Genomic DNA, 72,089 nt, shown 5'->3' on the forward strand with positions numbered 1-72,089 from the left:
CCTAACCCTAACCCTCCCCTAACCCTCACCCTAACCCTAATCCTTACCCTATACCTAAACCTAACCCTAACCCTCACGCTAACACTCACTCTCACCATAAATCCAATGCTAACATTAAGCCTCAACCTCAGCCTAAACTTCGCCCTAACTTTTACCGTCACCTTAAACCTATCCCTCACCCCCACCCTAACCCTCACCCTAAGCCTAAACCTCACCCTCAGCCTCAAGCTCAACCTCAGCCTAACCCTAACCCTAACCCTAAACCTATTCAAACCCTAATCCTCAACCTCACCATAACTCTAAACCTAACCATAACCAAAACACACATGCTAACCCTAACTCAATCCCTACCCCTCACCCTAACCCTAAACCTAATCCTAAACCTAACCCTTAACCTCACCCTAACCCTAAGCCTAACCCTCAGCCTAACCCTCATACTAACCCTGACACTAACACTAACCCTCACCCTAACCTTAACCCTAACCCTAACCTTAACCCTCAACCAAACCCTAACCCTCAGCCTCACACTCAGCCTCACATTCACCCTCACCTTAACCCTCACACGCACCCTCAAACTCACCCTCACCCTAACCCTAACCATAAAACTAACCCACACACTTATCCTAACCGTCACCCTCACCCTCACCATTACCCTCACCCTAACCCTCACCCTCACCCTCACGCTAACCCTAACCATAACCCTAAACCTCACGCTAAACCTAACTCTGACCCTCACCCTCAACCTCAAACTAAGCCTAACCCTACAACTAAGCCTAATACTGAACCTAACCCTCACTCTCACCCTCACCCAAACCTAAAACTCAGCCTAACCCTAAGCCTAACCCTAGCTCTCACCTAACCCTTACCCTCACTGTCACTCTAAACCTAATCCTCAACCTAAACCTAACCTTCACCCTAACCCTAACCCTCACCCTCACTTTCACCCTAACCCTAACCCTACCCCTCACCCTAACACTCACCCTAACCTTAATCCTCACCCTAATCCTAAACTTTACCCTACACCTCATCCTCACCCTAGCCCTCACACTAACCCTAAGCCTAAAACAAAACATAACCCTAAACTTAAACCTAACTCTCAACCTGACCCTCATCCTCATCATCACCCTCACCCTAACCTTCACCCTCACCCTCACCCTAACCCTAGCCCTCACCCTAAACCTGACTCTGACCCTCAACCTCACCCTCATCCTAAGCCTAACCCTAAACCTAAGCCTAATCCTAAACCTAACCCTCACCCTCAACCTCACCCTAAACCTAAACCTCACCCTACACCTAAACATAACCCTCACCCTCAACCTAATTGAACGGTAACCCTAACCCTCACCCTAAGCCTAACCCTAACCCTCACCCTCACTTTAACCCTAACCCTAACCCTCACCCTCACCCTAACCCTATCCCTAACCGTAACACTAAACCTCACCATAACCCTAATGCTATCCTTAACCCCGACCCTCACCCTAAATCTCACTCTAACCCTTACCATCACCCGAACCCTAAGCCTAACCATAAAACTAAACCTCACCCTAACCCTCACCCTAATCCTAACCCTCTCCCTAACGCTCAGCCTATTCCTAACACTCACCGTCACCCAAACCCTCACCCTAAACCATTCCTTCACCTTAATTCTAACCCTAACCCTAACCCTCACACTAACCCTATCCCTCATCCTAACCCTAACCCTAACCCTCAGCCAAACCGTCTTCCTAACCCTAACCCTCACCCTCACCATAACCCTAACCCTAACCCTAACCCTCACCCTAACCCTATCCCTAACTGTAACACTAAACCTCACCATAACACTAACCCTAACCCTAATGCTATCCTTAACACTGACCCTAATCCTAACCCTAACTCTAACCCTCACCCTCACCCTCACCCTAACTCTAACCTATCCCTAAACCTCACCCTCACCCTAAACCTCATCCTAACCCTTACCCTTACCATAACCCTATCCATAACCCTAACCGTAATCCTCACCGCAAACCTAACCCTCAACCTCACCCTAACCCTCACCGTCACCTTAACCCTCACCCTTAACCTAACAGTAACCCACACCCTAAAATTCACCCTCACCCGAACCCTCACACTCACCAGAAACTTATCCTAGTCCTCACCCTAACCCTTCCCCTCACCGTCACTCTAACCCTAACATTAACCCTAATTCTCACCATAACTCTAACCCTCACCCTCACCCTAACCCTATAACTAACCCTCACCCTAACCCTAAACCTAACCCTAACCCTACACCTCAACATAACCCTCACCCTCAACCTAATCCTAACGGTAACTCTAACCCTCACCCTAACCCTAAACCTATACCTAAAGCTATCCCTAACCTACACCCTCAACCTAACACTCACTCTAACCCTTACCCACACCAAAACCCTAACCGTCACCCTAAACCTAAACCTCGCCCTAACCCTAACCCTCACCCTAAACCTAAGTCTAACGCTCCCCCTCATACTAACCCTAACCCTCAACTTAACCCTCACCCTAACCCTCACCCTAACCTTAAAGCTAACCCTAACTTTCACACTCACCCTAACCCTCACCCTAACCCTTACCCTCACAATAACCCTTTTCCTAACCCTAAACCTCACACTAAACCTAACCCTCACCCTAACACTAACCCTAACCCTAACCCTACCCCTCAACATAAACCTCACCCTCACCCTCACCCTAACCCGAACCGTAAACCTAACACTCCCCCTAACTCTAACCTAAACCCTAATGCTATCCCTAAACCTCACCCTCACCCTAACCCTCACTCTAACCATTACCCTCACCTTAACTCTAACCCTAACACTGAAACTAAACCTCATCCTAACCCTCACCCTAACCCTAAACCTAAACCTAACAATAACCCTAACCCTCACCCTAAACCTGACCCCAACCCTAACACTACAGTCACCCTAACACTGACCCTAAACTTTTCCCTTACCCTAATGCTAACCCTAACACTAATCCTAACCCTTACTCTAACCGAAACCCTCACCCTAAAAGTAACCCTCAGCCAAACTCTCTTCCTAACCCTAACCCTAATCCTCAACCTAACCCTATCTCTAACCCTCAACCTATCCCTCACCCTAACCCTAAACCTCACCCTCACCCTCACACTCACCCTCACCTTCACCCTAACTCTAACCCTAACCCTAACCCTCACCCTCACCCTATCTCCAACCCTATCTCTAACCCTCAAGCTAACACTAACCCCCACCCTTACCCTAACCCAACCCTCACCCTAACGCTAACCCTAACCCTAATGCTATCCCTAAAACTCACCCTCACCCTAACCGTAGCACTAACACGAAACCTTACCCTAACCCTCACCGTAACCCTAACCCTACCCCTCATCCTGCCCCTCATCCTAACCCTAACCCTAACCCTCACCCAAAACCTAACCTTCACCTTCACCCTAAACATCACCTACGCTCTCGCTATCACCCTTAGCCTAACCCTAAAACTAACCCTAAATCCTAACCCTCTCCCTAACCCTAAACTTCACCCTCACCCTCACACTTACCCTCAGCATAACCCTAACCCTAGCCCTAATCCTAACCCTAACCCTCACCTTCACCCTAACTCTAACCCTAACCCTAAAGCTGACTTTCACACTAACCCCAACCCTATCCCTAACCCTCAACCTAACCCTAACCCTCACTGTAACCCTCACCCTAACCCTCACCCTAACCCTAACCCTAACTCTAATGCTAACCCTAAACCTCACCCTCACCCTAACCACAACCATAACGCTAACCCTCAACCTAACCCTAACTCTAACCCTAATGCTAACCCTAAACATCACCCTCACACTAACCCTCATCCTAAAACTTAATCTCAACCTCACCCTCACCCTCATCCTAACCCTAACCCTAACCCTAACCCTCACCCTAACTCTCAGACTAACCCTAACCCTAACCCTACCCCTCAGCCTAACCCTCACCCTAAACGTAACCCTAACCCTAATCCTCACCCTATCCTTAACCCTAACCCTAAACTTAACCCTCACCCTAACAATAATGCTAACCCTAACCCTCAACCTTACCCTAACCTTCGCCCTATCCCTTACCCTGACCATAACCCTATACCTCACCCTCACCCTAAGTCTCATGCTAAAACTTACGCTCACCCTAATCCTCACCTAACCCCAACCCTAACCTTAACCTTAACCCTCACCCTAACCCCCACCCTAACCTTCACCCTAACCCTCACGCTAACCCTAACCCTCATTCTCACCCTACCCCTCACCCTAACCCTTACACTCACACTAACACTAATCCTAACCCTAACCCTAACCGTCACCTTAACCCTAACTGTAATCCTCACCCTAAACCTAACCCTAATCCTAATCCTCACACTAACCGTAACACTAACCCTTTCCCCATCCTTCTCCCTAAACCTCACCCTAATATGAACCCTATCCCTAACCCTCATGCTAATGCTACCCCTAACCGGAACCCACACCCTTACCCTAACCCTCACAGACACCCTAACTCTCACCCTTACCATCATCCTCCGCCGAAACCTCACCCTCACCCTGACTTTAAAAATAATCCAAACCCTCACACTAACCCTAACCCTCACCTTCACCCTCACCCTCACACTCACCCTCAACATAACCCTAACCCTAACACTAACAATAACCCTAACCCTCACCCTCAAATTCACCCTAACCCTAACACTAACACTAACACTAGCCATAACCCTCACCCTCACCCTAATTCTAACTCTAACCTAACACTCACCCTAACACTCATACTAACACTCACGATAATCCTAACCCTCACTATCACCCTAACCCTCACCCTAATACTTACCTTCACCCTAACCCTAACCCTAACCCTCACACTAAACATAACCCTCACTGCAACTCTAACCCTAAACCTAACCCTAATCCTAAAACTAACCCTCACACTTACCCTGACCCTAAGCCTAACCCGAACCCTCACCTTGACCCTAACCCTCACCCTCAAACTAAACATCACACTAACCCTAACCCTCACCCTTAACCTAACATTAACCCTCACCTAAACCTAACCCTCATCCTAACCTAAACCTAACCCTAACCCTCACCTTCACCCTAGCTCTCATTCTAACTGTAATCCTAACAATAAACGTATACCTAATCCTAAAGCTCAACCTAACACTAACGTTAACACACACCCTCACCCTAACCCTAAACTTCACCCTAACCCTCACCCTCACCCTCAACCTAAGCATTACCCTAAGCCTCACCCTCACCCTAACCCTCACTCTAAACCTTAACCTCATCCTAACTGTAACCCTAACCTTCACCCTCACCCTAAACCTAAACTTAACAATAACCCCAATCCTTAAAATAAACCTAAACCTCACCCTAACCCTAAACCTAACCCTCACCCTCACCCTGACCCTAACTGTATCCCTCACCATCACCCTCACCCTCAACCTAACCCTCACCCTCATCCTCAACCTAACCCTCACCCTCACCCTAAACATCACCCTAACCTTAACCCTCACCCTCATCTTAACCCTAACCCTAACCCTAACCCTCACCCTAAACTTACCCTAACCCTAACGATAATCCTAACCCTCACCCTTAACCTAAACCTCACCCTAACCCTTATCCTCACACTAACCCTAACCCTAACACTAACCCTAACCCTCACACTAACCCTAACCCTCCCGCTAACCCTAACAATACCCCTCACCCTAAAACTCACCCTAACCCTCACGCTAAAAATAACCCTCACCCTAAACTCATACCTAACCCTCACAATTACCCTAATGCTCACCATCACCCTAAAACTCAACCTAAACCTAACCCTCACCCACACCCTAACCCTCACCCAAATCCTAACCCCAACCCTCACCCTAACCCTAACACTCACAGTAAACCTCAATCTCAACCTAATCCTCACCCTAAAAATAACGCTAACCCTTAGCTAACAGAAATCATCACCATCACCTTCACCCTAACCCTCACCCTCACCCTAAACCTAAACCTCAACCTAACCCTAACGCTAACGCTAACCCTCACCCTCACCCTAACCCTCAACCTAATCCTATCCCTACACCTCACAATAACTCTCACGCTAACCCTAACCCTAACCCTAACCCTCACCCTATCCCTAAACCTAAACCTAACCCTCAAGCACACCCTAACCCTCAACTCACCTTCACACTCACCCTCACCCTAACACTCATCCTCACCCTAACCCTCACTGTCACAATAAATATCACCCTCACCATCACCCTCACCCTCACCCTAACCCTAATCCTAAATCTAACCCTCACCTTCAACCTAACCCTAACCCTAACTCTAACTTTCATCCTTAATCTAACCCTTACCCTAAACCTAACCCTCACCCTAAACCTAACACTCACCCTAACCCTAACCCTCACACTAACACTAAACCTAACCCTCACCCACACCCTCACCCTCACCCTAACCTTAACCCTAACCTTAATCTTAACACTAACCCTCAACCTCACCCTAACCCTTACCCTCACACTCACCCTAATCCTAACCCTAACCCTAACCTTAACACACACACTCACCCTAATCCTCACCCTAACCATAACCCTAACCCTTACCTGACTGAAAACCTCACCCTCAACCTCACCCTCACCCTAACCCTCACCCTCAACCTAGCCCTCACCTTAACACTAACCCTCACCCTAAACCTAACCCTAACCCTCACCCTCACCCTAACCATAACCCTATCCCTAACCCTAACACTCATCCTAACCTAATGCTAACCCTAAACCTCACACACTAACCCTCATCGTAACCGTTATAGTCACCATAACCCTAACCCTAACCCTAACCCTCACACTAAACATAAACCTCACCCTAACCCTATCGCTACTCTTCAGCCTAACCCTCAGCCTAAACCAAACCCCAACCCTAATCCTCACCCTATCCTTAACCTTAACCCACTCACCCTAACCCTCACCCTAACTCTCAACCTAACCCTTACCCTCACCCTAACCCTAACCCTCACCCTCACCCTAACCCTCACCCTAACACTTACCCACATCCTAAACCTCACCCTTACCCTACTCCTTCCCCTCTCCCTAATCCTCACCCTAACCCTAACCCTAACCCTAATCCTAACCCACCACTAAACCTCACCCGAATTCTCACCCTCACCCTCACCTGAACCCTCATCCTCACAATAAGCCTAACCCTCACCCTGAACATCTCCCATAACCTAACACACACCCTAACCCTAAGATTAAACCCTAAACATCATCCACAACCTAAACCTCACCCTAACCCATATCCTCACCCTAACACTAACCCTAACCCTAACCATAACCTTCACACTAAACGTAACCCTCACCCTAACCCTAACCCTAACCCTAAGCTTCACTCTCACACTGACCTTCAACCTCAGCCCAACCCAAACCCGAAACCTATTCCTAATCCTAAACCTCACCCTCAACCTCACCCTAAATCTAACCCTAACCGTAACCTTCACACTCACCCTCACCCTACACATCACCCAAACCCTAACCCTCACCCTCACCCTCACCCTAACCCGCACCCTAAACCTAACCTCAGCTTAACCCTCACCCTCACCCTAATCCTCACCCAAAACCTAACCCTTACCTAACCGAAACCCTCACCGTCACCCTAAACCTCACCTTCACCCTAGCCCTCACCCTCACCATAACCCTAACCCTCACCCTCAACCTCCACTTCCCCCTCAGCGTTACCCTAACCCTAACTCTAATCTGAACCGTAAACCTCAACCCCACCCTCACCCTAAACCTAAACCTAACGCTAACCCTCACGCTAACCCTAATCCTCACCCACACCCTAACCCTTACCTTCACCCTCACCGAACCCTCACCCGAACACTCATCCTCACCCTAAACCGAACCCTCACCCTAAACATCACCCAAACCCTAACCCAAACAATAACCCTAACCATATCCCTAACACTCACCCTCACCCTCACTCACACGTTAAACCTTACCCTCAACTTAACCCTAACCATTAACCTAACCATAACCCTCACACTAACCGTAACCCTTACCCTCACCCTAAACCTAACCCTAACCTTCACCCTCACCCCGACCGTCACCCTCAGCCTAAACCTATCCCTAACCCTATTCTTAATCCTAACCCTCACCCTCAACCTCACCCTCACCCTAAAACTAAACCTAAACCTAACCCTCACCCACACCGTCACCCTCACTCTCACCCTCACCCTGAACTTAAACCTAACCCTAACCATCACCCACACCCTCACCCTAACCCTAACCCTAACCCTAACACTCACCTTAACCCTCATCCTCACCCTAAACATCCCTCTAAACCTAACCCTCACCTTAACCCTATCCCTCACGCTAAACCTAAGCTCAGCTTATCCCTCACCCTCACCCTAATCCTATCCCTCACCCTAATCCATACATAATCGAAACCCTCACCCTCACCCTAACCATCACCCTTACCCTAGCCCTCACCCTAAAACTAACCCTAATCCTAACCCTAAATTTCAACCTCCCATTCCCCTTCAACCTTACCCCAAACCTAACCTTAATCCTAACCCTAACACACACCACCCTAACCCTAAACCTAACCCTAACACTGACCCTCACCTGCACCCTCACCCTAACCCTAACCCTAACCCTAACAATAACCCTAACCCTAGCCCTAACCATAACCATAACCCTAAAACTCACCCTAATTCTAATCCTAACCCTAACCCTCACCCTCACCCTCATCCTAACCCTCACCCTCACCCTGACCCTCACCATCACACTAACCATCACACTAAACCTAACCCTCACCCTAAACCTAAACCTAACCTAAATCCTCACCCTATCCTTAAACATAAACCAAACCCTCACCATAACCCTCACCCTCACCTAACCCTAATGCTAAACCTAACCATCAACCTCACCGTAAACCTCACCCTAAACTTACCTTCACCGTAACCCTAACCCTCACCCTCATACTAACCCGCACCTAACACTTACCCATACCCTAACCCTCACCCTAACCCTAACGCTACCCCAAACCCTAACCTTAACCCTAACCCTAAACCTCACCCTCACCCTAACACTCAATCTGACTTTTATCCTCATCCTAAACCTAATGCTAACCCTTACCCTAACCATAACCCTCAACCTAACCCTCATCCTAACCCTAATACTAACCCTAACCCTAACCCTCACCCTGCCCTAAACCTAACCCTCACCCTAACCCAAACTGAAACCCACACCCTCCACATCACCCTCAGCCTAATTCTAATCCTAACCCTAATCCTAAACCTAAACCTCACCCTCACCCTACCTCTAATGCTAAACCTAACCCTAACACTCACCGAAACCCTCACCCTAACCCTAACCTATCCCTATCCCTCACCCTTACCCTAACACTCTCCCTATACCTCACCCTCACCCTAACCCTAAACCAAACCCTAACCCTCACCCTAAAACTCACCCTAACCCTAACACTAACCCTAACCGTCATCCTCACACTAAACCTCACCCTAACCCTAACTCTCACCATAACCCTAACCCTTTCCCTAACCCTAATCCTCACCCTAACCCTAACCCTCACCCACACACCCTAACTCGCAAACTGACCCGAACCCTTACCCTCACCCTAACACTCTCCCTAACCCTAATTTAACCCTATTCCTAAACCTAACCCTCACCCTCAAACTCATCCAAACCCTAACCCTAACCCTAAACCTAACCCTCACCCTAACCCTAGCCCTCACAATCACCCTACATCTACCCCTAACTCTAACCCTACCCCTCTCCCTAACCCTAACCCTAACCCTCAACCTAACCCTAAACCTACCCCTAACCCTCACCCTCACACTAAACCTAAACCTAACACTAACTCTCACCCTAACCCTAATCCTCACCCGCACCCTATCCCTCACCCTCACACTCACCCTCACCCTCACCCTCACCCTCATCCTCTCCCTAACCCTCAGCCTCACCCTAAACATCACCCAAAATCTAACACTCACCCTAATCCTAACCTTCACCCTAATCCTCACCCTAAACTCACCCTAATCCTTACACTCACCTTATCTTTAATCATAACCATAACCATAACCCTCACACTAACCATAACCTAATAACTCTAACCCTAATGTTAACCCTAACCCTAACCTTCACCCTCAACTTGACCCTCACCCTCAGCCTAACGCTAACCCTAACACTATTCCTAATTCTATCTCTCACCCTCAACCAGAACCTAAACCTAACCCTAACCCTCACCCTCACCATGACCCTCACACTAACCCTCACCCTCACCCTCACACTTACCATCAACATCACTCTAAACATCACCCTAAATCTAACCCTCACCCTAACCCAAAGCCTCACCGTAATGCTAACCCTCACCCTAACCCTCACACTAACCTTAACGCTAACCCTAAACATCACCCTCACCCTAAACCTCAACCTAAATCTTATCCTCACAGTAACCAAAAGTCTCACCCTAACCCTAACCCTAACCCTACCCCTAACCCTAAACCTAACCCTCACCCTCACCCTAACACTCACCTTCACCCTAACCCTCACCCTAAGCCTAACCCTCAAGCACACCCTAACCCTCACCCTCACCCGAACATTCACCCTCACCCTAATACTCCCCCTCACCCTAACCCTCACCCTCACAATAAACATCACCTAATCCTACACCTCAGCCTAACCCGAACCCACTACCTAACCCTAACCCTCACCCTGACCTTCACCCTCAACCTAACCCTGACCCTAACCTTCACCCTAACCCTAAGCGTCACCCTAAACCTAACTCTCAAATAACCCTAACCCTAACACTAACCCTAACCCTAACACTCACCCTCACCTCACCCTCATCCTAACCCTAGCCCTAATCCTAATCCTAACACTAACCTTAACCCTCAACTTAACCCTAAACCTCACCCTAACCCTTACCCTCACCATTACCCTAACCCTAACCCTACCCCTCAGACTAACCCACACCCCAAACCTAACCCTGACCCTAAGCCTAACCCTAACCCTCACCCTAACCCTAACACTAACCTTAACCAAACACTCACACTAATCCTAACCATAACCCTCACCCTCACCAACACCCTCATCGTCACCCTAACAATCATCCTAACACTCACCCTCACCCTCACCCTCACCCTAACCCTAACCCTAACCCACACCCTCACCCTAATTCTAACTGTCAACCTGACCCTAAACCTTACCTAACCAAAAACCTCACCCTTACCCTCACCCTAACCCTAACCCTAAACCTAACCCTAACCCACACCCTCACCCTAATTCTAACCCTGAACCTGACCCTAAACCTTACCTAACCAAAAACCTCACCCTCACCCTCACCCAAATCCTAAACCTCACCCTCACCCTAGACCTAACCCTAACACTAAACCTCACCCTAACCCTAACGCAAACCCTACCCATCACTCTAACCCTCCCCCTAACCCTAACGCTATCCCTCCCCCTAACCCTAACACTCAACCTAACCCACACACTCCCTTAAACCTCACCATAACCCTAACCCTACCTCTCAAACTAACCATAACCCTAACCCTTACTTAACCGAAACCCTCACCCCCAACCTAACCTTCACCCTCACCCTAGCCCTCATCCTAACCCTAAACCTAACCTTCATCCTAATCCTCACCCTAACCCTTACCCTCACCCTAAACCTAACCCTATCCCTCACACTAACCCTAACACTCACCCTAACCCTAACCCTGCCCCTCACACTAACCCTCACCCTAACCCTCACCCTAACCCTAAACCTCACCCTAAAAGTAACCTGAACCCTCACCCTCATCCTAAACCTCACAGTAACCCTAACACTCAACCTAACCCTAACCCTCACCCACACCCTAACCCTCACCCTCACCTGAACCCTAACCCTCACCCTAAAACTCACCCTAAACCTAAATATCACCCTAATCCTAACCCTCACCTAAATCCTAACCCTAACCCTCACCCTAACCCTAACACTCACACTAACCCTCAACCGCAACCTAATCCTCTCCCTAAAAATAACCCTAACACTTACCTAACCGAAACATTCACCCTCACACTCACCCTAACCCTCAACCTAACCCTATCCCTACACCTCACCGTAAGTCTCACTCTAACACTAACTCTAACCCTAAACCTCACCATAACCCTAACCCTAAATCTAACCCTAACCCTCACCCTAACACTCACCCTCACCCTAACCCTCCCCCTCAAAATATACATCACCCTAACACTAACTCTCAGCCTAACCATAACCCTCACCCTAACCCTAAACCTAATCCTAACACTAACCCTGACCCTAACACTCCCCCTCAAACATAACCGTATCCCTAACCATCAGCCTAACCCTCATCCTAACCCTCAGCCTCACCCTAACTCTAATGCTAACCCTATGTCTCACGCTCACCCTAACCCTCACCCTAAACCTCACCCGAACCCTTACCCTCACCATATCGCTAACCTTAACTCTAACCCTAATCCTCACCCTAACCCTAAACCTCGGCCACAACCTAACCCTCACCATCACCTGAACCCTCATCCTCACCGTAACACTCACACTAACCCTACAACTAACCCCAATCCTAACCCTCACCCATACCCTCAACATAACCCTTAACCTGACCCTAACCCTAAACCTAATCCTCACCCTCACCCTAACACTCACCCTCACCATAAACATCACCCTAAACCTAACCCTAACCCTAAACCTAAACCTAAATCTCACCCTAACGCTCACCCTATCCCTAACGCTAACCCTACACCTCACCCTGATCCTAACCCTCACTTAACCCTTATCCTCACACTAAACCTAAACCTAACCCTAATCCTCACACTAACCCTAATCCTCACCCTATCCCTAACCCTCACCCTAACCCAGACATTCACCCTAACTCTAATGCTAACCCTACGTCTCACCCTCACCCTAACCCTCACCCTAAACCTTACCCTAACGCTTACCCTCAGCCTAACACGCAAACTAACACTAACCCTAACCCTAACGCTCACCCTAACCATCACCCTAAACCTGACACTAACCCTCATCCGCAACCTCACCCTAACCCTCACCCTAACCCTATCCCTAAACCTAACCCTAACCCTAACTCTGACCTGAACACTCACGCTCACCCTAACCCTCACACTAAACATCACCCTAACCCTAAAATTCACCCTAACACTTACCCTAATTCTAACCCTCACCCTAACCCTAACCCTCACCGTAATCCTAACCAGCATATTAACCCTAACCCTAACCCTCACCCTCACCCTCACCCTCACCCTAACCCTCATCCTAACACTACCACTTACCCCCACCCTCACCCTAACTCTAATGCTAAACCTAACGCTAACACTCACCCAAACCCTCACCCTAAACCTAACACTAACCTATCCCTATCCCTCACCCTAACCCTAACCCTAAACCAAACACTAAACCTCACCCTAACCCTCACCCTAAACCTAACACTAACCCTAACCCTCATCCTCACACTAAACCTCACCCTAACGCTTACTCTCACCATAACCCTAACCCTAACCCCAACCCTAATCCTGACCCTAAACATAACCCTCACCCGCACCCTAACTCTCAACCTGACCCGAACCCTTACCCTCACCCTAACACTCTCCCTAACCCTAACCCTAATCCTAAACCTAACCCTCACCCGCAAAATCAACCAAACCCTAACCCTAACCCTAACCCTCATCCTCATCCCAACCCTAACCCTCACAATCACCATAAAACTCCCCCTAACCCTAACCCTACCCTTCGCCCTAACCCTAAACCTAACCCTCAACCTAACCCTAACCCTTCCCCTAACCCTCACCCTCACACTAAACCAAAACCTAATGCTAACTCTCACCCTAACCCTAATCCTCACCCACACCCTATCCCTCACACTCACCCTCAGCCTCACCCTCACCTGAACCCTCATCCTCTCCCTAATCCTCAACCTCACCCTAAACATCACCCAAACCCTAAACCTCACCCTAATCCTAACCCTAACCCTCACCCTAACTCTCACCCTAACCCTTACCCTCACCCTATCCCAAATCGTAACCATAACCATAACCCTCACACTAACCATAATCCTCACTCTAACCCTAATGCTAACCCTAACCATAACCTTCACCCTCACCCTGACCCTCAGCCTCAGCCTAATGCTAACCCTAACACTATTACTAATTCTATCTCTCACCCTCAACCAGACCCTAACCCTAACCGTAACCCTCACCCTCACAATGAACCTCACCCTAACCCTCACCCTCACCCTCACACTTACCATCAACACCACCCTAAACATCACCCTAACCCTAACACTCACCATAACACTAAGCATCACCGTAATGCTAACCCTCACCCTAACCCTCACCCTAAAAATAACGCTAACCCTAAACCTCACCCTCACCCTAACCCTCACCCTAAACCTTATCCTCACAGTAACCATAAGTCTCACCCTAAACCTAACCCTAACCCTACCCCTAACCCTAAACCTAACCCTCACCCTCACCCTAACACTCATCGTCACCCTAACCCTCACCCTAAGATTAACCGTCAAGCACAGCCAAACCCTCACCCTCACCCGAACATTCACCCTCACCCTAACACTCCCTCTCACCCTAACCCTCACCCTCACAATAAACATCACCTTAATCCTAGCCCTCAGCCTAACCCTAACCCACTACCTAACCCTAACCCTCACCCTGACATTCGGCCTAAACCTAACTCTGACCCTAACCCTTACCCTAAACCTAATCCTCACCCTAATCCTTACCCTAACCCTAAGCTTCACCCTAAACCTAACTCTCACACTAACACTAACCCTCACACTAACCCAAACCCTCACCCTCACCCTAACCCTCACCCTCACCCAAACCCTAGCCCTAATCCTAATCCTAACGCTAAACTTAACCCTCAACTTAACCCTAAACCTCACCCTAACCCTTACCCTCACCATATCCCTAACACTAACACTAACCCTACCCCTCAGCCTAACCCAAACCCCAAACCTAACCCTGACCCTAAGCCTAACCCACACCCTCACCCTAACACTAACCCTAACCGTAACCCTAACCCTCACACTATTCCTAACCACAACCATCACCCTCACAAACACCCTCAACCTCACCCTAACCCTCATCCTAACACTCACCCTTACCCTCACCCTAACCCTAACACTAACCCACACCCTCACCCTAATTCTAACCCTGAACCTGACCCTAAACCTTACCTAACCAAAAACCTCACCCTCACCCTTACCCTCATCCTAAACCTCACCGTCACCCTAGACCTCACCCTAAAACTAAACCTCACTCTAACCCTAACCCTAAACCTAACCCTCACCCTAACCCTAACATTCACCCTAACCCTAACACAAACCCTTCCCTTCACTCTAACCCTCACCCTAACCCTATCTCTAACCCTAATTCGTTCCCTAAGGGTAACCTTAACAGTAACCCTCACCCTCATACTAAACATCACCCTAACGCTAACCCTCACACAAACCCTAACGCTAACCCTAACCCTAACACTAACTTTCAACGTAACCCTAACCCTCAACCTAACCCTCACACTCCCCTAAACCTCACCGTAACCCTAACCCTACCCCTCACCCTAACCCTAACCCTAACCCTTACCTAACTGTAACCCTCACCCTCACCCTAACCCTAAACCTATCCCTCACACTAACCCTAACAATTACCCTAACCCTAAGCCTAAACCTGACTCTAACCCTCACACTAACCCTAAACCTCACCCTAAACGTAACCATAACCCTCACCCTCACCCTAACCCTCACAGTCACACTAACACTCAACCTAACCTTAACCCTCACCCACACCCTAACCCTCACCCTCACCCGAACCCTAACCCTCACCCTAAAACTCACCCTTACCCTAAACATCACCCTAACCCTTACCCTCACCCAAATCCTAACCCTAAACCTCATCCTAACCCTAACACTAACACTAACCCTCAACCGTAACCTAATCCTCACCCTAAAAATAACCGTAACCGAAACCCTCACCCTCACACTCACCCTAACCCTCAAACTAACCCTATCCCTCACAATATACATCACCCTAACACTAACTCTCAGGCTAACCATAACCTTCGCCCTAACCCTAAACCTAATCCTAACACTAACCCTCACCCTAACCCTCACCCTGAACCTCACCCGAACCCTTACTCTAACCATAACCCTAACACTAACTCTAGCCCTAATCCTCACCCTACCCCTACACCTTTCTCACAACCTAACCCTCACCATCACCCGAACCCTCATCCTCACCCTAACACTCACACTAATCCTAAACCTAACCCCAATCCTAACCTTCACCCTCACCCTCAAATTAACCCTAACCCTAACCCTAAACCTAATACTCACCCTCACCCTAACTCTCACCCTAACACTCACCCTCTGCATAAAAATCACCCTAACCCTAACCCTCACCCTAAACGTAACCCTAACCCTAACCCTGAACCTAAATCTCACCCTAACGCTCACCCTATCCCTAACGCTAACCCTAAAACTCACCCTGATCCTAACCCTCACCTAACCCTTATCCGCACAGTAACCCTAAACCTAACCCTAAACCTCACACTAACCCTAATCCTAACCCTATCCCTGACCCTCACCATAACCCAGACCCTCACCCTAACTCTAATGCTAACCCTACCTCTAACCCTCACCCTAACCCTCACCCTAACGCTTACCCTCACCCTAACCCGCAAACTAACACTGACCCTAACCCTAACGCTCACCCTAACCATCACCCTAAACCTAACACTAACACTCATCCGCACCCTCACCCTAATCCTCACCCTAACCCTATCCCTAAACCTAACCCTAACCCTAACTCTGACCTGAACACTCACGCTCACCCTAACCCTCACACTAAACATCAACCTAACACTAAAATTCACTCTAAAACTTACCCTAATTCTAACCCTCACCCTAACCCTAACCCTCACCGTAATCCTAACCTGCATATTAACCTTAACCCTAAACCTCACCCTCACCCTCACCCTCACCCTCACCCTAACCCTCATCCTAACACTAACCCTCACCCTCACCCTCACCCTCAACATAACCCTAACCCAAACCCTAACCGTAATAGTCACCCTAAACCTAACCCTAACCCTTACCTAACCAAAAACTTCACCCTCACCATTACCCTCCACCAAAATCTCACCCTCACCCTAGCACTCACCCTAACACTAACCCTCACACTAACCCTAACCCTAACCCTCGACCTCACCCTAACCCTAACCATAAACCTAACCCTAACAATAATCCTAAGACTAACCCTAAACCTAATTCTAACCCTAAACATCACACTCACCGTAACCCTCACCCTAACAATTACCATCACTCTAACCCTAACCCAAACAGTCACAATAAACCTAAACATCACCCTTAAACAAACCCTACCCCTCAGCCTAACTCTAAACCTAAATCTAACCCTAACCCAAATCCTCACCCTATCCTTAACCTTAAACCAAACCCTCACCCTATCCCTCACTCAAAACCTAACCCTCACCCTTACCCTTACCCTCACCCGAACCCTAACACTCACCCTCAACCTAACCCTCACCCTAGCACTTACCCACACCCTAACACTCACCCTAAACCTAACCATAAACCTAAATTTAACCCTAACCTTCAATCTAACCCTGAGCCTCACCCTCACCCTAACCCTCACCCTAACACTTACCCTAACCCTAAACCTAACCCTCACACTAACCCTAACACTAAGCCTCTGCCTAACAATTATCATAACCCTAAACCTAACCCTAACCCTCACCATAAACCTAATCCTAACCCTACCACTAACCCTCACATTAAACTTAAACATAACCATCAGTCTAAACCTCACCCTAACCATAACCATAACCCTAACCCTAACCGTAACCCTAACCATAACAATGACCCTCACCCTCCCCTTCCCCCTCAGTCTTACCCTAACCCTAACCCTAATCCTAACACTAACACTCAACCCCACTCTCACCCTAACCCTAAACCTAATCCTAACGCTAACCCTCACCCTCAGCCTAACCCTAACCCTAATCCTACCCCTAACATTCACCCTCACCCTCACTCTCACCCACACCCTAAGCCTAAACGTAACCGTAAATATCACCCTCACCCTCACCCTCAGCCTAACTCTCACCTTCATCCTCACCCTAACACTAACCCTAACCCTCACCCTCACCCTCACACTAACTCTAACCCTAACCCTAAACCTCACCATAGCACTAACACTAAATCTAAACCTCACCCTCAGCTTAACACTCACCATCACCATAACCCTCACCCTAACCCTAACCCTCAACCACAACCTAACCCTCACACACACCATCACCCTAACATTCACCCTCACACTAACCCTCACCCTCACAATATACATCAACCTAACCCTAACCCTAACCCTCACACTAACCCTAACCCTAACCCTAAAACTAATCCTCACCCTCACCCTAACGCTATACCTAACCCTCACCCTAACCCTCATCCTAAACCTCACCCTCAACCTAACTCTAATGATAACCCTACCTCTCACCCTCAACCTAACCCTCACCCTAAACTTCACCCTAACCCTTACCCTCACCATAACCATAAACCTAACTATAACCCTAATCCTCACCCTCAGACTATCACCCTCATCCTCACCCTAATACTAACCCTAACCCTAACCCTCACCCTCACCCTCACCCTCACACTTACCCTAACCCTAACACTAACCCTCACCCTCACCCTCAACCTAACCCTATCCCTAACGCTTACCCTCACCCTAACCCTAACCCTGACCCTAAACCTAACCCTCACCGAAACCCTCATCTTAAACCTAATGGTAACCCTAACCCTCACACAAACCCTAACCCTAAACATAACCTCACCCTAACCCTAAACCTAACCCTAAACTAACTCTAACCCTAACCTTAACACTCACACTAACACTAAATCTAACCCTAAAACTCACCCTACCACCAATCCTAACCCTAATCCTAACCCTTGCCCTAACCCTCACCCTAACCCTAACCCTAACACTCACCCTAACCCTAAAATTCAACCTAACCCTCACCCTAACCCTAATGCTAACCCTAACCCTCACACTCAACCTAACTCTCACCCTAACTCTTATCCTCATAACCATAACCCTCACACTAACCCTAACCCTCAACCTAAAACGAACCCCACCCCTCACACTAACCCTCACCCAAAACCTAACCCTAACCCTAACCCTAAACTTCACCCTCACCCTAAACCTTACCCTAACCCTTACCCTCACCCTAAGGCTAACCCTAACACTAACCCTCACCCTAAACCTCACCATCACCCTAACCTTAACCCTAAGCCTAAACCTCACCCACATCCTAAACCTAACCATCAACCTAAACCTCACACTCACCCTAACCCTCACCCTAAACCTTATCCTCACACTAACCCTAACACTAACACTCATCCTAACCCTACCACTCACCCTAAACCTCACCCTCACCCTAACCCTAACCCTAACCCTAAACCAAACCCTCACATTAATCCTCACCCTAACCTTAACGCTATCCCTAACCCTCACCCTCACCCTAACCGTCAACCTAACCCTTACCCTCAACCTGACCCTAACCCAAACCCTAACCCTAACTTTCACACTAACCCTAACCTTCACACTAACCCTAACCCTACCACTCACCCTAAACCTCACCCTCACCCTAACCCTAACCCTAACCCTAAACCTCACCCTAATCTAACCCTAAACCTCACCCTAACCCTAACCCTTACATTCAACCTAATCCTCACCCTAACAATAAGCCTAACTCTTACCTAATCGAAACCCTCACCTTCACCCTAACCCTAATCATAACCCTAACCCTCACACTCAGTGTCACCATTACCCTAAACCTGACCCTCACCCTCACCCTCACCCTAACACTCACACTAGCCCTAACCCTCCCCCTAACCCTAACCCTCACCCTCACCCTCACACTCAGCCTAACCCTTAACCAAACCCTAATCATAACCCTCACAGTCACCCTAAACCTAACCCTAACCCTCAAACTCACACTCCCTCTAACCCTAAACCTAACCCTAACCCTAACCCTAATCAAACAATAATCCTAACCCTAATCCTCACCCACAAGGTCACCCTCCCCATCTCCCTCACCCTCAAACTCACCTTCACCCTAACCCTCAAACTAACCCTCACCCTCACCCTAACGTTAACCCTAACCTCCACCCTCACACTCACCCTCAGCCTAGCCATAAACCTAATGCTAATCCTAACCTTAACCCTCACCCTAAACATAACCCTCAACGTCACCCTCACCCTCACCCTCACCCTAACCCTAACCCTCAACCTCGACCTCACCCTCAGCCTAATATTCAACCTCACCATAAACATCACCCTAACCCTAACCCTCAACCTAACCATAAACTTTACCCTAACCGTAAACCTAAACCTCACCCTAACCTTTATCATCAGACTAACCCTTACTCTAAACCTAACCCTAACCCTCACACTCACTCGAAACATAACCTTTAACCTCACCCTAACCTTAACCCTAATCCTCACCCTCACACTAACCCTCACCCTAAACCTAACCCTAACCCACACCCTAACCCTCACGCTCACAGCAACTCTCACCCTCACCTGAACCCTCACCCTCACCCTAACTCTGAGCCTCACGCTAACCCTCACCCTAATCTTAACCCTCTCTCTAACCATAAACCTCACCCTAACCATAAACCTAACTCTTACCTAATGGAAACACTCACCCTCACCCTCACAATCACCCTAACCCTCACCATCACCATAGCCCTCACTCTCAAGCTTAACCTCACACTAACCCTCACCCTCACACTCAATCTCACCCTAACCCTAACCCTAACCTTAACCATAAATCTGACCGTAACCCTAACCCTTACCCTAACCCTAATCCAAAGCCTCACCCTAACCCTCACCTTAACCCTAACCCTAACAGTAACCCTCACCCTAACCCTCATCCTAACCCTAACCCTAACCCTAACCCTAACCCGCACCTTAACTCTGACCCTTACCCTAACCCTAAATCTCAACCTAACCCTAAACCTAAACCCAACCCTCACCCTCACCCTAACCCTCACCCTAACCCTTATCCTCACACTAACCCTAACCCTAACCCTAACCCTCACCATCAAACTACCCCTAACCCTAAACCTAACCCTCACCCTAACCCTAATACTTACCCTAACCCTAACCCTAACCTTCACCCTAACGCTCACCCTAACCCTAATGATAAACCTTACCCTCATGCTCACTCTAAAACTCCCCCTAAGCTTTATCCTCATATTAAACCTAAGTCTAACCCTAACGCTAACCGTCCCACTAATCCTAACCCTCTCCCTAACAGTAACCCTACCCCCCAACCTAACCCTCACCCTAAACCTAATTGTAACCCTAACCCTCACCCTAACCCTAACCCTAACCCTAACCCTTACCCTAACCCTCACCGTCACCCTAACCCTCACCATAAACCTAAACCTAAACCACACCCTAAACCTCACCTTCACCCTTACACTCACCCGAACTGTCACCCTCACCCTAAGCCTCAGCCTCACCCTAAACATCACCCTAAACCTAAACCTCAGTCTAACCCTAACCCTAACCCTCACCCTAACCCTAACACTCAAACTAACCCTCACCCTCAACCTAATCCTCACCCTAACCCTAAACCTAATCCTTACCAAACTGAAAACCTCATCCTTACCCTCACATTCACCCTAACCCACATCCTCACCGTAGCCCTCACCCTAAACCTAAACCTCACCCTAACCCCTACCCTAAACCTCACAATCAACCTCAACATAACCCTAACCCTAACCCGAACCCTTACCCTAACCCTCACCCTCACCCTAACCCTCAACCTAAACCTAAATTTCAACCTAAACCTCACCCTAACCCTAAACCTCACCCTAACCATAACCCTAACCCTTACCTCAAGGAAACCCTCACCCTCTCTGTCACACTCACCCTAACACTCACCATCACCGTAGACCTCACCCTAAGCCTAAACGTCACAATAAACTTTACAATCAACTTCAACCTAACCCTAACCCTAACCCTAACCCTCAACATAAACCTCACCCTAACCATAACACTAACCCTAACGATAACCCTCACACTAACTCTAATCCTTACCCTAACCCTAAACCTAAATCTCACCCTCACCCGAACCCTCACCATCAACCTAAACTTCACCTGATCCCGAACCCGAACCCTAACCCTAATCCTAACCCTAACCCTCACACTCACCCTAACCCTCACCCTGAATTTCACCCTCACGCTAACCCTCACCATCACCCTAAACTTCACCCTAACCCTAATCCTCACCCTCACCATCACCCTAACATTAACCCTTACCATGACCCTCACCATCACCCTAACCCTCACCCTAACCCTAACACTTCCCCTAACCCTTACCCTAACCCTCACAAAACAATCACCCTAACCCTAACCCTAAACCTAACCCTCACCCTCACCCTCATCCTCACCCTCACCCTAACCCTAATCCTCCCCCTATCCCAAACCTATAAACTAACCCTAACCCTACCCCTCACCCTAACCCTCACGCTCAGCCTAACCCTAAACCTAAACCTCACTCTAACACTAACCCCAACCCTAACCCTTTCCCTCACCTTAACTCTAACCCTAACCCTAATCCTTACCTAACAGAAATCCTCACCCTCACCCTCAGACTCACCCTAACCCACACCCTCACCGTAGCCCTCACCCTAAACCTAAACCTCACCCTAACCCTAACCCTAAACCTCACCCTCACCCTCACCCTAACCCTAACCCTAACCATCACCCTAATGCTCACCCTCACCCTAACCCTAACCCTAAAACTAACCCTCACATTAATCCTCACCCTAAACCTAATTCTAACCCTAACCCTCACCATCACACTAACTCTCAACCTAACCCTTACCCTCAACCTGACCCTAACCCTAACCCTAACCCAAACCCTCACACTAACCCTAACCCTTACACTGACCCTAACCCTACCACTCATCGTAACCCTCACCCTCACCCTCACCCTAATCCTAAACCGAACCCTAACCCTAACCATCACCCTAACTCTGACCCTAACACTCACTCTAACTTAACCTAACATTCACACTAACCCTCACATTCAGCCTAATCCTCGCCCTAACATTAACCCTAACTGTTTCCTAACCGAAACCCTCACGTTCACCCTCATTCTCAACCTAACACACACATTCACTCTAGCTGTCACCTTAACCCTAACCCTAACCCTAATTTTCACCCTCACCCTCACCGTCACCCTCAGCCTTACCATAACCCTAACCCAAATCGTAACCCTTACCTTCACACTCACCCTAAACCTCACCCTCACCATAGCCCTCACCCTGAACCTAAACCTAACCGTAAACCTCATTCATACCCTAACCCTAACCCTAACAATAACCTTAACCCTAACCCTAATCCTAATTCTAACCCAAATCCTAACCCTAACCCTATACCTAAAACTCACAGTGACACTAATCCTAACCCTAACCCTCACCCTGACTCTCACAGTCACCCTAACCCTGACCCTCAACCTCACCCTACCCTAACCCTCAACCTAACCCTAGCCCTCACCCTAACCCTAACCCTAACCCTCACCCTCACACTCACACTCAGCCTAACACTTAACCAAACCCTAATCCTAACCCTAACCCTCACACTCACCCTAACCCTAATCCTAACAATAACCCTCAACATCACCCTAACCCTCACCCTCACCCTAACCCTAACACTAAACCTAACCCTCACATTAATAAACACCCTAAACTTAATGCTAACCCTAACCCTCACCCTCACCATAACCGCCAACCTAACCCTTACCCTCAACCTGACCCTAACCCTAACCCTAACCCTAACACTAACACTAACCCTCACACTAACCCTAACCCTACCGCTCATCGTAAACTCACCCTAATCCTAACCCTAACCCTAACCCTAACCCTCAACCTAACTCTGACCCTAACACTCACCCTAACCCTAACATTCACACTAACCCTCACATTCAACCTAATTCTCACCCTAAGAATAACCCTAACTCTTACCTAACTGAAAACCTCACGTTCACCCTCATTCTCAACCTAATACTCACACTCACGCTAGCCGTCACCTTTAACCTAACCCTAACCCTAACCCTAATCTTCACGCTCACCCTCACTGTCACCCTCAGCCTTACCATAACCATAACCCAATTCGTAATCCTTAACCTCATACCCACCCTCACACTCACCCTAAACCTCACACTCACCGAAGCCCTCACCCTGAACCTAAACCTCACCCTAACCATAACCTTAACCCTAACCCTCACCCTCACCCTCACACTCAGCCTCACTTATCGAAACCATAAGCCTAACCCTAACCCTCACACTCACCCTAACCCTAATCCTAACAATAACCCTCACCATCACCTTCAACCTCACCCTAACCCTAACCCTCAACCTCACCCTCACCCTAACCCTCACCATCACCCTAAACTTCACCCCAACCCTAAACCTCACCCTAACCCTAAACCTAACCCTAACCCTCACACTCACCCTAACCCTAACCTTAAACCTCACTCTAACCCTAAACCTAACCTTAACCCTCACCCTAAACCAAACATTAAACCTCACCCTAACCCTAACTCTTACCCTAACCCTAACCCTAAACCTCACATTAACCCTAACTCTAATACTCACCCTAAACCTAATGCTTACCCTAACCCTAAGCCTAAAGTTTACACTCACCCTAACCTAACCCTAACCCTTACCCTCAACCTCACCCTCACCCTAAACTTAACCCTAACTCTCACAGTCACCCTAAACCTAATCCTAACCCTAACCCACACCCTCATTGTCACCTCACCCTAACATTCACCATCAACCTCACCTTCCCCCTAACCCTCAAACTAACCCTAATCCTCACCTCACCCTCACCCTAACCCTAACCCTAAAACTAACCCTCATCCTCACCCTCAAGCTAAACTTCAAGGTCACCCTCAGCCTCACCCTCACCCTCACCCTCATCCTAAACCTCACACTCAACTTCACCCTCAGCTTAAACCTCAACTTCACTGTAAACATCACCCGAACCCTAACCCTCACCCTAAACCTAACCCTAACCTTAACCCTCACCGTAACCCTAACGATAAACCTTACCCTCATGCTCACCCTAAAACTCACCATAAGCTTTATCTTCATACTAACCCTAACTCTAACCCTAATGCTAACCGTCACACTAACCCTAACACTCTCCCTAACCCTAATCCTACCCCTCAACCTAACCCTCATCGTAAACATAACCCTAACCCTAACTCTAACCCTAACACTAACCCTAACCCTCACCCTCACCCTAACACTCACCATCACCCTAACTCTCACCATAAACCTAACCCTAAACCACACCCTAACCCTCAACCTCACCCTCACCCCAACAGTCACCCTGACTGCAACACTCAGCCTCACCCTAAACATCACCATAACCATAACCCTCAATCTAACCCTAACCCTAAGCCTCACAATAACCCTAACATTGAAAGTAACCCACACCATCAACCTAATCCTCACCCTAACCATAACCCTAACCATTACCTAATGGAAAGAATCACCCTCATCCTCACACTCAACCGAACACTCACCATCATCGTAGCCCTCACCCTAAACCTAAACGTCACACTAACCCTCACCCTCACCTTCACCGTAACCCTAACCTTAACCCTAACCCTCACTCTAATCCTCAACCTAACCCTAACCTTAACCATAATCATAACCCTCACCCTAACTCTAACCCTTATCCTAACCCTAATCCAAACCCTAAATCTCACCCTAACCCTAACCCTAACACAAACCCTCACCCTCACCCTAACCCTCACCTTAACACTAACCCTAACACTAACCCTCACCCTAAACTTAAAACTAAACCTAAGCCTCACCCTCACCCTAACCCTTATCCTCACACTAACCCTAAGCCATACCCTCACAGTCACCCTCACCATCACACTAACCCTAACCCTTACGCTCACCCTCACCATCACCCTAACCCTAACCCTAAACCTAACCATCACCCTAACCCTAAGACTTACCCTAACCCTAACCCTAACCCTCACGATAACCCTCACCCTAACACTAACCGTAAACCTAACCCTCACCCTCACACTCACCCTCACCCTAACCCTAACCCTCACCCTAACCCAAATCCTCACCCTAACCCTAACCCTACCCCTCATCCTAAACCTCACCCTCAGCCTAATCTTAAACCTATACCTCACTCTAAACCTAACCTTAACCCTAACCCTTACCCCCACCCTAACCATAACCCTAAACCTAAGACTAAACCTTACCTAACTGAAAACCTCACCCTCAACCTCAGACTCACCCTAACCCACACTCTCACTGTAGCCCTCACCCTAAACCTAAACCTCACCCTAACCTTAACCCTAAACCTCCCCCTCACCCTAAACCTAACCCTAACCCTAACCTAACCCTCACCTTTACCCTCACCCTCACCCTAACCCTACCCTAAACCTAACCCTCACATTAATCCTCACCCTAACCTTAACGCTAACCCTAACTCTCACCCACACCCTAACCCTCAACCTAAACCTTACCCTCAACCTGACCCTAACCCTAACCCTTAACCCTAACCCTCACACTAACCCTAACCCTCACATTAACCCTAACCCTACCTCTCACCATAACCCTCACCTTCACCATAACCCTAAACCTAACCCTAACCCTAACCCTCACCCTAACTCTGACCCTAACAGTCACCCAAACCCTAACCCTCACACTAACCCTCACATTCAAAATAATCCTCACCCTAACAATAACCCTAACTCTTACCTAAACGAAACCCTCGCCTTCACCCTCATTATCACTGTAACACTCACACTCACGCTAGCCCTCACCTTAACCCTAACCCTAACCCTAATCTTCACCCTCACCCTCACCGTCACCCTCAGCCTAACCCTCACACTAACCCTAATCCTCAACCTAACCCTCAACCTCAACCTCACCCTCACCCTCACCCTAACCCTAAACCTAACCTTCACCCTCACTCTCACTGTCATCCTCAGCCTTACCCTAACCCTAACCCAAATCGTAACCCTTACCCTCACCGTCACCCTCACACTCACCCTAAACCACACCCTCACCATAGCATTCACCCTAAACCTAAACCTAACCCTAAATATAACCCTAAACCTCACTCTTACCCTAACGGTAACCCTAATCCTAACAATAACCCAAACCCTAACCCTAACCCTAATCCTAACCCTAACCCTCACCCTAACCCTAACCCTAAACCTAAAACTCACCGTAATCCTAATACTAACCCTAACCCTCACCCTCATTGTTACCGTCACCCTAACACTGACCCTCAAACTCAACCTCACCCTAAACCTCAAACTAACCATAACACTCACCCTAACCCTAACCCTAACCGTCACACTCACCCTAACCCTATCCCTTACCCTAACAATAACGCTCACCATCATCCTCACCCTAACCCTCACCGTAACCCTAACCCTAACCCTACCCCTCACCCTAAACTTCACCCTAAACCTAACCCACTCCCACACCCTAAACCTCATGCTAACCTGAAACTTAACCCTCACCCTAACACTCACCCTCACCTAGAACATCACCCTCACCCTCACCCTAATCCTAACCCTAATCCTAACCCTCAACATAACCGTAACCCTCACCCTCACCCTCACCATCAGCCTAACCCTCACCCTAAATCTAACCCTAACCCACAACCTAACCCGAACCCGAACCCGAACCCGAACCCTCACCTGAACCCTCACCCTCACCCTAACACTCAGCCTCACACTAAACATCACCCTAACCCTAACCCTCACTCTACACCTAGCCCTAACTCTAAAACTAACCATAACCCAAACTCTTACCTAACCGAAAACCTCACCCTGACCCTCACACTCACACCAACCCTAACCCTCACTGCAGCGTTCACCCTAAACCTAAACCTCAACATAACCCTAACCCTAACCCTCACCCTAACCCTAACCCTAACCCTAACCCTCACCCGAAACCTCACACTAACCCTAACAGTAACCGTAACCCTAACCCTCACCCTAACCCTCACCCTCACCCAAAACCTAACGCTAACCCTCACCCTCACCCTCGCCCTCACCCTCATCCTATCCCTTACACTAATCGTAACCCTAACCCTAATCCTCACCTTAACCGTAACCCTAACCCTAACCCCAATATTCACCGTCACTGTCACCTTCACTGTCACCCTCACCCTAACACTCACCGTCACCCTAAACATCACCCTAACCCTAACCGTCACCCTAACCCTAACCTTTACCCTAATGCTAACACTAGCCCTCACCCTCACCCAAACCCTAACCCTAACACAAACCCTCACCCTTACCTAACCCTAACCCTAACCCTATCTCTAACCCTAACCCTCACAATAACCCTAACACTAACCCTATTCCTCTGCCTAACCCTCACCCTACACCTAACCCCAACACTAATCCTCACCCTATTCCTAACCCTAACTCTAACCTTCTCCCTACCCTCACCCTCATAGTAACCCTGATGCTAACAATAACCCTCAACCTCACCCTAAACCTCGCCCTGACACTTAACCTCACCTTAACCCTAACCTCACCCTCATCCTAACCCTCACCCTAACCCTTACCCTCACCTTAACCCTAAGCCTAACCCTCACACTCACCCGAAACCCTCACCCTAACCCTTACCCTCATTCAAACCCAGACCCTAACCCTCAACCTAACCCTCAGCCTAATCCTAAACCTAACCCTAACCCTCAAACTAACTGTAACGCCAACATGAACCCTAATGCTCACACTCACCCTAACCCTAACCATCAACCTCACCCTCAATCTCAGCCACAGCCTAACCCTAACCCTAAACCTAATCCAATCCCTAAACCTCACCCTCACCCTTACCCTAACTCTAAACCTAACTACAACCAAAACCCTCACCCTACCCATAACCCGATCCCTAACACTCTCCCCAACCATAACCCTAATCCTAATCCTAACCCTCACCCTCAACCTGATCCTTCCCCTTCCCCTTCCCCTAACCCTCACCCTAATCCTTACCCTCAACCTAAACATAACCCTAACCCTCAGCCTAAACCTCATCCTAACCCTAAACCTAAAACTAACCCTCACCCAAACCGTAACCCTCACCCTCAACATCAACCTCACCATTACCCTCACCCTAATCCTCACCCTCACCCTCACCCTAACACTAACCATAACTGTAACACTCATCCTAAACATAACCCTCAACCTCACTCTCACCCTCACCATCACCCTCACCCTAACCCTCATCCTCATCCTCACCCTAAACCTATCCATAACCTAACCCTCACCCTAAACCTAACTATGACCCTCACCCTCACCCTCACACGAAGACTATCCCTACACCTAAGCATAATCCTAAACCTAACACTCACCCTCACCCTCAACCTAAACCTCACCCTAACCCTAACCATAACCCTGACCCTCAGCCTAACCCTCACTCTAACCCTTACCCTCAGCCTAACACTCACCCTAAACCTTACCCAAACACTAACACTAAACCTCTACCTAACCCTCACCCTAACACTAAACTTAAACCTAACCCTCACCCTAACCCTCACCCTAACCCTATACCTAACCCTATACCTAACCCTAACTCTAACCCTCACCCTCACCCTAAGCCTAACCCGAAGCTTAACGCTCACGCTAACCCTCACCCTAACTCTAACGCTACCCCTAAACCTCACCCTCACCCTAAACCTCATCCTAACCATTACCCTCACCATAACCCTAACCCTAACCCTAACACTAATACTCACCGTAATCCTTACCCTCACCCTCACCCTAACCCTCACCATCACCTTAACCCTCACCCTAACCCTAACCATCACCCACAACCTAAAACTCACCCTCACCCTAACCGTCACCCTCACCCTAACCTAATCCTCACCCTAAGTCTAACCTTCACCCTAAACCTAACTCTAAACCTCACCCTCATACTAACCTTAACCTTCATCTTAACCTTCACCCTAAACCTCACCCTAACCCTAACACTAACCCTAACCCTCATTCTCAGCCTAACCCACACCCTAAACCTTATCCTCACACTAAAGCTAACCCTAAACCTAAACCTCACATTAACCCTAACCCTCACCCTAACCCCTCACCCTACCCTTCACCCTAACCCTAAACCTAACCCTCACCCTAACTCTAACCCTAAACCCAACCCTCACCCTAACCCTAACGCTAAACCTAATGCTAACCCTAAACCTCAACCTCACCCTAAACCTCACTCTAACCCTTACCCTCACCCTAAAACTGACATTAACCCTAATCCTAACACTAACACTAAACCTCACCCTAACCCTCAGCCTAACCCTAAACGTAAAACTAACCGTCACCCTCACGCTCACCCTAACCTTTAAACTAACCCAAAACCTCACCCTTACCCTAACCCTCACCCTAAACCTTACCCTTACCATAACCCTAACCCTAAACCTAACCCTCAACCTAACCCTAACACTAACCCTAAACCTAAATCTCACTGGAACCCTAACACTCACCCTCACCCTCACCCTCAGCCTATCCCTAATCCTAAACCTAATCCTAACCCTAACCCTCACCCACACCCAAACTCTAACCCTAATACTATTCTGACCCTCCCCATAACCTCACCCTCACCCTAATCCAAACGCTAACCCTAACCCTCACCCTCACACTAAATATCACCCAAACCCTAAACCTCACCCTATCCCTAAACCTAACCATCACCTACAACCTAACCCTCATTCTCACTCTCACACTCACGCTAATCATAACACTAACTCTAACCCTAAAACTAACCCGAACCCTAATCCTCACCCTAACCCTAACCCTCACCTTAAACCTCACCCTCAACCTAACCCTCACCCCAACCCTAACCCTAAGCCTTTCCGAACTGAAACCCAAAAACTCACACTAATCCTCACCCTAACCCTCAACTTCCACCTAGCCCTCACCCTAAACCTAACGCAAACACTAACCCTCTCCTCACCCTCACCTTCACCCTCGGCCTAACCCTAACCCTAACCCTATCCCTAAACCTAACCCTAAACCTAACCCTTACCCTACCCATCACCCTAAACCTAAACCTAACCCTAACCCTCAACCTAACGCTCACTCTCACCCTAACCCTAAACCTCACCCTCACCCTAAGCCTAACTCTAACCCTAACCCTAAATCTAATGCTAACACTAGACCTCCCCCTCCCCCTCCCCCTAACCCTAACCCTATCCCTAACTCTAACCCTAATGCTAATCCTAAACCTCAACCTCACGCTAACCCGCAACCTAACACTTACCCTCACACTCAACCTCACCCTAACCCTAACCGTAACCCTTACCCTAACTCTCACCCTAACCCTCAAACTAACCCTACCCCTCAGCCTAACCCTCACCCTAAAACTAACCCTAACCCTAATACTTACCATATCCCTAATCCTAACTCTAACCCTCACACTAACCCTCACCCTCACCATAAACCCCACCCTACCCCTTACCCTCACCCTAAACCTCACCCTAACACTAACACTAACCCTCACCCTAACACTCATCCTAACCCTAAGCCTAACCCTAACCCTCACCCTCACGCTATCCATCGCCCTAATCCTTAACATCACCCGAACCCTAACCCGAACACTCAGCCTAACCCTCATCCTAACCCTGTCCCTAAACATAACCCTCAACCTCACCCTCACCCTAACCCTAACCCTCACCTTAAACCTCACCCTTACCCTAATCCTCACCCTAACCCTAACCCTAAGACTTTCCTAACTAAAACCCTCAGCCTCACCTAACCCTTACCCTAACCCTCACTTTAAACTTCACCCTCACCCTAACCCTAAACCTACGCCTATCCTAACTGAAACCCTCCCCCTCCCCCTAACCCTCCCCCTTATTGTCACCCTCAACCTAACCCTCACACTAAACCTAAACCTAAACCTAACCCTCACCCCCACCCTCACCCTAACTCTAACCCTAACACTAACCCTAACCCTCACCCTAACCCTAACCCTCACCGTAACAATAACCCTTACCCTACCCATCACCCTAAACCTAAACCTAACCCTAACCCTCAACCTAACGCTCACTCTGACCCTATCCCTAACCCTAACCCTAATCCTCACCCTCACCCTAACCCTTAACCGCATCCTTACCTAAACCGTAATCCTAACACTAAACCACAGACTAAACCTAACCCTCACCCTAACCCTAACCCTAACCCTCAGCCTAAATTTCATCCTAACCCTAACCCTAACCCTCAACCTAAACCTAAACCTAACCCTAACCCTAATCCTCACCCTGAATCTCACCTTCACCCTCACCCTTATCCTAAACCTCAGCCTAACCCTAACCCTAACCCTTATCCTAAACCTAATCCTCACCCTCAACCTCACCCTAACTCTAACCCTAACCCTAACCATGAACCTCAGCCTAAACCTAAACCTAACCCTAACCCATACCCTAACCTTAACGCTCACCCTAAACCTAACCGTAAACCTCACCCTTGCCCTAACCCTAACCCTCTCCCTAAACATCACTCTAACCCTAATGCTAACCCTCACCCTCACCATCACCATAAATCTCACCCTAACCCTTAGCCTCACCATAACCCTAACCCTAACCTTAATCCTCACACATATCCTAAACCTAACCCTCACCCTAACGCTAACACTAACCCTAACACGAACCCTCACCCTAACCATCACCCTAACCCTAGTCCTCAGGCTAACCATTACCCTCAACCTCACCCTAACCCTAACGCTAACCCTAACCCTCACTCTCAGCCTAACCCCCACCCTACCACTTATCCTCACACTAACGCTAACCCTAACCCTAACCCTCACATTAACTCTAAACTTCACCCTAAGCCCTCAGCCTATCCCTCACCCTAACCCTAAACCTAACCCTCACCCTAACCCTAACCCTAATGCTAACCCTAAACCTTAACCTAACCCTAAACCTCACCCTAAACTTTGCCTTCACCCTGAAACTCAGCCTAACTCTAACCCTAAACATAACCCTCACCCTAACCCTCACCCTAACCCTAAACCTAACCATACTGCTCAGCCTAATCCTCAACCTAAACCTAACCCTAACACTAATCCTCACCCTATCCCTAAACCTAACCCTAACCCTCGCCTTAACCCTCACCCTCACCTTAACACTAATGCAAACATTAACCCTCAACCTCACCCTAAATTTCGCCCTAATCATTACCTTCACTTTAACCCTATCCCTCACCCTCACCCTAACCCTCACGCTAACCCTTAAAATCACCATTTCCCTCACACTAACCCTAACCCTAACCCTAACACTAAACCTCACCCAAACCCTCATCCGAACCCTAAGGCTAAACCTAACACTACCCTCACCCTAACACTCACCCTAACCCTTTCCCTCACATGAACACTAAGCCTAACCCTCAGCCTAACCATCATCCTAAACCTAACCCTAACCCTAACCCTCATCCTGACCTTAGCCCTAACACAAAGCCTAACCCTAACCTAACACTAACCCTAACCCTCACCCTCAACCTCACCCTCTGCCTAACCCTAACCCTAACCCTAATCCAAGACCCTAAAACTCACCCTCACCCTCACCCTAACTCTAAACCTAACCCTAAGCAAAACCCTCACCCTAACACTTACCCTATGCCTAACCCTCTACCTAACCCTAACCGTAATCCAAAACCTAAACCTCAGCCTCGCCCTAATCCTTACCCTCACGCTAACCCTAACAATTACCCTCAGTCGAACTCTCATCCTAACCCTAACCCTAACCCACACCCAAACCCTAACCCTCACCCTCACCCCCAACCTCACCATCACCCTCACCCTGACCCTCACCCTCAACCTCAAACTAACCGTAACCATAACCCTAACACTCACCCTAAACCTAACCCTCACCCTCACCATCACCATTACCCTAACAATCACCCTCACCCTCACACTAACCCTAACCATAACAATAAACCTAACGCTAAACCAAAATCTGACCCTCACCCTCACCCTTACCATAAGCCTAACCCTACACCTAAGCCTAATCCTAACCCTAACCCTCAACCTCACCCTAACCCTAACCCTCACCCTAACCATAATCCTCACCCTAACCCTAACACTAACCCTCACGCTCACCCTCACCCTAAACCTAACCCTAAACCTAAACCTCACCCTAAACCTAACCCTAACCCTTATGCTAACACTAAAACTCACCCTCACCCTAAACCTAACCCTAAGCCTAAACCTCACCCTAACACTAACCCTAACCCTAATGCTATCCCTAAACCTCACTCTAACCCTAAACCTCACTCTAACCCTTACCCTCACCCTAACACTCACCCTAAACCTAATCCTACCCCTAACACTAAACCTCACCTTAACGCTCAGCCTAACCCTAAAAGTAAACCTAAACCTAACTCTAACCCTAACCCTAAACCTCAGCCTAACTTTCACCCACAACCTCACCCTCAGCCTAACCCTCAGCCTAACCGTAACCCTAACCCTTATCCTAAACCAAATCTTCACTCTCAAACTCACCCTAACTCTAAACCTAACCCTAACCCTGAACCTCACCCTAAACCTTAACCTATCCCTAACCCTCACCTAACCCTAACCCTCACCCTAACCATCACTCTAACCCTAATGCTAACCCTAAACCTCACTGTCACCATAAACCTCACCCTAACCCTTACCTTCACCATAACCCTAAACCTAACCTTAATCCTCACACATATCCTAATCCTAACCCTCACCCTAAACCTAACACTAACCCTTACATGAACCCTCACCCTAACCATCACTCTAAACCTAGTCCTCACACTAACCATTACCCTCAACCTCAACCTAACACTAACCCTCAACATAACCCTCACCCTCTCCCTAACCCTAACCCTAACCCTCAACCTCACACTCACCGTAACCCTACCCTAAGCCTCTACTTCAACCTAACCCACCATAACCCTAATGCTAACTCTAAACCTCACCCTCACCATAACCCTAAACCTCACACTCACCCTAAACCTCACCTTACACTTAACTCTCACCCTCACCCTCACGCTAACCCTAAAATTAACCCTAATCCAAACTTTAACGCTCACCCTAACTCTCACTCTAAATCTAAACCTAACGCTCACCCTAAACCTAACCGTCACCCTAACGCTAACTCTATCCCTAAAACTCACCCTAACCCTAAACCTAAACCTAAACTTAACCCTCACCCCACCCTAATCATAACCCTAACACTCACCTTAACCCTAACCCTAACCCTAAAGCTAATGCTATCCCTAAACCTCACCCTCACCCTAAACCTTACACTGACCTTAACCCTCACCCTCACCCTCACCTAACCTTAAGCCTACCCCTCAGCCTAACCCTCAACCTAACCCTAACCCTAACCCTAATCCAAACACTAACCCTCACCCTCACCCTCACTCTAATACTAACCCTAAACCTAACCCTAAACTTAACCCTCACCCTAACCCTAACTCTATCCCTAACCCTCAGCTTAACCCTAACCCTAATCCTAAACTTAACCCTCACTTTCACTCTCACCCTCATCCTCAGCCTAACCCTAACCGTAACCCTATTCCTAAACCTAACCCTCACCCTCACCCTCACCCAATCTCTAATCCAAATCCTAACCCTAACTCTCACTCTAACCCTAACCCTAACCCAATCTCTAAACCTCACGCTAAATCTAAACCTCACGCTCACATTAACCCTAACCCACACCCTCAAACTAAACCTAACCCTAACCCTTACCCTCACCATAACCATACCCCTAACCCAAATCATCACACTAACCCTAACACTAACCCTCAACCATTAACCTAATCCTCACCCTCACTCTAACACTCACTGTCAACTTAACCCTCAACCTAACCCGAACTGTCACCTAAACCCTAAACCTCACTCTCAACCTCACCCTCACCATAACCCTCAACCTAAGCCAAACCCCAACCCTAACCCTCACCCTAAACCTAACTCTAACCCTCAACCTAACCCTAACCCTAACCCTCACCATAACCCTCACCCTAAACCCAACGCTGACTCTAACCCTCACGCTCACCCTAAACCTCACCCAAACCCTAATCATCAACCTCAGCATCACCCTCACCCTAACCCTCACCCTCACTCTCATCCTCACCCTAAACATAACCTTACCCCTCACCCTAAACCCACCCCCGTCCCCCTCCCCCTCACCATCACCCTCACCCTAACCCTCACCCTCAGCCTCACCCTAACCCTAACCATAAACTTAACCCACACCCTAAACATAAATCTGACCCTCAACCTCACCCTCACCCTAAGTCTAACCCTACTCCTAAGCCTACTCCTAAAACTAACCCTCACCCTCACCCTCACCCTAACTGTAACCCTAACCCTAACCTTGACCCTGACCCTAACTCCAAACCTATGCCTAACCCTCACCCTCATCCTAACCGTAAACCTCACCCTCACCCTCACCTTAACCCTAAACCTCACCATAACCCTAATGCTAAACCTAACCCCCAGCCTCACCCTAAACCTCACCCTAACCCTTACCCTCACCATAACCCTAACCCTAACCCTAATCCTCACAGTAACCCTAACCATAACCCTCACCCTAACGCTCACCGTAAACCTAACCCTCACCTTTACCCTAAACCACACTGTCACCTTAACCATCACCCTAACCCTAAACTTCACCCACACCCTAACACTCACCCTCACACTCACCCTCACCCTCACCCTACCCTAATTCTCACCCTAACCCTAACCCTACTTCAAACCCTCACCCTCAGCCTAACCCTAACCCTCACCTTAACCCTCACCCTAATCCTCACCCTTGCCCTAACGCTAACTCTAACCCTCACTCTCACCCTAACCCTCACCCTAACCCTTATTCTCACTCTAACCCTAAACCTAAACCTAAACCACACATTAACCAAAACCCTCATCCTATCAATAACCCTACCCCTCACCCTAACCCTCACCTTAACCCTCACCCTAATCCTCACCCTTGCCCTAACGCTAACTCTAACCCTCACTCTCACCCTAACCCTCACCCTAACCCTTATTCTCACTCTAACCCTAAACCTAAACCTAAACCACACATTAACCAAAACCCTCATCCTATCAATAACCCTACCCCTCACCCTACCCCTCACCCTAAGCATCTCCCTAACTGTAACCGGCACCTTCACCCTAACCCTCACCATCACCCTAACCCTCACCCTAACCCAACCCCTCACATACACCCTAAGCCTCACCCTTACCCCCACCCTCAGCCTATCCCTAACACTAACACTAATCTTACCCCTAACCCTAATCCTCACCCTCAATCTCACCCTCACCCTAACCCTAATCCTAACCCTCACCTTAAACCTCTCCCTCACCCTAATCCTCATACTAACCCTACCCCTTAGCCATTTGTAACCGATACCCTCACCCTAACCCTCACCCTGACCCTAGATCTCACCGTAAACCGAACCCTAAAACTAACCCTTAACCTCACCATCACCCCCACCATCAGCCCATCCTTAAACCTAACCCTAATTTTAACCCTAACCCTAACCCTCACCCTCACCCTCACCCTCACCCTAACCCTAACCCTAACCTTAACCATAAACCTAACCCTAACCCTAACACTAATGCTAACCCTAAGCCTCAACCTCAATCTAACCCTCACCCTAAGCCTTAACCTCACCCTCAACCTCACCTTAAAACAAGCCCTAACATTAACCCTCACCCTAACCCTCACCCTAACCCTAAACCTAAACCTACCCCTCAGCCTAACCCTCACTTTAACCCTAAACCTAACCCTAATCCTCACCTTCTCCCATTCCCAACCCTACCCCTCTCCCTAACCCTCATGCTCACGTAACACTAATGCTAACATTAACCCTCAACCTCACCCTAAACCTCGCCTGAACACTTACACTCACAAAAACCCTATACCTCACCCTCACCCTAAACCTCACCTAAGCCTTATCGTCACATTCACCCTCACCCTAACCCGAACCCTAACCCTAACTCTCACCCTAACCCTCACTCTAAACCTAACTCTAACCCTCACCCTAAACTTCACCCTAACCCTAAGCCTAATACTAACCCTCACCCTCTCCCTAATCCTTCCCCTCAAACTCACCCTAACCCTAAACCTAAGACTAACCCTCATCCTAACCCTAACTCTCACCCTAACCCTCACCTTAACCTTAGCCATAACCCCAATCCTAACACTCACCCTAACCCTAACCCTCACCCTCACACTCAAACTCACCCTCAGCCTAACCCTAAACATAAACCTAATCCAAACCATAACCCTCACCATCACCCTCACCCTAATTCTCACCCTAACCCTACCCCTAACCCTATCCCAAAACCTCACCCTGAACCTAAACCTAATCCTAAATCTAACCCTCACCTTCACCCTCACCATAACCCTAATACTCACCCTAACACTAAACCCAGCCCTCACCCTAACCCTTACCCTCAACCTCACCCTAACCCTAACACTCACCCTAACCCTAACCATGACCCTAACCCTAACCCTAACACTCACCCTCACACTCACCGTAACCTACCCTAAACCTAACCCTCAACGTAACCCTAACCGAAACCCCGATTGGGAGGGAGGGGGGACGCTGAGAAGGGATGTGAAGGGAAAACAAAGGAGAAGGCTGCAATGCTTGGTAAGAAATGTACTCATTATGCTGTCCATGTAATTGTAACTCCTCTGTACAGTATGTTCTCAAATAAAAATAAATTAAATTTAAAAAAAACGTAACCATAACGGAAACCCTAATGCTAACCCTAAACCTCACCCTCACCCTAACCCTAAACCTCACCCTCACTTTTCCCTAACCCTAACCCTAATGCTATCCCTAACCCTAACCCTCACCCTAACCCTCACCCTAACTTTTACACTCACCCTCACCATCATAATAACCCTAACCCTACCTAACCCTCACCGTAGCCCTAACACTAACCCTAATCCAAAACCGAAACCTCACATCACTCTCACTCTAACTCTAACCCTAACCTTAAACCTCACCCTAAACCTAACCCTATCCCTAACCCTCACCCTAAACCTAAACGTAGCCCACACCCTGACACTAACCCTACACTCACCCAAAACCTAACCCTCAACCTCACCCTAACCCTCACCCTAATCCTTGCCCTCATCATTACCCTATCCCTCACCCTCAACCTCATCCTAACCCTAACCCTAACCCTCGCACTAACCCTAACCATAACCCTAATGCTAACACTATCCCTCACCCTCACTCTAAGCCTAACCTTAACCCTCACCCTAACCCTAATGCTAAACCTAAACCTCAACCTCACCCTAAACCTTACCCTAACCTTTCCCCTCGCCCTCAGCCTCACCTAACCCTAAAGCTAACCCTAACCCTAACCCTCACCCTAAACCTCACCCTAACACTTCGCCTAATCCTAACCCTCACCCTCACCCTAAACCTCACCCTTCCACTTCCCCTCACCCTAAACCTAACCCTAACCCTCAGGCTAAACCTCATCCTAACCCTAACCCTCACCCTAACACTCACCCTAACCCTAAGCTTAATCCTAAACCTAACCCTCACCCTAACCCTAACCCTAACCCTTACCCTAACCCTAACGCTAATCTTAAACCTCACCCTACCCATCACCCTAACCTTGACCGTCACCTTCACCCTAACCTTCACCCTAACCCTTACCCTCACCCTAAACCTAACCCTAACACTCAGCCTAACCCTCATCCTAACCCTAACCCTAACCCTCCCCCTCATCCTAGACTTAACCCTAACCCCAAACCTAATACTCACTCTAACCCTAACCCTCCCCCTCACCCTCAACCTCATCCTCAGCCTAAATCTAACGCTAACCCAAATCCAAACCCTCACCCTCACCCTCACCCTAACTATAACCCTAAACATAAGCCTAACCCTCACCTTAACCCTCAACCTAACCCTCACCCTAACCCTAATGCTAACTCTAACCCTCACTCTCAGCGTAACCCTCACCCTTACTCTTTTTCTCACTCTAAACCTAAAACTAAAGCTAAACCACACATTAACCCTAACCCCCATCCTAACCTTCACCCTACCCCTCACCAGACCCCTCACCCTAACCGTAACCGTCACCTTCACCCTAACCCTCACCGTCACCATAACCCTCACCCTAACACATATAATCACCTACACCCTAAGCCTCACCCTCACCCCCACCCACAGTTAACCCTAACCCTAACTCTAATCCTAAACCTAACCCTACTCCTCACCCTCACCCTCACCCTCACACTAACCCTAACCCTAACCCTCACGTTAAACCTCGCCCCCACCCTAATCCTCATCCTAACCTAACCCTATGCCTTTTCTAACCAAAACCCTCACCCTCACCCTAACCCTCACATTGACCCTTGACCTCATCCGAAACCTAAACCTAAACCTCACCCTCATCGTTACCCCCACCATCAGCCTAACCCTAACTCTAAATCTAATCCTAAGCATAACCCTAACCCTCACCCTCAACTTAACCCTAAACATCACCATAACCCTAACCCTAATGTTAAAACTAATCCTCACCCTCACCCTAACCCTAACCCTAACCCTCACCCTAACCCTAAACCTAACCATAATGCTATCCCTAAACCTCCACCTCACTCTAACCCTCACCCTGACTCTTACCCTCACCCTCAAAATCATCCTTAACCTAACAATAACCCTAACCCTCTCCCTAACCCTCACCCTAACAATAAACCTAAACCTACCCCTCAGCTTAACCCCCATCCTAACCATAACCGTAAACCTAATCTTCACCCTCTCCCTAAACCTAACCCAACCCCTCACCCTAAACCTCATCCTCACGGTAACCGTAATGCTAACATTAACCCTCAACCTCACCATAAACCTCGCCCTAACCTTTACACTTACCCTAACCCTATCCCTCACCTTCACCCTAACCCTCACCCTATACCTTACCCTCACCTCACCCTCACCCTAACCCTAACCCTAACCCACACACTAATCCTCATCCTAATCCTAACCCTAACTCTACCCCTCAACCTAACCCTCAACCTAACCCTAAGCGGAACCCTAATCCTCCCCCATCCCTAACCCTAACCCTAACCATCATCCAAAACCTCACCCTTACCCTAAGGCTAATGCTAACTTTAACCCTAAACATCACCCTAAACCTCGCCCTAACCCTTACCCTCACCAACAACCCTATCCCTCATCCTCACCCTAACCTTCACCCAAGCCTAACCCTCACCCTCAACCTCACCTTAACCGTAACTGTAACCCTAAACCTCACCCTAACCCTCACCCTAACCCTAAACCTAAAACTAAACCTAAACCTCACCCTAAACCTCACCCTAAGCCTAAGCCTAATCTTAACCCTCACCCTCACCCTAACCCTAACCATAACCCTCAGCCTAACCCTCATCCTAACCCTAAACCTAACCCTAACACTCACCTTAAACTTAACCCTAACCCCAACACTAACACTTACCCTAACCATAACCCTCACCCTCACACTCAAACTCACCCTCAGCCTAACCCTAAACCTAACCCTAATCCAAAACGTAACACTCACCCTCACCTCAACTTAACTCTAACCCTAACCCTACCCCTAACCCTAACCCTAACCCTCACCCTGACCCTAACCGTAATCCTAAACCTAATCCTCACCCTCAAACTCTCCCTAACCCTAACCCTTCCCTAATCCTAACCCTAATGCTATCCCTAACCCTCACCCTCACCCTAACCCTCACCCTCACCTTAACACTCACCCTCACCCTCACCATAACCCTAACCCTACCCCTCAGCCTAACCCTCACCCTAACCCTAACACTCACCCTAATCCAAATCCTAAACCTCACCTCACCCTCATTCTAACTCTAACCCTAACCCTAACCCTAATCCTAAACCTCAAACTAACCCTAAAACTATCCTTAACCCTCACCCTAACCCTAACCCTAATCCTAAAGCTAACACTCACCCTACCCTCACCATTAGCATAACACTCACACTAATCCTAACCCTAACCCGAGCCCACACCCGAACACTTACCCTACAATCAGCCAAACCCTAACGCTCAACCTCACCCTAACCCTCACCCTAATCCTTACCCTCATCATAACCCTACTCCTCACCCTCAACCTAACCCTCACCCTAACCCTTACCCTAAACCGAACCCTAACCCTCACCCTAACGCCAACACTAAACCTAACCCTAACCCTATCCCTCAAACTCACCCTAACCCTCACCCTAACACTTACCCTCACCCTCACCCTCACCCTAACCCTAAGACTAAACCTAACCCTCATCCTAACCCTCATCCTAACACTAAACCTATCCCTAACCCTCACCCTAATCCTATCTCTCACCCTACCCCTAACCCTAAACCTAACCCTAACCCTAACCCTAAGCCTAAACCTCACCCTATCCCTAATGCTAACCCTATTCCTCACCCTCACCCTAAACCTCACCCTATACTTAACGCTAACCTTAACCCTCACTCTCACCCTAAACCTCAACCCAACCCTTATCCTCACACAAACCCGAACCCTAACGCAAAGTCTCAAACTAACCCTAACCCTCACCCTAACCCTAACCCTCACCCTCACCTTAACCCTCACACTAACCTTAAATCTCACCCTAATAATATCGCTAAACTTAAACCCCACATTAACCCTAAACCTCACCCTAAACCTAACCCTAACCTTCACGCTAACCCTAACACTCACCTTCACCCTAACCCTCCCCGTCACGCTAACCCTCGCACTAAACCTAAACCCAAGCTAAACCTCACCCTCAACCTCATCCTCACCCTTACCCTAACCGTCACCTTCACCCTAATCCTCAACCTAACCCTAATCCTCACCTTAAACCTCACCCTCACCTAATCCTCACCCTAACCCTAACACTACGCCTTTCCTAAACGAAACCCTCATCCTCACCCTAACCCTCAGCCTAAACCTCCACTCCCCCTAGGCCTCACCCTAAACCTAAGTCTAACCCTAACCCTCATCCTCACCCTCAAGCTAACCCTAACCCTAACCCTCACACTAAGCCTAATCCTAAACCTAATGCTAACACTAACCCTCAACCTCACTCTAACACTAACACTAACTCTAACCCTCACCCTCACCCTAACCCTTACAATCACACTCACCCTCACCATAACCCTTACCCTAAGCCTAACCCAAAACCTCACCCTAACCCTCACTCTAACCCTAATCCTAACCCTAACGCTAACACTCACCCTAACCCTAACACTTACCCTAGCCCTCACCCTAAACCTCAACCTCATCCTCCACTAACGTAACCCTCACCCAAACCCTAAACCTCACCCTAAACCTAACCCTAACCCTCACCCTCACACCCACCCTAACGCTATCCTAACCCTATCCCTCAACCTAACCCTAACCATTACCCTACTGCTAACCCTAAACCTCACCCTTCCCCTAAACCTAACACTAACCCTCACCCTAACCCTAACCCTAAACCTAATGCTATCCCTAACCCTAACCATAACCCTCACCCTAACCCTAAACCTAACCCTAACCCTAACCTTCACCCTAACTCTCACCCTAAACTTAAGCATAATCTTAACCCTCACCTTCACCCTATAGCTTAACCTCACCCTAACCCTAACCCAAACCCTCAGCCTAACCCTCATCCTAACCCTAACCCTAACCTTAACCCTCACCTTAAACTTAACCCTAACCCCAACCCTAACACTCATCCTACCCTAACCCTCAACCTCACACTCAAACTCACCCTCAGCCTAACCCTAAACCTAACCCTAATCCAAACCATAACCCTCACCCTCACCCTAACCCTAATCCTAAACCTAAACCTCACCCTCACCCTCCACAAAACCCTAACACTCACCCTAACCCTAACCCTAAACCTAATGATATCCGTAACCCTCCCAGTAAACTTAACACTGGACCTCACCCTCACCCTAAACCTAACCCTAATCCTAACCCTTCCCTAACCATAAACCTAATGCTATCCCTAACCCTCACCCTAACCCTCACCTTAACCTTAAACCTCACCATAACCCTAACCCTATCACTCAGCCTAACCCTCACCCTAACCCTAACACTAACCATAATCCAAACCCTAAACCTCACCTCACCCTCACTCTAACTCTAACCATAACCCTAACCCTCACCATAAACCTCACCTCACCCTCACTCTAACTCTAACCCTAACCCTAACCCTAACCCTAAACCTCACCATAAACCTCAACCTAAACCTAACCCTAAACCACACCTACACCCTCAACCTCACCCTAAACCTCACCTTCACCCTACCACTCACCCTGACCCTAAACATCAATCTAACCCTAACCCTCACCCTAAACCTAACCCTAATCCTCACCCTAAACCTAATCCTCCCCTAAAGCTCACCCTCACTCTAATCCTCACCCTAACCCTAACCCTAAACCTCACCCAACCCTAACCCTCACCCTAATCCTAACTCTAACCCTCACCCTCAACATAACCCAAACCTAAACCTAAACTTAACCCTAATCCTAACACTAACCTTCATCCTAACCCTAACCCTCACCCTCACCCTCCACATCACCCTCAGCGTAACCCTAATCCTAACCCTAATCCTAACACTCACCCTCACCCTCACCCTAACTCTAACCCTAAACCTAACACTAACACTCACAATCACCATCACCCTTACCCTAACTGTATCCCTAACCCTAACCCTAACACTCACCGTAACCCTCACCCTATCCCTAACACTAACCTAGCACTCATCCTCACACTAAACCTCACCCTAATCCTTAAGCTCACCAGAACCCGAACACTAATCCTAACCCTAATCCTCATCATAAACCTAACCCTCATGCACATCCTAACCCTCAACCGAACATGAACCAGAACCCGAACCCGAACCCGAACCCTAACACTCACCTTAACCCTAATCCTAACCCTCACCTTCAAACTCACTCTAACTCTAACCCTAACCCTAAACCTAACCCTCACTCTCACCCTCAACCTAATCATCACACTCACCCTAAACCTAAACATACCCCCTCCGTAACTCTCAAATTAACCCTAACCCTAACCCTACCCTTCACCCTCACCCTGACCCTCAACCTTAGACTAACCCTAACACTATTCCTAATCCTAACACTTACCCACACATTCAACCTAAACCTAACCCTAATCCTAACCCTCACCCACACCCTCACCCTCACCCTAAAAATCAACCTCACCCTAACCCTCACCCTCACCCTAAACATCACCCTAAACCTAACCCTCACCCTAACCTTAAAATAACCCTCACCCTAAACCTAACTTCAGCTTAAGCCTCACCCTCACCCTGAACATCACCCAAACCCTAACACTCACCCTAACCGTAATACTAACCCTAAATATCACCCTCAGCCTAACCCTTACCCTAACCCTAAACCTAACCCTCACCCTAACCCTAACCCTCACTCTCACCCTAACCCTTACCCTAACCCTTACACTCAACCTGACCCTATCTCTAACCCTAAACCAAACCCTAACTATCACCCGCACACTCACCCCCACCCTAAACCTCACCCTCACACTAAAAATCACCCTAACCCTAACCCTCACCCTAACCCTAATCCTAACCCGCACCCTAACCCTAACCCTCATCGTAACCCTAACACTCACACTAACCCTAACCCTAAACCTCACCCTCACCCTCACCTTCACAATAATCCTAACCCTAACCCTCATCCTAACACTAACTCTCAGCCTCATCCTCACCCTCACCCTAACCCGAATCCTAACCCTAACCCACACGGTCACTCTAATCCTCACCCTAAACCTAATCCTAACCCATACCTATCTGAGAAACTCACCCTCAACCTCACCCTCACCCTAACTTTCACCCTCAACCAAGCCCTCAACCTAACACTAACCCTCACCCTAACCCTAACCCTAAAACTCACCCTCAACCTCAACTTAACCATAACCCTAACCCTAACCCTCATCCTAACATTAACCCTAAACCTAATGCTAACCCTAAATCTCACAATCAACCTAAACCTCACCCTTAACCTTACCGTCACCCTAACCCTAAACCTAACACTCACACTAAACCTAACCATCAGACTAACTCTAACCCTACCCCTCAGGCTAAACCTCACCCTAAGCCTAAACCAACCCTAATCCTCACCTTATCCTTAACCTTAACCCAAACCTTCACCCTAACCCTCACCCTCACCCTCACCATCACCCTAACCCTAACCTTAAGCCTAACGCTCACCCTAACCCTAATCCTAACCCTCACCGTAACCCTCACCCTCACCCTAACTCTAATGCTAACACTAACTCCCACCCTCACCCTAACCCTCACCCTAAACCTCACCCTAACCCTTACCCTCACGATAACCCTAACCTTAACTCTAACCCTAATCCTCACCCTAAACGTAACCCTCGCCCACAGCCTAACCCACAGCATTACCCGAACCCTCATCCTCACCCTAACACTCACACTAACCCTAACCCTAACCCTAATCCTAAACCTAACCCTCACCCTCTTCCTCACCCTCAACCTAACCCTAACCCTAACCCTGAACGTAAACCTGACCCTAACCCTCACCCTCACCCTCACACTAACACTCACCCTCACCATAAACATCACCATAACCCTAACCCTCACCCTGAACCTCACCCTCACCCTAAAATTAACCCTAACCATAACCCTGACACTAACCCTCACCTTAACCCTAACACTAACCCTAACCCTCACACTCAACCTAAACCTGACCCTAGCTCTAAACCTACCCCTCTCCCTAACCCTCACCTTAAACCTAACCCTAAGCCTAACCCTCAACCTAAACCTAACCCTTCCCCTAAACGTCAACCTCACCCTAACCCTAATCCTCACACACACACTAACCCTTACCCTCATCCAACCCCTCACCCTCACCTGAACCCTCATCCTCACACTAAACATCACCCTAAACATCAGCCAAAACCTAAACCTCACCCTAACCCTTACCCTAAACCTAATCCTCACCTTCACCCTAACCCTTACCCTAAGCCTTACCCTCACCCTAACCCTATACCTATCCCTACCCATAACACTCACACTCACCCTAACCCTCAACCTAACACTTACCATAACCCTAACCCTAACCCTCAAACTTAACCTAAAGCTAACCCTCAGCCTAACCCTCACCGTAAACCTAACCCTAACCCAAATCCTCACCCTATCCTTAAACTTAACCCAAACCTTCACCCTTACCGTTACCCTCACCGGAAACCTAACACTCACCCTCATCCTAACACTCACCCTAACACTTACCCACACCCTAACACTCACCCTAAAGCTAACCAGAAAACTAAATTTCACCTTACCCTCAACCTAACCCTAAGCCTCACCCTCAACCTAACCCTCACCCTAACCTTTACCCTCACCCTAACACTTACCCTAACCCTAAACCTAACCCTCACACTAACCCTAACTCTAACCCTCCACCTAACGCTTATCATAACACTAAACCTAACCCTAAATATCACCCTAAAATGAACCCTAACCCTAAACCTAGCCCTCACACTAAACCTAAGGTTAACCCTCACCCTCATCCTCCATATCACCCTCAGCCTAACCCTAATCCTAACCGTAATTCTAACCCTCACCCTCAACCTCACCCTAACTCTAACCCTAAACCTAACACTAACACTCACCCTCACTCTCATCCTAACCCTAAACGTATCCCTAATCCTGAACCTAACTCTAACCCTCACCCTATACCTCACCTTCACCCTAATCCTAACCATAAACCTAACCCTCACACTAATCCTCACCCTCACCCTCACCATCACCCTAACCCTAACCTCAAGCCTAACGCTCACCCTAAACCTAATCCTAACCCTCAACCTCACCCTAACCCTCACCCTCACCCTAACTCTAATGCTAACCCTAACTCTCACCCTCACTCTAACCCTCACCTTAACCCTAACGCTAACTCTAAACCTTTCCATAAGGCTAACCCTAACAGTAACCCTCACACTCATATTAAACATCACCCTAACACTAACCCTCACCCTAGCCCTAACCCTAACCCTCACCCTCACCCTAACCCTAACCCTCACCCTAACCCTAACCCTCAACCTAACCCACACCTCCCCTAAACCTCACCATAAACCTAACCCTAACCCTTACCTAAACGAAACCCTCACCATCATACTCACCCTCAACCTAACCCTCACCCTCACCCTAACCCTAAACATATAACTTACCCTAAACCTCACCCTAACCCTTACCCTCACCCTAACCCTAACCCTAACCTTCACACTAACCCTAACCCTCACACTAACCCTAAACCTCCCCCTCACCCTAACCCTCACCCTAAGCTTTACCCCACCCTAACCCTAACCCAATCCCTAACTCTAACCCTCACACTCGCCCTAAACCTCACCTAATCCTACCCCTAGCCCTCTCCCTAACCACTCAGCCTAACCTTACCTCTAAACCTAACCATAACACTACCCGTAACCCTCACCCTCACACTAACCCTAAAGCTAATACTAACACCCACCCTAAACATCACCCAAACCCTAACCCTCACCCTATCCCTAACTCTTACCTTAACACTCATCCTCACCCTAACCCTCAATCTAACACTTATCCTCACTTTAAGCGTAACCCAAAACTTCCAACTCATCCTGACCCTCACCCTCAGACTAACGTTAACCCTAACCCTATTCCTAACCCTAATCCTCACCCTCACACTAACCTTCACCCTTACCCTCACACTAACCCTAACCCTCACCCTAACCATAAACATACCTCTCAACCTAACCTTCACCATAACCCTCACCCTAACCCTTTCCCTAACGCTAATCCTAACATTACATCACTCTAACGTTAACCCTCACCCTAAACCTAACCCAAAATTCATCCTAACCATACCCCTCAACGTAACCCTCACCCTCCCCTAATCCTCACCCTAATCTAACCCTAACCCTTACCTAAACGAAACCCTCACCCTCACCCTCACCCTCAACCTAACCCTCACTATAACCCTTATCCTCACCCTAAACCTAACTCTAACTCTTACTGTAAACCTATCCCTCACCTTAACCCTAAACCTACACCTCACCCTAACCCTCACCCTAACCCTCACTGTCACCCTAACACTCAACCTAACCCAAACCCTCACCCACAACCTAACCCTCAAACTCACCCAAAACCTAAACCTTACCCTAACCCTCACCCTCACAATAAACCTCACCCTAACCCTACCCCTCAGCCTAATCCTAACACTCTACCTAACCCTAAACCTCACCCTGACCCTCACCCTAAACCTTACCCTAACACTAATCCTCACCCTAAACCTAACCCTCACCCTAAACCTAACCCTCACACTAACCCTAAACCTAACCCTCACCCTCATCCTCACCCTCACAATACCCCTAACCTTAAACCTAATCCTAACATTGACGCTCACCCTCACCCTCACCCTCAACCTAACCCTAACACTAAGCCTAACCCACACCCTCACTCTCACCCTAACCCTCAAACCCTAAACCTCACCCCAACCCTTCCCCTACCCCTCTCCCTAACCTTCACCCTAACCCTAACCCAAACCCCAACCCTAACGCTACCCCTAACCCTCACCCTCACACTAACCCTAAACCTAACGTTAACCCTCGCCCTAACCTAATCCTCACCCACACCCTAACACTCAACCTCACCTGAACCCTCACCATCACCCGAACCTTCATCCTCAACCTAACCCTCACCCTAAACATCACCCAAAACATATCCCTCACCCTAACCCTAACCCTAAACCTCACCCTCACCCTAACCCTTACCCTCAACCTATCCCTAATCGTAACCCTAACCATAACCTCACACTAACCGTAACCCTCACTCTAACCCTAATCCTAACCCTAACCCTAAACTTCACTCTCAACCTGACCCTCACACTCAGCCTAACCCTAACCCTAACACTATTCCTAATTCTAACCCTCAGCCTCACCCTCACGCTAAACCTAACCCTAACACTCACCCTCACCCTGACCCTCACCCTAAGCCTGACGCTCACCCTCACACTAACCATCAAGCTCACCCTAAACATCAGCCTCACCCTAACCCTCACCTTATCCCTAACCCTCACGCTAACGCTATCCCTCACCCTAACACTCACCCTAACCCTAAAGCTAACCGTAACCCTCACCCTCAGCCTAACCCTTACCCTAAACCTTATATTCACACTAAAAAAAAAACCTCACCCTAACCCTATCCTGGCACATCACCCTAACTCTCACCCTAACCCTAACCATAACCATAACCATAACCCTCACCCTGACACTAACCCTCACACTAAACTTAACCCAAACACTCACCCACACCCTCAACCTCACCCTCACCCTAACCCTAACCCTCATCCTAACCCAAACCCTAAGGCTAAGGCTAACCCTAAACTTCACCCTTACCCTAACCCTTACCCTAAACCTTACCCTCACCGAAACCTACCCGTAATCCTCACAGTAAACCTAACCCTCACCCTAGCGCTAACCCTATACTTCACACTAAACCTAAGCCTCACCCTAACCCTAATCATACCCCTCAGCCTAACCCTCACCATAAACCTAAACCTAACACTAATCCTCACATTATCAATAACCTTAACCTTAAGCTCACCCTAACCGTCACTTTCACCTAACCCTAATGCTAAACCTAACAATCAACCTCACCCTAACTCTAACCCGAACACTTACCCACACACTAACCCTCACCCTAACCCTAACCCTAAACCTAACCCTCACCCTAAACTTCACCCTAATCCTAACCATTACCCTAATCCTAACCCTCACCCTAATCCTCACCCTAACCCTAACCCTGACCCTCACCCTAACCCTCAACCAAACCCAAACCCTAACCCTAAACCTAACACTCACACTAACACTAAACATAACCGTCAGCCTAACCCTTATCCTTACCCTAAACCTAACCCTAACCCTAACCTTCACCATAACCCTAACCCTAACCCTAACCCAAACCTTCAAACTAACCCTAACCCTAACCCTCCCCCTCATCCTCACCCTAAACCTAACCCTAACACACACCCTCACCCTAATCGTCACCCTAAACCTAACCCTAACCCTTACCTAACCGAAAACCTCACACTCACCCTCACCCTCACCCTAACCCTCACACTCACACTAGCCCTCACCCTAACATTTACCCTCACCCAGCCCTAACTGAACCCTCATCCTAACCCTAACCCTAAACCTAATGCTAACCCTAAAACTCACACTCATCCTGACCCTCACCCTAAACCTTACCGTCACCCTAAACCTAACACTAACCCTCAGACTAAACCTAACCCTAAAACTAACTCTAACCCTACCCCTCAGCAAACCGCTCACCCTAAACCTAACCCTAACCATAATCCTCAACTTATCCTTAACCATAACTCAAAACCTCAACCTAATCCTCACTCTCACCCTAACCCTAATGCTAACCCTAACCTTCAACCTAACCCTAACCCTCAAACTAACACTAACCCTCACCCTGACACTCACATTAACCCTAACACTAACCCTAAACCTCACCCTAACACTTACCCTAAACCTAATCCTCACCGTAATCCTAACCCTCACCCTAACACTAACCCTCACAATAACCCTAACCCTAACCCTCACCCTCACCCTAAACCTAAACCTCATCCTAAACCTAACTGTTAATCTAATGATAAACATAAACCTCATCCTCACCCTAAGCCTCACCCTAACCCTTACACTCAACCTCATCCTAACCCTATCCCTCACCCTCACCCTAAACCTAACACTAAACCTAAAACTCACCATAACCCTAACCCTAACCCTCACACTAAACCTAAACCTCTCCCTCAGGTTAACCCTACCCCTCAGCCTAACCCTCACCCTAAATCTAAATGTAACCCTAATCCTCAACCTAACCCTAACCATTACCATAACCCTCACCAAACCCCTCACCCTCACCCTCATGCTAACCCTATCCCTCACCCTCACATTATCCCTCACCCTAACCCTTACCCTCACCCTAACCCTAAACCCCACCCTCATCCTAACCCTCACCCTAAACCTTACCTGCACCCTAACCCTCACCCTAAGCGTTACCATAAACCTAACCCTCACCCTAACACTCACCTTAACCCTAAACATAACCCTGACCCCCCACCCTCACCCTAACCCTCACCCTAAACTTTACCCTCAACCTCACCCAAAGCCTAACACTAAACCTAAAACTCACACTAACTCTAACCCTAAACCTCAGCCTAACCCTTATCATAACCCTAAAACTAACCCTAAACCACACCCTAACCCAAACCCTAACCTTAACCCTAAACCTCACACTAACACTAACCCTAACCCTCAGCCTAACCCTCACCCTAACCCTAACTCTAACCCTAACCCTGACCCTCAAACTCACCCTAAAACTAAACCTAAACCTTACCCTAACCCTAACTCTCACCCTAACCCTAACACTAACCCTAACCCTCATCCACACAATATACCTCACCCTAACCCTTACCTTCACCATAACCCTAACCCTAACCCTACCACTAATTGTCACCCTAACCCTAACACTCACCCACACTCTAACCCTCACTCTAACCGAACCCTCACCCTCAGCCTAACACTCAACCTAATCCTAACCCTAACCCTAATCCTAGACCTAAACATCACCCTCAAACTCACCCTAACCCTAACCCTATCCCTCACCCTCACCCTCACCCTAACCCTAATCCTCATCCTAACACTAACCCTCACCCTCACACTCACCCTCAACCTAACCCTAACACTAACCCTACCCTAACCCACACCCTTACCCTAATACTCACCCTAAATCTAGCCCTAACCATTACCTAAGCAAAAACTTCATCCTCACACTTACCCTGACCCTAACCCTCACCCTCACCATAGCACTCACCCTAACACTAACACTCACCCTAACCCTAACCCTAACCCTCACCCTCACTCTAACCCTCACCATAAACCGAAACCTAACACTCATCCTAACCCTAACCCTACACCCAATTCTAACCCTAAACGTCACACTCACCCCAACCCTCACCCTAACACTTACCGTAACCCTAACCCTAACCCTCACTCTTAACCTAAACCTACCCCTAAGCCTAACCCTCACCGTAAACCTAACCCTAACCCAAATCCTCACCCTTTCCTTAACCTTAACCCAAACGCTCCCCCTATCCATTACTCTCACCCTAACCCTCACCCTTAACCTTACCCTCACCCGAAACCTAACACTCACCCTCACCCTAACACTCACACTAACACTTACCCACACCCTAACACTCACCCTAAAGCTAACCAGAAACCTAAATTTCACCTTACCCTCAATCTAACCTTAAGCCTCACCCTTACCCTAATCCTCACCCTAACCATTACCCTCACCCTAACACTTACCCTAACCCTAAACCTAACCCTCACACTAACCCTAACTCTAACCCTCCTCCTAATGCTTATCATAACAATAAACCTAACCATAACCCTCACCCCAAAACTAACCCTAACCCTAACCCTAAGCCTCACACTAAACCTAACGTTAACACTCACCCTCACATTCCTCATCACCCTCAGCCTAACCCTAATCCTAACCCTAATCCTAACCTTCACCCTCAACCTCACCCTAACTCTAACCCTAAACCTAACTCTAACACTAACCCTCACTCTCACCCTAACCCTATACGTATCACTAACCCTGACCCTAAATCTAACCCTCACCCTATACCTCACCTTCACCCTAATCCTAACCCTAACCCTAACCCTCACACTAACCCTCCACATCACCCTAACCCTAACCTTAAGCCTAATGCTCACCGTAACCCTAATCATCATGCTCACCCTAACCCTAACTCTAATGCTAACCCTAACTCTCACCCTCACCCTAACCCTCACCCTAAACCTCACCCTAATCCTTACCCTCACCATAATCCTAACCCTAACTCTAACGCTAATCCTCACCCTAACCCTAACCCTCGCCCACAGCCTAACCCTCACCATTACCCGAACCCTCATCCTCACCCTAACACTGACACTAACCCTAAACCTAACCCTAATCCTAAACATAACCCTCATCCTCACCCTCACCCTCAAACTAACACTAACCCTAACCCTAACCCTAAACGTGAACCTGACCCTCAACCTCACCCTCACCCTCACACTAACACTCACCCTCACCATAAATATCACCATAACCCTAATCCTCACCCTAAATTTCACCCTCACCCTAAAATTAACCCTAACCATAACCGTCACACTAACCCTCACTCTAACCCTAACACTGACCCTAACCCTCACACTCAACCTAAACCTCACCCTAACCCTAAACCTATCCCTCTCCCTAACCCTCACCCAAACCCTAACCCTAAAACTAACCCTCAACCTAAACCTAAACTTTCCCCTAAACCTCACCCTCATACTAACCCTAAACCTAACACTATCCCTCACCCTAACCCTAATCCTCACCCACACACTAACCCTCACCCTCATCCAAACCCTCAACCTCACCTGAACCCATATCCTCACACTAATCCTCACCCTAAACATCACCCAAACCCTAACCCTCACCCTAACCCTAAACCTCACCCTCAGCCTAACCCTCACCCTAGACCTCATCCTAACCCTAACCCTATCCCTAAACATAACCCTCACACTCACCCTAAACCTCACCCTACCCCTACCCCTACCCATCTCCCTAACCCTCACCCTTACCCTACCCCTAAACCTAAACATAAACCAACCCGTAACCCTCACCCTCACACTAACCCTAAACCTAACGCTAAACCACAACCTAAACATCACCCAAACCCTAACCCTCACCCTAACCCTAAATCTAACCCTAACACTCACCCTCACCCTAACCCTCAACCTAACACTTACCCTCACCCTAATCCTAACCTAAAACTTCAACCTCACCCTGACCCTCACCCTCAGACTAACCCTAAACCTAACCCTATTCCTAACCCTAATGCTCACCCTCACACTAACCCTAACCCTTACCCTCACACTAACCCTAACCCTCACCCTAACCCTAAACCTAACCCTCATCCTAAACCTAACCCTTTCCCTAACGCTAACCATAACATTAACCCTCACACTCATATTAAACATCACTCTAACGCTACCGCTCACGCTAACCCTAAACCTAACACTCACCCTAACCATACCCCTAAACCTAACCCTCACCCTCCCCTAATCCTCACCCTAAATCTAAACCTAACCCTTACCTAAACGAAAACCTCACCCTCACCCTCACCCTCAACCTAACCCTCACTATAACCCTTATCCTCACCCTAAACCTAACTCTAAACCTCAACCTATACCTAACCCTCAACATAACCCTAAACTTACCCCTCAGCCTAACTCTCACCCTAACCCTCACCATCACCCTAACACTCAAAGTAACCCAAACCCTCACCCACACCCTAACCCTCAGACTTACCCAAAATCTAAACCTTACCCTAACACTAAACCTCACCCTAAACATCACCCTAACCCTAAACTTCACCCAAACACTCACCCTCACAATAAACATCACCATAACCCTACCCCTCAGCGTAACCCTAACATTCTACCTAACCCTAAACCTCACCCTGACCCTCATCCTAACCGTTAGCCGAACTTTAATCCTCGCCCCAAAACTAACCCTCACTCTAACCCTACCCTAACCCTCACACTAACCCTAACCCTAACCCTCACCCTCAAACTCACCCTCACAATACCCTGAACCCTAACCCTAATCTTAACACTGACCCTCACCCTCAGCCTCACCCTAACCCTAAACCTAAGCCTAAACCTCACCTTCACTCTCACACTTAACCTCACAGTCACCTTAAACCTCAGCCTACACCTACCCCTAGCATTCTCCCTAACCTCACCCTAACCCTAACCCTAACCCCAACCCTAACCCTACACCTAACCCTCACCCTCACACTAACCATCAACCTAACGTTAACCTTCACCCTAACCCTAATCCTCACCCACACCTTAACCCTCAACCTAACCTGAACCCTCAACCTCACCCGAACCCTCATCCTCACCCTAACCCTCACCCTAAACATCACCCAAACCCTAACCCTAACCCTAAACCTAACCCTCACCCTAACCTTAACCCTAAACCTCACCTTCACCCTCACCCTAACCCTCACAGTCACGCTAACACTCACCCTAACCCTAAAACTCAACCACACCCTATACTTCACCGGAACCCGAACCCGAACCCTCACGCGAACACTCAACCTCACCCTAAACCTCACCTCACAATAAACATCAACCTCACCCTAACTCTCACCCTAACACTAACCCTAACCCTCACCCTAACCCTAACCATCAACCTAACCCTAAACCTCACTCTGACCCTCACCCTACCCCTAACCCTAACCCTCACCCTAAAACTACCCTTACACTAAAGCTCAACTTAAACCTAACCCTCACACTAAACCTAACCCTAAAACACACCCTTACCCTCAAACTCACCCTTACCCTAACCCTAACTCTCATCCTAACCCTAACTCTCATCCTAACCCTAAACCTAAACCTCACACTAACCCTAACCCTGACCTGAAATCGAACCCTAAACCTAACCCTCACCCAAACCCGAACCCCTACCCTCACCCTAATCATCACCCTCACAATAACCCTAAACCTAACCCTCACCCTCACCCTCTCCCTCACCCTAACCCTCACCCTAACCCCAACCCCCCACCATAAACCTAAACTTAACCCTCAACCTCACCCTAACCGTAACTCTAACCAAAACCCTCACCATAACCCTCACACTAACACTCATGCAAATCCTAACCCTCTCTCTCACCCTAATCTTCACCCTAATATTTACCCTCACCTAACCTTAACCCTAAACCTCACACTAAACCTAAACCTTTCCCTAACTCTAACCATAAACCAAACCCTAATCCTAAACCTAACCCTCACCCTCACCCTCACCCTAAGCCTCACTCTCACACTCAACCTCACCCTAACCCTCACCCTCAAACTAAACATCACCCTTACCCTAACCCTCACCCTAAACCTAAACCTAACATTCACCCAAAATCATAACCCTCATCCTAGCCCTAACCCTAACCCTCATCTTCACCCTAGCCCTCATCCTAACCCTAATCCTAACAATAACCCTAACACTAACCCTAAGACTCACCCTAACCCTAATAAAAACTGTAACCCTCACCCTTTTCCTCACCCTCACCCTAACCTTCAACCTCCACCTAACCCTCACCCTAACCCTCACACTAACCCTAACCCTCCATCTAAACCTAACCCTAACCCTCACACCTAAACCTAATAACCCTCACCCTCACCCAAACCCTCAACCTCAGAATAACCCTAAACCTAAACCTAATCCTAAATCTAACCCTAACCCTAACCCTAACCCTAAATTTAACCCTCACCTTCACCCTCAGCTTAACTCTAAACCTCATCGTCACCCTAACCCTCACACTAACCCTAACCCTTAACCTCACCCTAACCCTAAACCTAACCCTAACTCTAACAATAACCCTAACCCTCACCCTATCCCTAACCCTCACCCTCACCCAAACCCTAACCCTAACCGTAACCCTCAACCTCAACCTCACCCTCAACTTTACCCTCAACCTCACCTTCACCCTAACCCTCACCCTCACCCTAAACATCACCCAAACACTAATCCTCACCTTAACCCAAACGCTAACCCTAACCCTAACCCTCAATCTAACCCTCACCCTAACCCCAACGATAGACCTAACACTCACACTCAACCTAACCCTCACCCTAACACTTATCCTAAAACTAACCCTAACTCTAACCCTAACCCTTAACCTCACACTAACCCTAAACCTCACCCTAACCCTACAACTAGAATTCACCCTAACCCTCACGCTAACCCTAACCCAAAACCTTTCCCTAACGCTAACCCTAATATTAGCCCTCACCCTTATATTAAACATCAAACTAACGCTAACTCTCACCCTAAACGTAACGCTAAACCTCACCCTAACCCTACCCCTCAACCTAACCCTTACCCTCCCCTAATCCTAACCCTAAATCTAACCCTAACCCTAACCCTAACCCTCACCCTCACCCCAAACCTCACCGTCACCCTAACACTCAACCTAACCCAAACTCTCACCCACACCCTAACCCTCACACTCACCCGAAGCATAAAACTTACCCTAACCCTAAACATCACCCTAACCCTAACCCTCACCCGAAACCTCACCTTCACCCTAACACTCACCCTCACCTTAAACTTCACTCTCACAATAAACATCACCCTAATCCTAACCCTCAGCCTAACCCTAACCCTCTACCTAAACCTAACCCTCATCCTGACTTTCATGCTAACCCTAACCCTAACCCTCACCCTCACCCTAACCCTTACCCTAACCCTAACCCTCAACCTAAACCTAACCTAACCCTTACCCTCACCATAACCCTAACCTAAACCTAACCCTAACGCTAACCCCAACCCTCGCCTTCACCCTAATCCTCACATTAACCCTTACCCTCACAGTAACCCTAAGCCTAACCCAACCCTAATCCTCACCGTAAACCTAACCCTCGTCCAAACCTAACCCTCACCATCACCCAAACCCTCATCCTCACCCTAACAATCACACTAACTGTAACCCTAAAACTTATCATAAACTTAACCCTCACCCTCACCCTCACCCTAAGCCTAAACCTAACCCTCACCCTCAACCTAAACTTAACCCTCACCCTAACGTGCACCCTATCCCTATCGCTAAACCTACAGCTCACCCTCACCCTAACCCTCACCCTATCCCTTATCTTCACCCTAAGCCTCACCCTAACACTAATACTAACCCTCATATTAACCCTAATCCTCACCCTATACCTCACCCTAACCCTAACCCTAACCCAAAACCTAACACTCACCCTCACCCTCAGCCCAACACTCACCCTCACCATAAACATCACCCTAACCCTAAACCTCATCCTAAACCGAAGCCTAACCCTTACCCTAAAACTAACCTTAATGTCACCCTATCACTAACACTAACCCTAAACCTCACCCTCAACCTAACCCTCACCATAACCCTTATCCTCACACTAAACCTAACCATAACCCTAACCCTAACCCTCACACTAACCCTAATCCTCACCCTATCCCTAACCCTAAACCTAACCCTCACCCTATCCCTCACCCTCACCCTAACTCTAATGCTAACCCTAACTCTCTACCTCACCCTAACCCTCACCCTAACCCTTACCTTCATCCTCACCCTAAATGTAACCGTAAAACTCACACTCACTCTAACCCACAAACTAACCCTAACCCTAAGCCTAATGCTCACCCTAACCCTCACTCTCACCATAACCCTAAACCTAACCCTAACCTTCACCCTAACCGTAACCCTCACCCTCACCCTAACCATCACAATAACCATTACCCTCACACTAACCCTAGCCATAACCCTAACCCTAAACCTAACCCTCACCCTAACGATCACCCTCACACTAAAAATCACCCTAAACCTAAACCTCATCATAAACCTAACCCTAACCTTCACTCTAACCCTAACCCTCACCGTTACCCTAACACTCACACTAACACTAACCCTAACCCTCACCCTCACCGTAACCCTAACTCTAACCCTCATCCTAACACTCACCCTCACCCTCACATTCACCCTCACTCTAAGCCTAACCCTAACCCTCATCCTAACACTCACCCTCACCCTCACCCTCACCGAAACCCTAACACTAACCCTAACCCAATCCCTCACCCTAATCCTCAACCTAACCCTAACCCTAAACCTTACCTAACCAAAAACCTAACCATCACAATCACCCTCACCCTAACCCTTACCCTAAGCCTACCCCACACCTAACACTAAATCTCAAACTAACCCTAACCCTAAACCTCACCCTCAACCTAATGCTAACCCTAAACTTAACCTTAACACTCATCCTAACATGAACCCTAAACCTAATGCTAACCCTAAACCTCACATTCACCCTAACCTTCACTCTAACCCTTACTGTCAGCCTAACCCTAGCCTTATCCCTCACACTAAACCTAAGGCTCAACGTAACCCTAAACCTACCCGTCAGCCTAACCCTCACCCTAAACCCAACTCTAAACCCAATCCTCATCCTATCCTTAAACTTAACCCAAACCCTCACCCTACCCTTCAACCTCATCCTAACCCTCACTCTTATCCTTACTTTCACCCGAACCCTAAAGCTCACCCTCAGCCTAACCATCACCCTAACACTTACCCACACCCTAACACTCACCTTAACCCGAACCATAAACCTAACTTTCAACCTAACCCTCAACCTAACCCTAAACTTCACCATCACCCTAATATTCACCCTAAACTTTACCCTCACCCTAGCACTTACCCTAATCCTAACATTAAACCTCAGCCTAACCCTTATCCTAACACTTAACCCAACCTTACCACTCAACCTAAACCTAACCCTAACCCTAACCCTAACACTAAACCTCATCCTAACCCTAACCCTTACCCTCACCCTCCACATCACCCTCAGACTAACCCTAATCCTAACCCTAATCGTAACACTCAGCCTCACCCTCACCCTAACTCTAAACCTAAACCTAACTCTAACACTCACCATCAACCTCACCCTAAACCTAACCGAATCCCTAACCCTCACCCTAACCCCAAGCCTCACCCTATACCTCACCCTAACCCTAACCCTAACCCTAACCCTAACACTCACCGTAACCCTCACCCTATCCCTAAAACTAATCCTCACCATCATCCTCACACTAAAGCTCAGCCTAATCTTTAAGTTCTCCAGAACCCTAACCCTAATCCTAACCCTAATCCTCACCATAACCCTAACCCTCATGCACACCCTAACCCTCAACCGAACCGGAACCCGAACCCTCACCCTAACACTCACCCTAACTCTAACATTAACCCTAATCTTAAAACTAACCCTCACCTTCAAACTCACCCTAACTCTAAACCTAACCCTAAACCTAACCCTCACTCTCACCCTAACCTTAATCCTCACACTCACCCTAAAACTCACCTTACCCTAACCCTACCCCTCTCCATTACTCTCAAAATAACCCTAACTCTAACCCTAACCTTCTCCCTCACCCTGACCCTCAACCTCAGCCTAAGCTTAACCCTAACGCTATTCCTATTCCTAACACTTACCTTCATATTCAACCTAAAACTCACCCTAACCCTAACACTCACCCACACACTAAACCTCACCCTAACCCTCACCCTCACCCTAACACTCAACGTCACACTAAACATCACCCTAACCCTAACCCTCACCCAAACCATAACCCCAACCCTCACCCTAAACGTAACCTCAGCTTAATCCTCACCCTCAGCCTAATCATCACCCTAACCCTAACCCTTACCTAAACAAAAACCTCAACCTCACCCTCACCCTAACACTAACCCTAACAATAACCCTAAATCTAACCCTAACCCTAACCCTAAAACTCACCCTAAAACTAACCCTAAACCTCACCCTCACCCTCACCCTTACCCTAACCCTCACACTAATCATAACCTTAACACTCAGCCTAAATCTCTTCCTAACCCTAAACCTAACCCTCACCCTAACCCTAACCCTCACCTTCACTTTCACCCTCACCCTCACCCTAACATTAATTCTAACCCTAACACTCCACTTCATCCTAACCCTCACCCTAACCCTTTCCCTCACCCTAAACCTAACCCTCACCCTCACCCTAACCCTCACCCTAAAAGTTACCCACATCTTAAAACTCACCCTAACCCTAACCCTAAACCTAACCCTCACCCTAACCCTCACCCTTACCCTAACCTTAACCCTAAACCTAACACTCACCCTAACCCTAACCCTCACACTCTCCCTAACCCTCACCCTAAACTTTACCTTCAATCTAACCCAAAACCTAACCCTTAACCTAACACTCACACTAACCTTAACCTTAAAACTAACCCTCACCTTCAAACTCACCCTAACTCTATCCCTAACCCTAAACCTAACCCTCACTCTCACCCTCACCTTAATCCTCACACTCACCCTAAAACTCACCTTGACCCTAACCCTCAGCCTAACGCTTTTCCTAACACCAAACCTAACCCTAACCCTCACACTCACCCTAACCCTAACCCAAAACCTCACCGTAACCCTAAACATCAACCTCATCCTAACCCTCATCCTAACACTTACCCTCAACCTAACCCTATCCCTAACCCTCACCCTAAACCTAAACCTAACCCTGACCCTGACCCTCACCCTAACCGTAACCCTAAACCAAACCCTTACCCTAACCCTAACCCTCACCCTAAACCTAAACCTCACCATAACAGTAACCATCACACTAACCCTAACACTAACCCTCATCATCACCCTCAACCTCACCCTGACCCTAACAATATCCCTCATCCTAACCCTTACGGTAAACCTAATGCTAACCCTAACCCTCAACCTAAACCTATCCCGACACCTCACCCTAACTCTCAACCTAACCCTAACCCTAACGCTAACCCTCACCCTAACCCTAAACGTAAACCTAACCCTCACCCTCACCCTAACCCCCTGTCACCCTAACACTCACCCTAACCCTAAGCCTCAACCACACCCTAACCCGAACCCTCACCCGAACCCTCACCCTCACCTGAACACTCACCCTTAACCTAACCCCCACACTCACAATAAACATGACCCTATCCCTAACAATCACCCTAACACTAACCCTAACCCTCACCCTAAACCTAAACCTAACAGTCACCCTCACCCTCTACCTCACCCTCACCCTAACCCAAACCTTCACCCTAACCCTAACTCTAAACCTAAGGTTAACAATAAAACTCAACCTCAGCCTAACCCTCACCCTAAACCTTACCCTCAACCTAAACCTAACCCTAACCCTCATAGTAAACCTAACCCTCAACCTAACCCTAACCCTAAACCTCACAGTAAACCTAAACCTCACCCTAAACCTAACCCTACCACTCAGCCTAACCCTCACCCTAAACCTAACCCTAACCCTAATCCTCACCCTATCTATAAACTTAACCCTAACCCTATCCCTCACTCAAACCCTAACCCTAATGCTCACCCTAAACCTTACCCTCACCCTAACCCTAATGCTAACCCTAACCCTCACCCTAACACTTACCCACACCCTAAACCTCACCGTAAGCCTAACCCTAAACGTAACCCTCACCCTAACCCTCACCCTAAGCCTAACCATAACCCTAAACCTAACACTCACACTAACCCTAACCCTAACCCTCAACCTAATCCTTATCCTAACACTAAACCTAACACTAACCCTAACCCTCACACTCACCCTAACCCTAAACATAAACCTAAACCTCACCCTAACCCTCACCCTAACCGTCAGCCCTCAACCTCACCCTATCCCTTACACTAAACCTAACCCTAACTCTAACCCGAACACTCACCATCACCCTAACCCTCACCCTCACACTAAACATCACCCTAACCCTAACCCTCAACCTAACACTAATCCCAACCCTCATCCTAACCCTAACCTCACCGTAATCCTAACCCTCACACTATCCCTAACCCTCACCCTCACCCTAACCCTAACCCTAACACTAATCCACCCCCTCACCTTATCTTCACTCTAACCCTAAACATAACCCATACCTAAACGAAAACCTCACCCTCATCCTCTCCCTCACCCTAACCCTCAGGCTCACCCTAGTCCTCAACCTAACTCTAACCCTCACCCTAACCCTAATCCTAACCCTCATCGTCACCCTCACCCTAACCCTAAACCTAACCCTCATCGTCACCCTCACCCTAACCCTAAACCTAACCCTAATCCTCATCCTAACACTAACCATAACCCTAATTCTAACCCTAAAACTTACACTCACCCTAACCCTCACCCTAACCCTTAACGACACCCTAACCCTAACCCTAATCCTCACACTAAACCTAACACTCAACCTACCCTATACCTACCCCTCAGCCTAACCCTCACCCTAAACCTAACCCTAAACCTTATCCTCACCCTATCCCTAAACGTAACCCTAACCCTCACACTCACCCTAAACCTACCCCTCACCCTAACCCTCACCTAAACCTCACCCTAACCCTAACCCTCAAACTAACCCTAAACCTAACAATCATCCTCACCCTCACCCTCACAATAACCCGAACCTTAACCATAATCCTAACACTGACCCTCACCCTCAGGCTAAACCCAACCATAAGCCGAACCCTGACCCTCACTCTCACCCTAACCCTCACACTCACCCTAAACCGCACCCTAAACCTACCACTGCCCCTCTCCCTAACCCTCACCCTCACCCTCACCTTAACCCTAACAACAACCCTAACCCACACCCTCACCCTAATCCTCAACCTAACCCGAACCCTAAACCTTACCTAACCAAAAACCTCAGCCTCACCCTCATCCTAACCCTTACGCTCACCCTAGCCCACACCTAACACTAAACCTCAAACTAACCCTAACCTAAACCTCACCCTCACCCTAATCCTAACCCTAAACTTAACCCTAACACTCATCCTAATCCTAACCCTAAACCTAATGCTAACCCTAAACCTCACACTCACCCTAGACCACACTATAACCCTTACTGTCTCCCTAAACCTAACCTTAACCCTCACACTAAACCTAAGCCTCACCCTAACCCTAAACCTACCCCTCAGCTTAACCCTCACCCTAAACCTAACCCTAACCCAAATCCTCATCCTATCCTTAACCTTAACCCAAACCCTCACCATAACCCTCACACTCATCCTAACCCTCACTCTTATCCTTACTTTCACCCGAACCCTAAAGCTCACCCTCAGCCTAACCATCACCCTAACACTTACCCACACAATAACACTCACCTTAACCCGAACCATAAACCTAACCTTCAACCTAACCCTCAACCTAACCCTAACCTCACCGTCACCCTAATATTCACCCTAAACTTTACCATCACCCTAGCACTTACCCTAACCCTAAACCTAACCCTCACACTAACACTAACCCTAAACCTCAGCCTAACCCTTATCCTAACCCTAAACCTAACCGTAACACTCAACCTAAGCCTAAACCTAACCCTAACCCTAACCCTAACACTAACCCTCATCCTAACCCTAACCCTTACCCTCACCCTCCACATCACCCTCAGCCTAACCCTAAACCTAACACTCACCCTCAACCTCACCCTAACTCTAAATCTAAACCTAACCCTAACACTCACCATTACAATCACCCTAAACCTAACCGTATCCCTAAACCTCACACTAACCCCAAGCCTCACCCTATACCTCACCCTCACCCTAACCCTAACCCTAACCCTAACACTCACCATAACCCTCACCCTATCCCTAAAACTAACCCTCACAATCATCCTCACACTAAACCTCAGCCTAATCCTTAAGTTCACCAGAACCTTAACCCTAAACCTAACCCTAATCCTCACCATAACCCTAACCCTCATGCACACCCTAATCCTCACCCTCACCCTCACCCGAAACCTCACCCTAACACCCACCCTAACACCCACCCTAACTCTAACCTTAACCCTAATCCTAAAACTAACCCTCACCTTCAAACTCACCCTAACTCTAACCCTAACCCTAAAGGTAACCCTCACTCTCACCCTCTCCTTAATCCTCACACTCACACTAAAACTAACCCTAAACCTAACCCTACCCCTCTTCATAACTCTCAACCTAACCCTAACCCTAACCTTAACCTTCACCCTCACCCTGACCCTCCACCTCAGCCTAACCTTAACCCTAACTCTATTCCTATTCCTAACACTTAACCTCACATTCAACCTAAAACTCTCCCTAATCCTAACCCTCACCCACACCCTAATCCTCATCCTAATCCTCACCCTCACCCTAACCCTCAACCTCACACTAAACATCACCCTAACCCTAACCCTCACCCAAACCCTAACCCCAACCCTCACCCTAACCCAAACCTCACCGTAATCCAAACCCTCACACTATCCCTAACCCTAACCCTCACTCTCACCCTAACCCTAACCCTAACACTAATCCACACCCTCACCTTATCCTCACTCGAACCCTAACCATAACCCATACCTAAACGAAAACCTCACCCTCACCCTGTCCCTCACCCTAACCCTCACGCTCACCCTAGCCCTCAACCTAATGCTAACCCTCACCCTAACCCTAATCCTAACCCACATCGTCACCCTCATCCTAACACTAAACCTAACCCTAACCCTCATCCTAGCACTAACCATAACCCTAATTCTAACCCTAAAACTTACACTCACCCTAACCCTCACCCTAATCCTTACCGTCACCCTAACGCTAACCCTAATGCTCACACTAAACCTAACACTCAACCTACCATATACCTACCCCTCAGCCTAACCCTCACCCTCAACCTAACCCTAAACATAATCCTTACGCAATCCCTAAAAGTAACCCTAACCCTCGCACTCACCCTAAACCTACCCCTGACACTAACCCTCACCCTAATCCTCACGCTAACCCTAAACCTCACCCTAAACCTAACCCTAACCCTCAAACTAACGCTAACCCTAACATTCACCCTAACCCTCACCCTCACAATACCCCTATCCTTAATCTTAATCCTAACATTGACCCTCACACTCACCCTCAGGCTAACCCTAACCATAAGCCTAACCCTCACCCTCACTCTCACCCTAACCCTCACTCTCACCCTAAACCGCACCCTAACCCTACCCCTACCCCTCTCCCTAGCCTTCACCCTAACCCTAACCCTAACCCTAACCCCAACCCTAACCCTACCCCTAACCCTTACCCTCACACTAACCCTAAACCTAATGTTAACCCTCACCCTAACCATAATCCTCACCCACACCCTAACACTCAACCTCACCTGAACCCTCACCATCAGCCGAAATCTCATCCTCACCCTAATCCTCAACCTAAACATCACCCAAAAACTAACCATCACCCTAACCCTAACCCTAATCCTAATCCTCACCCTAACCCTCACCCTAACCGTTATCCTCACCCTACCCCTAACCCTAACACTAACCATAACCGTCACACTAGCCGTAACCCTTACACTAACCCTATAGGTGAACCTAATCCTCACCCTCCCCTAACACTCACACTAACCCTAATCCTCACATTAACCCTAACCCTCACCCTCACTTTCACCCTCACCCTCAGCCTAAACCTATCCCTAAACCTAATCCTATCCCTAAACTTAAACCTCACCCTACCCCTAACCCTAACCATCACCCTCAACCTCACCCTCACACTAACCCACAACCTCAGCTTAAACATCACCCTAACACTAACCCTCACCCTAACCTAACCCTAACTCTCATCCTCACACTAACCCTAACCCTAAACCTAATCTTCACCCTAACCCTATCCCGACACCTCAACCTAACTCTCACCCTAATCTTAACACTAAACCTAACCCTAAACCTAAACCTAACCCTCACCCTCACCCTAACCCTCACCATCAACCTAACACTCACCCTAACCCTAAGCCTCAACCACACCCTAACCTTCACTCTCACCCGAAACCTCACCCTCACGCGAACACTCACCCTCAACCTAAACCTCACCCTCACAATAAACATCTACCTAACCCTAACTGTCACCCTAACTCTAAACCTAACCCTCACCCTAACCCTAATCCTCAACCTAACCCTAACCCTCACCCTGACCCTCACCATACGCCTAACCCTAACCCTCACCCTAAACCTACCCTAACACTAAACCTCAACTTAAATCTAACCCTCACCCTAACACTAACCCTCACACTAAACCTAACCCTAACACTCACCCTCACTCTCAACCTCACCCTTAACCTAACCCTAACTCTCATCCTAACGCTAACCCTAATCCTAATGCTAAACCTAAACCTCAACATCACACTAAACCTAACCCTGACCCTCACCCTAACCCTAACCCGAACCCGAACCCGAACCCGAACCCGAACACTCACCTTAACCCTCACCCTCACACTAACCCTCACCCTAAACCTAACCTACCACCATAACCCTAACCCTAACCCTCAACCTCACCCTAACCCTAACTCTAACCCTAACACTCACCTTAAACCTCACACTAACACTAACGCAAATCCTAACACTCTCTCTCACCCTAAACTTCACCCTAATATTTACCCTCACCCTAACCTTAACCCTAACCCTCACACTAAACCTAACCCTCACCCTAACTCTAACCCTAAACCTAACCCTAATCCTAAAACTAACCCTCACACTCACCCTCACCCTAAGCTTAACCCTCACCCTCAACATTACCCTAACCCTCACCCTCAAACTAAACATCACCCTAACCCTAACCCTCACCCTAAACCTATCCCTAACCCTCACCCAAAATCCTAATCCTCATGCTACCCCTAACCCTAAACCTCATCTTCACCCTAGCCCTCATCCTAGCCCTAATCCTAACAATAACCCTAACCCTAACCCAAACGCTAACCTAATCAAAACGCTAACCCTCACCCTCTTCCTCACCCTCACCCTAAACTTCACCCTCAACCTACCCCTCACCGTAACCCTCACTCTAACCCTAACACTCAACCTAACCCTAACCCTCACCTGTAAACCTAACCCTAACCCTCACCCTCAACCACACCCTCACCCTCACAATAAACATCACCCAAACCCTAACCCTTACCCTAACCCAAACCGTAACCCTAACCTTAACCGTCACCCTAATCCTCACCCTAACCCCAATGATAAACCTAACACTCACACGCAACCTAACCCTTACCCTAACACTTATCCTCACACTAACCCTAACTCTAACCCTAACCCTTTCCCTCACACTAACCCTAAACCTCACCCTAACCCTAAAACTAAACTAACCCTTTCCCTAACTCTAACCCTAATATTAATCCTCACCCTCATATTAAACATCAAACTAACCCTAACCCTCACCCTAAATCTAATGCTAACCCTCACCCTAAACCTACCCCTCAGCCTAACCCTCGCCCTCCTCTAATCCTCACCATAACTCTAACCCTTAACCTTACCTAAACGAAGCCCTCACCCTCACACTCACCCTCAAGCTAACCCTCACCCTCACCCTAGCCCTCACCCTAATCCTAACCCTACCCCTCACCCTATCCCTCACCAAAACCCTAACACTCACCCTAAACCTAACCCTAACCCTCATCCCCACCCCAAACCTCATTGTCACCCTAACACTCAACCTAACCCAAACCCTCACCCACACCCTAACCCTCACATTCACCCGAAGCCTAAAACTTACCCTAACCCTAAACCTCACCCTAAACATCACCCTAACCCTAACCCTCACCCGAACCCTCACACTCACCCTAACACTCACCCTCACCCTAACCTTCACGCTCACAATAAATATAACCCTAACCCTACCGCTGATCCTAACCCTAACCCTCTACCTAAACCTAACCCTCACCCTGACCCTCACCCTAACCCTAACACTTACCCTTACCCTTACCCTAACCCTTACCCTAACGCTAACCCTCACCCTAAACCTAACCCTAACACTTACCAACACCATAACCCTAAACCTAACCCTAACCCTAATGATAATTCTAAACCTAATCCTCACTGTAAACATAAGCCTCGCCCACACCCTAACCCTCACCATCACCCGAACCCACATCCTCACCCTAACACTCACAGGAAAGCTAACCCTAACACTTATCATTAACTGAAGCCTCACCCTCACCCTCACCCTAAGCCTAACCCTAACCCTAACCCTAAACCTCACCCTCAGCCTAAACCTAACCCTCACCCTAACGCTCACCCTATCGCTAACGCTAAACCTACACCTCACACTAACCCTCACCCTAACACTAACACTAACCCTCACATTAACCCTAATCCTCACCCTATACTTCACCCTAACACTAACCCTAACCGAAAACCTAACCGTCACACTCACCCTCACCCCAACACTCACCCTCACCATAAACATACACCTAACCTTAACCCTCATCCTAAACCGAACCCTGACCCTCACCCTAACGTCACCCTATCACTAACGCTGACCCTACTGCTCACCCTCACCCTAACACTCACAATAACCCTTATCCTCACACTAACCATAACCATAACCATAACCCTAACCCTCACACTAAACCTAAGCCTCACCCAAAGCCCAACCCTTCACCTCATCCTAACCCTCACCCTAAACCTAACCCTAACCCAAATCCTCATCCTATCCTTAACCTTAACCCAAACCCTCACCCTATCCCTCACCATCACCCTAACCCTCACTTATCCTTTTCCTCACCCAAACCTTAACCCTCACCCTCAACCTAACCCTCACCCTAACAGGTACCCACACGCTAACACTCACCCTAACTCGAACCATAAACCTAAACTTCACACTAAACCTCAACCTAACCCTAAACTTCACCGTCTCCCTAATATTCACCCTAAACTTTACCCTCACCCTAACACTTACCCTAACCCTAAACCTAACCCTCACACTAACCCTAACCCTCAGCCTAACCCTTATCCTAAACCTAAACCTAACCCTAACACTCAACCTAAACTTAAACCTAACGCTAACCCTAACACCTACCCTCATCCTAACCCTAAAACTCACCTCAACGTCCACATCACCCTCAGCCTAAACCTAATTGTAACCCTAATCCTAACACTCACCCTCACCCTCACCCTAACTCTAACCCTAAACCTAACCCTAACAGTCACAATCACCCTCACCCTAACCCTAACCGTATCCTTAACCTAACCCTTACCCTAACCCTAACCCTAACACTCACAGTAACCCTCACCCTACCCCTAACACTAACCCGACCCCTCATCCTCACACTAAACCTCACTCTAGTCCTTAAGCTTACCAGAAGCCTAACCCTAATCCTAAACCTAATCCTCACCATAACCCTAACCCTCATGCACACCCTAACCCTCAACTGAACCCTCACCCTCACCCTCACCCTAACACTCACGCTAACCCTAACCCTCAACCTAACCCTATCCCTCCCCCTCACACTCACCATCAGCCTAAACCTCAACATAAACATAACCTTAACCCACACCCTATAACCCTCACCCTCAACCTCACCCTCGCCCTAACATTTATCCTCCCCCTTTCCTATTAACCCTAATCCTAACGCTCACACTAACCCTAACCCTCACCCTAAAACTAACCCTCAACCTAACCGTAACCCTCACTCTTACCCTCACACTAACCCTAACCCTAACTCTAACCCTCACCATCAAACTCACCCTAACCCTAACACTAACCCTCACCCTCACCCTCACCCCAAATCTCACACTCACCCTAAACCTCACCCTAATCCTACCCCTACCCTCTCCCTAATCCTCACCCTAACCCTACCCTAACATTCACCCTAACACTTATCCTCACCCTAACACTAACCCTAACCTTCACCCTCACCCTGACCCTCACCCTCAAACTATCCCTAACCCTAACCCTATTCCTAATCCTAATCCTCACCCTCACCCTCACCCTAACACTAACCTTAACACTCACCATTACCCTCAAACTAGGGATAACCCTTAACCTAATCCTAACCATAACCATAACGTTCACCGTCACCCTGACCCTCACCCTCAGCCCAACACAAACGCTAACCCTATTCCTAATCCTAACCCTCACCCTCACCCTCACCCTAAAACTAACACTAACACTAAAACTCACCCTCACCCTCACCCTAACCATCACCCTCACCGTAAACATCACCCTAACCACAACACTCACCCTAACCTTAACCCTAACCCTCTCCCTAAGCCTAACCTCAGTTTAACCATCACCCTCAACCTAATCCTCACCCTAACCATCACCCTCAACCTCCCCTTCCCCCTCAGCCTTACCCTAACCCTAACCCCAATCCTAACCCTAACACTCAACCCCACCCTCACCCTCACACTCACCCTAACGCTAACGCTAACAATAATCCTATCCCTAACCCTAAACCTAACATTAAAACTCAACCTAACCCTAATCCTACCCCTAAACATCAC

The sequence above is a fragment of the Dipodomys merriami genome, unplaced genomic scaffold, assembly GCF_024711535.1.
Source record: "Dipodomys merriami isolate MVZ:Mamm:240054 unplaced genomic scaffold, mDipMer1.0.p SCAF_47, whole genome shotgun sequence".
NCBI lineage: Eukaryota > Metazoa > Chordata > Mammalia > Rodentia > Heteromyidae > Dipodomys > Dipodomys merriami.